At 45.2% G+C, this 71377-nt stretch overlaps 4 protein-coding genes across 6 annotated transcripts; 2 read left to right on the top strand and 2 right to left on the bottom strand.

Annotated features, from left to right (window-relative positions):
• Positions 1-37608: 37608 nt before the first annotated feature.
• On the top strand, positions 37609-41141 carry LOC136512795 (ADP-ribosylation factor 2-like). Its single transcript, XM_066506791.1, has 7 exons — positions 37609-37731; positions 38215-38352; positions 39296-39366; positions 39676-39795; positions 40099-40217; positions 40478-40559; positions 40800-41141. Exons 2-7 carry the CDS (start codon positions 38256-38258, stop codon positions 40803-40805), a joined length of 495 nt encoding a protein of 164 aa, XP_066362888.1. The 5' UTR covers positions 37609-37731; positions 38215-38255; the 3' UTR covers positions 40806-41141.
• A 2341-nt stretch (positions 41142-43482) lies between these two features.
• LOC136513760 (non-specific lipid transfer protein GPI-anchored 2-like) lies at positions 43483-45687 on the top strand. 2 transcript variants are annotated; one of them, XM_066507729.1, is made up of 3 exons: positions 43485-44045; positions 44354-44458; positions 45395-45687. In XM_066507729.1, the coding sequence occupies exons 1-3, from the start codon at positions 43646-43648 to the stop codon at positions 45523-45525; spliced, it is 636 nt and encodes a 211-aa protein (XP_066363826.1). In that variant the 5' UTR covers positions 43485-43645; the 3' UTR covers positions 45526-45687. The 2 variants fall into 2 exon arrangements, with proteins under 2 accessions (XP_066363827.1, XP_066363826.1); XM_066507730.1 differs by lacking the exon at positions 44354-44458 and having other exon boundaries at positions 43483-44045.
• Positions 45688-48183: 2496 nt separating this feature from the next.
• On the bottom strand, positions 48184-51749 carry LOC136509846 (probable prolyl 4-hydroxylase 4). Of its 2 annotated transcripts, XM_066504429.1 has the most exons (7): positions 51401-51748; positions 51240-51297; positions 51027-51131; positions 50006-50063; positions 49206-49381; positions 48991-49048; positions 48184-48889 (listed from the first exon to the last, which is right to left on the bottom strand). In XM_066504429.1, the coding sequence occupies exons 1-7, from the start codon at positions 51574-51576 to the stop codon at positions 48594-48596; spliced, it is 927 nt and encodes a 308-aa protein (XP_066360526.1). In that variant the 5' UTR covers positions 51577-51748; the 3' UTR covers positions 48184-48593. The 2 variants fall into 2 exon arrangements, with proteins under 2 accessions (XP_066360526.1, XP_066360527.1); XM_066504430.1 differs by lacking the exon at positions 51240-51297 and having other exon boundaries at positions 51401-51749.
• Positions 51750-52672: 923 nt separating this feature from the next.
• On the bottom strand, positions 52673-53533 carry LOC136511065 (zinc finger BED domain-containing protein RICESLEEPER 2-like). Its single transcript, XM_066505292.1, has 2 exons — positions 52924-53533; positions 52673-52830 (listed from the first exon to the last, which is right to left on the bottom strand). Exons 1-2 carry the CDS (start codon positions 53531-53533, stop codon positions 52673-52675), a joined length of 768 nt encoding a protein of 255 aa, XP_066361389.1.
• Positions 53534-71377: the final 17844 nt, after the last annotated feature.

The raw sequence follows: 71377 nt of genomic DNA, 5'->3' as shown, positions 1-71377 counted from the left end.
TTACATTCATCCATATTGAACCTCATGAGAAGATCCTTGGTATATTTTTCTTGAGAGATGAAAATCCCATTTGCTTGACTTGAAAACCAAGAAAGATGTAGGCTCTCCAATCATAGACATCTTGAACTCCTTCGATATCAATTCACTAAACCCTTTGCAATAATCTTCATTTGATGATCTAAAGATGATATCATCAACATATACTTGACAAATGAAGATTTCTCCATCAAGCTTCTTGGTGAATAGTGTGATGTCGACCTTCCCAATGGTGAAGCCCTTCTCAATAAGAAAATCCCGAAGGCGTTCATACCAAGCTCTTGGGGCTTGCTTAAGCCCATATAGTGTCTTGGATAACCTATAAACATAATTAGGATATCTAGAGTCTTCAAACCCGGGAGGTTGATCAACATAAACTAGTTTATTTATGAAGCCATTTAAAAATGCACTTTTAACATCCATTTGATATGATTTCATTTCATGATGCGATGCATATGCAAGGAGGATAGAATGGCTCCAAGTCTTGCAATCGATGCAAAGGTCTCTCCAAAATTCAACCCTTCAACTTGAGAGAACCCCTTTGCAACTAGTCTTGCCTTGTTCCTCACAACAATGCCTTGATGATCTTGCTTGTTGCGGAACACCCACTTTGTTCTAATGACTCTTGCACCTTGTGGTCGCTCTTCAAGTGTCCAAACTTCATTGCGAGTGAAGTTGTTCAACTCTTTATGCATGACATTTATCCAATCTAGATCTTGAAGAGCTTCTTACCCTTTGAAGGACTCTCTATGATGAGATCTTGTGGATGTGCTTGTAGTAGGGGTGAATTTCTTCTATCAACCACTTAGGGGGAGGTTGTGGAGCATCAACATCTTGAGTTTGTGCCACCATTTGATCATGGGAGACATGAGTATCTTCATTTTCTACTCTCATCTTTATCATCATCTTGTGGCACATTTGATGAAGAAGATGGATCAATCACTTGTACATCATCTTCATCATCTTTGGGCTTGATGTCACCAACCAGAATGTTCTTCATGGCCTCCCTCAATGGTTCATCACCTACATCATCGAGACTCTCATGTGCTCTTTGGGAGCCGTTAGATTAAATACTCGATATGCTTTGTTCTTTGATTAGTAACCAACAAGAAAACCAATATCACAACATCTTTGGAACTTCCCTATGTGTTGTCATTTCTTGTAGATGTAACATTTGCAACCAAACACCCGAAAGAATGATACGTCCGGCTTTTTCCCATTGAGCAATTCATAAGGGGTCTTGCCAAGAAACTTTTGAAGAAATAGGTGATTGGATGCATAACATGCGGTGTTGATAGCTTCCGACCATAGAGCTTTGGGTGTATTGTACTCATCAAGCATTGTTCTTGCAAGAGTGATAAGTGTCCGGTTCTTTCTCTCTACTACACCATTTTGTTGAGGAGTGTATATTGCAGAGACCTCATGCTTGATCCCAACTTCATCACAATATGCTTCAATGTTTGTGTTGTCAAATTCTTTTCCATTGTCACTTCTTATGTTCTTGAGCTTCACATCAAATTCATTTTGTGCTCTCTTGGCAAACTTCTTGAAACTTGCGACCACTTCGGTCTTGTCATGAACGAAGAACACCAAAGTATATCTAGAATAGTCATCAACTATCACAAGACAATAGAGATTTCCTCCTAAACTCTTGTAAGTTGTTGGTCCAAATAGATCCATGTAAAGAAGCTCTAGCACTCTTGTTGATATGTAAGATTTTGTTGGATGAGTGTTTGCAACTTGCTTGCCGACTTGACATGCACTACAAAGCTTGTCCTTCTCAAACTTCACATCTTTCAAACCTCTCACCAATTCATTCTTCGATGGCTTTTTGAGTGAGCTCATCCCAACATGTGCAAGTCTTCTATGCCATAGCCACCCAAGTGATGTTTTGATGAATAAGCATGTCTTCAAGTTTGCATCTTCAGAGGTGAAATCCACTAGATATAGGTTGTTGTATCTAAAACCCTTGAATATAACTTGATCATAATCTTTCTTTGACACAACCACTTCCTTCTCGGTAAACAAACATTGAAAGCCAAGATCACACAATTGATCAACGGATAGCAAGTTGAAACTCAATGAAGCAATATATAGCATATTTGATATTGAATAATCATTTGATATTGCAACTTTGCCCAATCCTTGAACTTTGCCCTTTGAATTATCACCAAATATAATCCTTTCTTGACCATCTAATTCTTCATCTAGTGAGGTGAACATACGAGGATCACCGGTCATATGTTGAGTGCAACTGCTCTCAATATCCCAATGACATCCACTAGTCTTGTAGTTCACCTACACACAAGAGATCAGCTTGTTGTTTAGGGACCCAAACTTGATGGGGGCCCTTGACTTTCTCAACTAGTGACTTTGCAACCCAAATTTGCTTAGGCCTATTCTTGTTGGGTGGACCTAAGAACATGACTTTTATTTTTTCACTAGAATCCTTTCTTAGCATGTAGTGAGCATTGAAGGCAAATGGTCTAGCATGCTTGGGCAAGGGTTGTGGTGGTGGAGTTTGACACTCATGAGCAAAGTGACCTTCTTGTCCCCACTCAAAACATCTCTTTGGCTTAGGCTTTGATTTGTATTGTTGTTGATGTTGAGCTTGAGCTTTCTTCTCTTGATTTGCCAAGTACCCAATGCCACTTCTATCCATCTTCATCATGGTGTTCATGAGTAGCTCACTTTGAAGATATTGGCCTCTTGTGAACTTGCTCAAACCGGTCTTGAGATGTTCTTTCTCTAACTTGAGCTTCTTGTTTTCTTCTCTAAGTCCATCATGATTTTTCTCCATCTTGAGTCTCTTGTTCTCTTCTTTAAGTATCTCGTTCTCAAGAGCTATATCATAATCATTGTCAAGATTCTCTATCACAATTGTGTTGGTGTCTGATAGCTTTTCAAGATCTCTCTTGAGCTTTTCATTCTCATTCTTGAGCTTGACATAATCATCATACTTGTCGGACTCAACCACTTTCTTGCCTTTGCTACTAGAACCTTGCTCAATGCTCTCAACAATCAAGTCATCACATGATATAGCTATATCAATCTTAACAACATTGTTAGTAGCATCATGTGGCTCATTGAATAATAACTCATGAGAAAGAACAAGATTGTCATGATTAATCTTGAGATTTGTGTACTCTTCTTTTAGCAACTTGTAACTAGTGGTGAGCTCATTATATATCCCCTCAAGTTTATTATATTTTTCTCTAAGCTCCTTTTTAGAGGATTTGAGCTCCTTGAGTTTGGATGACACAATTTTATTTTCTTCTCTAAGCTCAACACTAGCTTTTTTGACTATGTCATACTTTGCTAAGAGAGAGTCCTTCTCAAATTCTAGCTTTTTATTTTTAGCTCTTGTCTTTCTAATGATTTTAATGTATTGGTTTAGCAACTTGACAAGATCATCATAAGAAGGTGATTCAAATTCTTCATCACTATCACTACTACTTTCATCATGGCTAGCATTATCATCACCACTACTATCATCATCATTTTATACCTTTTGTTCACCCTTGATCATAAGGCATAGGTGTGTAGAGGATGATGGCGGTGGTGTCGGTGAAGATAGTGAAGAATCAATCACAAGAGCGGCCACCTTCTCATTCTCATTCTTATTTTCATCATCAGATGAGCCACTTGATGATTCAATATCAGTGAGCCAATCACCAACAATGTATGCCTTGCCATTCTTCTTCTTCTTGTGAAATTCCTTCTTCTTGCCATCCTTCTTCTTGTATGACTTGTTCTTTTTCTTCTCATCATCATTTTCATCACTTGAATCATCTTTCTTGCCCTTGTACTTCTTCTTGTACTCGTCTTTCTTAGGTTTGGGGCATTGATGAGTTAGGTGACCAAGTTCTCCATAATTATAGCAATCCATTTTGAAGATGGGCTTCCTTCTATCACTAGTGAAGAATTTCTTCTTCTTGCCATCAAACTTGACACCATTCTTGTTTAGCTTCTTGAGCATCTTGGTAGTTCTTCTCACCATGAGAGCAAGACTTGCATCATCAATCTCATCATCACTTGAGCTATCATGATCAGCTCTTGCTTTGCTCCTCTTCTCTTAGCTAGCCTTGAATGCCAAATCTTTCTTCTTGGTGGAAGAAAAGCCATCTTGTGGAGTGATGTGCATATACATCTCATGTGCATTAATCTTCCCCAATATTTGAGTTGGTGTAGCGGTGGAAAGATCACTTTGATGAAACACCGTCACAATATGCTCATATTTGTCAATGGGGAGGACACTCAAGATCCTTCTTACAACATCGAAGGGTTGCATTTATGTGAGTCCAAGCCCATTGACTTCCTCTACAAGAATATTCAAGCGTGAATACATCTCATTGGTACTTTCTCTAGGAAGCATCTGAAATGAATTAAGCTTTTTCATCACAAGATGGTAGTGTTCCTCATGCTCACTCTTGATTCCCTCATGGAGCGCATAAATGTTCGACCATAGTGCATAGGCGTCTTTGTGGTTCTGCACACGGTTAAACACATCCTTACAAAGGCTTCTAAAGAGGGTGTTTCTAGCCTTTGCATTCTATTTCTCATAGTTAACCTCATCGCCTTGAAGGTTGGCGGGATCCTTAGGTTTTGGAAAGCCTTGTGAGGCGGCTCTAAGAATTCCAACATCTAAAGCCTCTAGATATGCCTTCATACGAATTTTCCAATAAGGAAAATCATCTCCCTCAAAGATAGGAGGGGGTCTATCCCCATGGGACATCTTGCTTTAGGCGGTTAAGGCTAATTTAGGGAGCACAAGGCTCCGATATCAATTGAAAGGATCAAGATGCCCAAGAGGGGGGTGAATTGGGCTAATTCTAAATTTTTACAATAATTAAGTCCTACATTTAGCCCATTTCACCCTTTGTGTCTAAAAAGTGTTTCTATTGCTTTCCCGCACAAAAGTTTTGCACCCTAGGTTCCAATCCTACTCTAGCATGATAATTCTAGGAATGTAAAGACATGAAATGAATTGCTTAAATGTAAATGCTCAAAGTAAAGAGAGGGAAAGGAACACGGTGATGTTTTCCTAAGGTATCGGAGAGTCGCCACTCCCCACTAGTCCTCATTGGAGCAACCACGCAAGGGTGTAGCTCCCCCTTGATCCGCGCAAGGATCAAGTGCTCTCTACGGGCTGATTCTTTGACACTCCATCACGGTGAATCGCCCACAACCGCTCACAACTTGACTTGGGTCATCCACAAGCTCCACCGGATGATCACCAAGCTCCCAATCACCACCGAGCCATCTAGGTGATGGTGATCACCAAGAGTAACAAACATAAACTCTCACTTGACCAAGACAAGCCTAATGAGAAAAGTGGATACACACTTGCTACTCTCTATGCACTAATGAGGTCCTTAATCTTGGATTATCTAATCTCAATCACCTCACTAGGCTCTTGCTCTCCCTTGCACTCCAAAGGTGTTTCTCAACTGAACAAATGGGCAAGAGACCTCCCATGAACGAGTGAAGTATTTATACCTCCTCATTCAAAACATAACATTTGGAGGTTGAGTCAGCATTCTGCGGGTTGACTGGATGCTCCGGTTAGGGTGACCAGATGCTCTGGTCAGTTGTACCTATCACTGTGTCAGAGAGAGCCGTTAAGCTCTAACCAGACTCTGACCAGCGTCCGATCAGCACCCACCGAACGCGTCCGGTCATCAAAAACCCTCTCTAGAACCTTACTGATGTTGACTGGACACCGGTATCCAAACTCTAGTCACTTCACTGTTCAGCATCTGGTCTAGTACTAGATTATGACTAGCATCTAGTCAGCACTCACTGGATGTGTCCGATCATCAAAAACCCTCTCTGGAACCTTACTGATGTTGATCGAATGCTGGCACCTAGAGTCCGGTCACTTCACTATTCAGCGTTCGGTCAGTACCAAATGACTATAGTTGATCAAATGAACTGACTGGACTCATCCTCCAGCATTCGATCACAACTAGACTAGCGTCCGGTCAATCACTTGACCCTCCATTCACTTCCAACTCGAAATCCTATGTGAATAAAGTTGACACCAATTGATCTTAGGTCTATTCCTGAGCTACATAGTGCTAGGTTTGATAAGTGTGCCCCACTCCTAACCCGCTAGACTTACCTAGGTCAAGCTACTAGTCCATACCCCCTTAATAGTATGGCCAAAGGAAAAAACAAAGTCATAAACTACTCTAAGTGTCTCTCCAACACCAAACGACACTTAGAACTAGTCCGTCCTTTACCTTGTCGTCCATCCTTTAAAAATTGAAACGATTTCCATCGACAGGGGCATGACAACCATGATTGCCCAATCAATTTCCATTACCATGACCTAACTCAAATTGCCTCTGCAAAACACACATTAGTCATAGTAATCTCATGTCGTCATTAATCACCAAAACCCAACTAGGGGTCTAGATGCTTTCAGTCACAAAAGAGGACGTTGAGGCATCAATGTCAATGAACTATTGCTCGCCATGGTTTCCCATGCCCACCATAGTGACCTTCATGCAAGCATCGCAAGGAGATAGGACTATGGGAGGAGGCAACAACGCTGTGTAGATGAGGGGCAAGAGAGAGGAGAGGATATGATATGTGTGCCTGCTACCACATGTCCAAAACCACCATCAAAACAACCTAGATGGCCAAATATGAATGATTTTGATCGTTGGATGGTCGAAGATTTCTGGTTTTTAAGTTTGATCAAAACCAAACTCTTGTTATAGTTCGTTTTGTCAAAAATAGTTCTCTCAATAAAATAAGACCCACCCTTCATTGTTTTATTTAATATTATAATTTCCAATATATACATATTTTAATATTAATATTTCTAGCATGTGGACATGAAACAAAACTCTCTCAATAGAGTTTTAATCTACTTCCAATGTGCTGAAAATGGTGCACGCTGCTCATCTTCCCTACATCCTTGTAATTTATATATTAGATCATCATTTTTGCTAGTGTGTGAAAGCATCTAGGCCTCTAGTTGGGTTTCAGTGATTAATGACAATACATGATTACTATGACTAACGTGTGTTTTGCAGAGGCAATTAAGTTAGGTCATGGTAATGGAGATCGACTGGGCTATCATGGTGGTCATGCCCCTATGATGGAAATCATTTCGGTTTTCAAAGGATGGACGACAAGGTTAAGGATGGACTAGTTCTAAGTGTCGATTGGAGTTGAAGAGACACTTAGAGTAATTTAGAATTTTATTTTTCCTTTGGCCATACTATTACGGGGGCTATGGATGGGTAGCTTGACCTAGATAAGTCTAGTGGGTTAGGTGTGGTGCACACTTGCTAAACCTAGCACTAGGTAGCTCCTAAAAAGCCCTTAGATCCATTGGAGCAAACTTCATTCACATATGATCGAAAGTTGGAAGTGAATGGAGGGTCAAATGCTGACCAGACGCTAGCTTCGATGTGACTGGACGCTGGCACAGAGTCTAGTCAGTTCATTTGATCAAGGTGAAGTCGTCTAGAAGTGATCGGACGCTGAGAGGTGAAGTGACCGGACGTTGAGGGCCAGTGTCTGGTCAACTCCAGTAAGGTTCTAGAGAGGGAAAATCATGATCGGACGCATCCGGTTAGTGCTGATCGGATGCTGGCCAGCGTCCGGTTACACTGTAAACACTGGAGTTCGAGGTAAACTGACCGGCACGTCCGATCAACATGACCGGAGCGTCCGATCACCCCGCAGAGGCACACAACGGTTTGTTTTTCAACCCATGTTATAAATACTTCCTCCATTCGTGTGTGGGGGTACTTTTGCTCATTTCAACAGCTGAGAAACACCTTTGAGAGTGCCAAGAAGAGCAAGGTCCTAGTGAGGTGATTGATATTTGAGAATCTCAAAGAGAGCCCTCATTAGTGAGATCAAGAGTAGCAAAGTGTGCATCCACCCTTCTCATTAGGCTTATCGTGGTTAAGTGAGAGTTCGTGCTTGTTACTCTTGGTGATCGCCATCACCTAGATGGCTTGGTGGTGATTGGAGAGCTTGGTGATCATCCGGCGGAGCTTGTGGATGACCCAACTCAAGTTGTGAGCGGTTTGTGGGTGATTCACTGCGACGGAGTATCGAATAATCAACCCGTAGAGAAGACTTGATCCTTGCACGGATCAAGGGGAGCTACACCCTTGCACGGGTGCTCCAACGAGGACTAGTGGGGAGTGGCGACTCTCTGATACCTCAGCAAAACATTACCGCGTTCCTCCTTCTCTCTTTACTTTGAGCATTTACTTTGAGCAATTCAATTCTTGTCATTTACATTCCTAGAATTGCCATGCTAGAGTAGGATTGGAACTTAGGATGCTAAACTTTTATGCATTAGATCAATAGAAACACTTTCTAGGCATAAGGGGTTAATTGGGCTATCCGTAGAGTTTAATTATTGCAAAGAAATTTAGAATTAACCCAATTCACCCCCCTCTTGGGCATCTTGATCCTTTTAATTGATATCAGAGCCTATTGCTCACGTATTTAGACTTAACCGCCTAGAGAAAGATGTCTCACAGGGATGGACCTCCTCCCATCTTTGAGGGGGATGATTTTCCATATTAGAAAATTCGTATGGAGGCGTACTAGAAGCTCTAGATGTTGGAATACTTAGAGCCGCCTCACAAGGCTTCCCAAAACCTCAGGATGCTACAAACCTACAAGGCGATGAGGTGAACTATGAGAAATAGAATGCAAAGGCTCAAAACACCATATTTAGAGGCCTTTGTAAAGATGTGTTCAACCGGGTGAGGAACCACAAAGACGCCCATGCACTATGGTTGGACGTTTATGCACTCCATGAGGGAACAAAGAGTGAGCGTGAGGAACGCTATCATCTTGTTATGAAAAAGCTTAACTCTTTTGAGATGCTTCCTAAAGAATGTGCTAATGAAATATATTCACGTTTGAATGTTCTTGTAGAGGAAGTCAATGGGCTTGGACTCACTCAAATACAACCATCCGATGTTGTAAGCAAGATCTTGAGTGTCCTCCCCATTGACAAATATGGGCATATTGTGACCGTGCTTCATCAAGATGATCTTTCCACCACTACACCGACACAAATCTTGGGAAAGATCAATGCTTATGAGATGTACATGCACATCATACCTCAAGATGGCTCATCCTCTAACAAGAAGAAAGAAAAGGACTTAGCATTCAAAGCTAGTCAAGAGAAGGGCAAAGCAAGGCTTGAGTATGAGAGCTCAAGTGATGATGAAGTTGATGATGCAAACCTTGCTCTCATGGTGAGAAAACCGCCAAGATGCTAAAGAAGCTCAACAAGAGTGGCATCAAGTTTGATGGCAAGAAGAAGTTCTTCACTAGCTCTAGAAGGAAGCCAATCTCCGACATGGATTGCTATAATTGTGGAGAACTTGGTCATCTAGCTCACCAATGCACAAAGCCCAGGAAAGACAAGTTCAAGAACAAGAACAAGGGCAAGAAAGATGACTCAAGTGATGAAGATGAGAAGAAGAAAGACAAGCCATACAAGAAGAGAGATGGCAAGAAGAAGAACTTCCACAAGAAGAAGAGTGGAAAGGCATACATCGTCGGTGATTGGCTCATGGACATTGATTCATCTAGTGACTCATCCGATGATGATAGTGACAATGAGAAGGTGGCCGCCATTGTTATTGACTCTTCATCATCTTCACCGCCACGATCGCCATCATCCTCTATACACCTATGCCTTATGGCCAAGGGTGAACGCAAGGTATCAAATGATGATGAGAGTAGTGGTGACGAACATGCTAGTAATGATGATAGCGATAGTGATGATGATGAATATGAATCACCTTCTTATGATGATCTTGTTAAATTGCTAAATAAATACTCCAAGATCATTATAAAGACTAGAGCTAAGAATGACAAGCTAGAAGCTAAAAATGATTCTCTTTTAGCAAAATGTGATATAGCCGAAAAGGCTAGTGTTGAGCTTAGAGAAGCAAATGAAGCTATGTCATCCAAACTCAAGGAGCTCAAATCTTCTAACAAAGAGCTTAAAGATAAACATGATAAACTTGAGAGGATGCATAAAGAGCTCATCACTAGCCATAGTATGCTAAAAGATGAATATACTACTCTTAAGATTAATCATGATAATCTTGTTATTGCTCAAGAATATTTATCCAATGAGCCACATGATGCTACTAACAATGTTGTTAAGATTGATATAGCTACATCATGTGATGATTTGATCATTGAGAGTATTGAGCAAAGTTCTAGTAGCAAGGGCAAGCAAGTGGTTGAGGCCGATGATTATGATGAGTTTGTCAAGCTCAAAAATGACAATGAAAAGCTCAAGAAAGATCTTGAAGAGATCAAAAGTCACAATACCATTGTGCTAGAAACTCTTGATCATGATGGTAAGTTGATGCTTGAGAATGAGAAGCTCAAAGAAGAAAACAAGAAGCTCAAGGAAGAGAAAAACAATAATGCTCTTAAGGAAGAGAATAAGAAGCTCAAGTTAGAGAAAGAGCATCTCAAGATTGGATTGAGCAAGTTCACTAGAGGCAAGTATCTTCAAAGTAAGCTACTAATGAACACCATCATGAAGATGGATAGAAGTGGCATTGGGTACATGGCAAATAAAGAGAAGAAGGCTCAAGCTCAACAACAACAAAAGCCAAAGCCAAAGAAGTGTTTTGAGTATGGACAAGAAGGCCATTTTGCTCATGAGTGCCAAACTCTACCACCATAACCCTTGCCCAAGTATGCTAGACCTTTTGCCTTCAATGCTCACTACATGCTTAGAAAGGATTCTAGTGGAAAGATGAAAGTCATGTTCTTAGGACCACCCAACAAGAATAGGCCTAAGAAAATTTGGGTTGTTAAGTCACTTGTTGAGAAGGTGAAGGGCCCTCAACAAGTTTAGGTTCCTAAAGCTTGATCTCTTGTGTGTAGGTGAACTACAAGACCAGTGGAAGTCATTGGATTATTGATAGTGGTTGCACACAACATATGACCGGTGATCCTCATATGTTCACCTCACTAGATGAAGAAGTAGATGGACAAGAAAGAATCACATTTGGAGATAACTCAAAGGGCAAGGTTAAAGGATTGGGCAAAGTGGCAATATCAAATGATCATTCTATCTCAAATGTGCTATATATTGCTTCATTGAGCTTCAACTTACTATCCATTGGACAATTGTGTGATATTGGCTTCCAATGCTTGTTCACCTAAAAGGAAGTTGTTGTATCTAAGAAGGATGATGATCAAGTGATATTCAAAGGATTTATATACAACAACCTATATCTAGTGGATTTCACCTCCGAAGATGTAAATTTAAAGACTTGCCTATTCACCAAAACAACACTTGGGTGGCTATGGCATAAAAGACTTGCTCATATTGGGATGAGCTCACTCAAGAAGCTAATGAAGAATGATTTGGTGAGAGAGTTGAAGGATGTGAAGTTTGAGAAGGACAAGCTTTGTAGTGCATGTCAAGCCGGCAAGCAAGTTGCAAATACTCATCCAACTAAAGCTTTTATGTCAACCATAAGAGTGCTAGAACTCCTTCGCATAGACCTATTTGGGCCAACAACATACAAGAGTTTAGGAGGAAATCTTTATTGTCTTATGATTGTTGATGACTATTCAAGATATACATGGGTATTCTTCCTTTATGACAAATCCAAAGTTGCATTTTGCTTCAAGAAGTTTGCCAAGAGAGCACAAAATGAGTTTGAAGTGAAGCTCAAGAAGATAAGAAGTGACAATGGGAAGGAATTTGACAACACAAATATAGAAGCATATTGTGATGAAGTTGGGATCAAGCATGAGGTCTCCATAACATATACTCCTCAACAAAATGGTATAGTTGAGAGAAAGAACTGGACATTGATCACTCTTGCAAGAACAATGCTAGATGAGTACAACACTCCTAAAGCTCTATGGGTGAAAGCTATCAACACCGCATGCTATGCATCCAACTACCTATTCCTTCAAAAGTTTCTTGGCAAGATACCTTATGAGTTGCTCAATAGGAAGAAGCCAGACATCTCTTTCTTTAGGGTGTTTGTTGCAAATGCTATATCTACAAGAAGCGACAACACCTAGGGAAGTTTCAAAGACATTGTGATATTGGTTTTCTTGTTGGTTACTCATCAAAATCCAAAGCATATAGAGAATTTAATCATGTCAATGGCTTGGTTGAAGAAACATATGATGTGGAATTTGATAAATCTAACAGCTTCCAAGGAGCACATGAAAATCTTGATGATGTAGGTGATGAACCATTGAGGGAGGCTATGAAGAACATTCCGGTTAGAGACATCAAACCAAAAGATGATAAAGATGATGTACAAGTGATTGATCCACCTTCTTCATCAAGTGTGTCACAAGATGATGATAAAGATGTGAGAGTAGAAAATGAAGACACCCATTTCTCCCATGATCAAATGGTGGTATAAGCACAAGATGTTGATGCTCCACAACCTCCTCCTCAAGTGGTCAATAGAAGAAATACACCTCTACTACAAGATCATCCACAAGATCTCATCATAGGGAGTCTATCAAAGGGTGTAATGACTTGCTCACAAAAACTTGCTTCATTTATTGCTCATCACTCTTTTGTCTCTTGCTATGAGCCTACCAAGGTAGAAGAAGCTCTTCAAGATCTGGATTAGATAAATGCCATACATGAAGAGTTGAACAACTTCACTCACAATGAAGTTTGGACTCTTGAAGAGCGGCCAAAAGGAGCAAGAGTCATTGGAACAAAGTGGGTGTTCTGCAATAAGCAAGATGATCAAGGCATAGTTGTGAGGAACAAGGTAAGACTAGTTGCAAAGGGGTTCTCTCAAGTTGAAGGATTGGATTTTGGAGAGACCTTTGCATCGATTGCAAGACTAGAAGCCATTCGTATCCTCCTTGCATATGCATCGCATCATGAAATGAAACTATATCAAATGGATGTGAAAAGTGCATTTTTAAATGGCTTTATTAATGAACTAGTCTATGTTGATCAACCTCCCGAGTTTGAAGACCCTAGATATCCTAATCATGTTTATAGGTTGTCTAAGGCATTATATGGGCTTAAGCAAGCCCCAAGAGCTTGGTATGAGCGCCTTCGGGACTTCCTCATTGAGAAGGGCTTCACCATCGGCAAGGTCAACACCACACTATTCACCAAGAAGGTTGATGGACATATCTTCATTTGTCAAGTGTATGTTGATGATATCATCTTTGGATCATCAAATGAAGATTCTTACAAAGAGTTTGGTGAATTGATGTCAAAGGAGTTCGAGATGTCAATGATTAGAGAGCTTACATTCTTTCTTGGTTTTCAAGTCAAACAAATGAGAGAAGGGATTTTTATCTCTTAAGAGAAATATACCAATGATCTTCTCAAGAGATTCAAGATGGATGAATGTAAGCCAATCAAGACACCAATGCCATCTAATGGACATCTCGACCTAGATGAGGGAGGTAACACGGTTGATTAAACTCTCTACTGCTCTATGATTGGTAGCTTGTTATATTTAACCACATCTAGGCCCGACATCATGTTTAGTGTGTGTATGTGTGCAAGATTTCAAGCCAATCCTAAGGAAACTCATTTAATTGCTGTAAAAAGAATCCTTAGATATCTTAAGCACACACCAAGCATTTACCTTTGGTATCCCAAAGGAGCTTTATTTGAATTAATTGGCTATTCCAATTTGGATTATGTCGGGTGCAAAATTGATAGAAAAAGCATATCCGGAGGGTGCCATTTGCTTGGTAGATCACTTGTATCTTGGTCCTCCAAGAAGCAAAATAGTGTGGCTTTGTCCACCACCGAAGCAGAATACAATGCCGCGGGTGCTTGTTGTGTAACAGAACCGTCCAATTTATACAAGATCAAGTACAGCTGTCCCCGCTAACACGTTGACACATGCATACTTTCACTCATATAAACCCGGTAGTCTGCCGAGTGTCCCGAAAGACCTCGGTAAATCAACATCACAACCAAGATCGCGGGATTAAGCAAATACACATCACATACACAGGGTTGCAGCGGAAATAATATTACAAGTTTGGGTTTCAAAACCGATTAGTGAAAACAACATAGCTTTCAAAAGATTACATTAATATATGTTCCAAATACATTGCTAGCATAAGTGACATCATCCGACAAAAGCATAGAGATGAGAAGTAAGTATAGAATCACCGAGCCCACCGGCAGTTAGCCACCATCTTCAACAGGCCGAGAACTTTACCTGCAACATGGTGGGATAAACCCTGAGTACTCGAATATACTCAGCCAGACTTACCCGTCGTAAACCAGAAATAAAGTGACACCAAGGATTATGCAAGGCTTTATTTGATGGAGCTGAGCTGACAACCTTTTTGCATAAAAGCTTGAGTAATCATTAGCATTATCCGCCTATACTAGCAGCGATTTTTAGCCATTACCTACCATCTATATTAGCACCTGTACTAATCAATCACTTAATTAAGTTGCAAACAATAATAACCATATCAGGTAATTCATGGCTCATTATCATAGTCATCATCATCATCATTTAACCATATCATTAAATTTAGTGAATCTACGTTGCCGCTGCTCAGTCAAGTTCTCACTATCCGGGAGAGACGGCGATTCGAATCGATTCCTATCCAGCTGGAGGGGTATTCCTAACACTCACCCAATCCACCTGATCAAGGGTTTCCTCGGGTCACCTTTGGTACATCTCAGGAATCGCGGCTCCGAGCAACGCCGCACCCTTAAGGAGTCCACTCTGCCAGGTGGTCAATCTCACCTCGGACTTACGCCAATAGCTCCCCGCACATCCTTACTACCGCCAGGGTGCGCACTTTCACTTCTCGGTCTTTCGGCCTGAGTTGAGCTACTCGGCTTCGAGGTCGGAACGAGTTATCCGGCCAACTAAGTGATAGGCATGCGTTCAACATGACATGAGGACGTACAGCAAATCGGTCCTTAAACGACACAGACGGGGATAGATTCACACCCAAGACCTCCATGCCTTGTTGCTGCACTACCATCATCCCATCCGGTCTCTTTTCATTATTAACACATGGTTCTTTTCCATGATAGCAATTATAGCCAACCATGACCGGAGCTCATCCTACATCTCGCAAGTGACAGGAAATCACCCTACTTCTACCGGTCTAAGCATAGCTAAGCATCATTCGATCCTACACTTAATTAAGGTTCATAGGATTTTATCTGGACAAGGTAAGGATATAATGCAACAATTGGTTCCAACCAGTTCCTATACTTAATGCATCATCAACAATAAAAGAGACTCAAGATCTTTGTAAAAACATTGGAGGCTTAGAATGCTCCGGGACTTGCCTGGGATCCGACACAAGTCAGTTCAGTTAGGTTGCACCGTCCTGGTGACATCTCAGGTCCTAGCACTTGCATTCAGGGGTTCTTCCATCTTCTGGACAGCCCACCGTTACACCATCGTCTGTCTCCACATCATGCGCTCCACATCCACGTGCTGTACCTAGCGTACCTAGGATGAGATGCATAGATGCAGATGCATGAACATAAAGAATACACATGAAGGAATGCAACAAGCATACTAAACAAGCATATGTTACACTCTACACACATAAGCATGTCATACAACCAGCTAGCTATACATGATCAAGTACTTCACAATTTAGCAAAACATTTTAGGCCTGCTACCTTAACTCTAGGTGTCCAAGATAACCATTTGCAATCATACAAACAAGAGCAAGTAGAAGCAAACAATTCTAGATACAAGCAGATTTGGACAGCAGCAAACAGTCACTTGTTTCAAACATAACTTAAGCTACAACCATCCCACAAGGATGATCTAAGACTTTATGAAAATCCATAGAAATTGTCTACAATTCATATTTAAACCTATCAGCATGATTCCAAAGTTAACAAGGTTAAACAGGCACATTTATCAAGGCTGGTCCAGAAATTCCAGAAAGCTACAATTTCTGAAGACCAACTTAGAACAGTCATAACTCACAAACTACTTGGCCACATGCCATGAAAATTTAACACAATCTAGTTAGGTGAGTTATCTACAACTTTGTTATTATCATCTTAAGATGATTCTACAGTTAGAAGGGTCAATTAATCCAATAATTGCATCTCTGTCCAAAACATAGATAGAAACTGACATGCCACTTTAAACAGCTATAAATAGAGTTATACATGTCAAATAAATGTGGTTCTAGACTTTTTAGAAAGCTTATCAAATTCTAAACAACTTTGTTGTAAACACCTAAAGCTAATTCTACTATTAAGAAGGCCCCACAATACCAACAAGGTAACCCTGTTAGGGTTTGGGCAGAAACAGCCACTGATATTTAAGCAAGTATAACTCAAGATCTACTTAACCAAAAATCATGATATTTAGCTTTTTGAAAAGCTTAATAAAAGTACTACAACTCATGTATTATCACAAAGTCATGATTCATAATATAACTAAGCCAATTAATTTAATCTTGCAGACCTATTCAGAATAGGGGTAAGGCAATACAGGTAATTTGTTATTTTTATAGATCTTAAACTATCAAGCCTAAAATACTGAAATTTTTACCAGACATCACTAATCACATCAGTAACACTCCATAAAAATTTCACATTTATTTGAGTAAAATAACTGCAGTTATAAAAAAGACAAGACATGACTAGCATTAAGAACCTAACTGCCTAAATCTATTTTTACAGCTAAACCTTTAAACTAAAACATGTAATATTATAGATCTAGTGCACAGAGAATTTCACAAGGATTCCAAAAAGTCCTCATTTACTATTTTACGATTTTTCTACAAATTACTACGAATTTTCAAAGTGGAGCATTCAAATCTGTAAAAACCAGAGAAAAAGGGATTGAAATCTTGCATCGGGGTCCCTGCGGAAAACACAAATTAAACACGAACAAATTGATCCTTTTTGGCACTGTTCACTAGAGTCACTAGTTCTTCACAAAACCCCCTGGGAAAGCTTCTATTCACGCGCGTGGTCCTTCTTCTTCAAACTGAACACACGAGCGACAGAGGGGCGCTGCGGCGTCGGAACTGGCCCGCGGCTGCATCGGCCGGCTGGGAAAAGGCACCGCGGCAAGGGGGGGCGGCCAGCTCGGCCGTGGTCGTGCCCTGGCCCAGACTCAGCCGGCTGGGGCCTGCTGTGCCCGAACACATGCGCAAGGAGGGGCTGCACCCATGGCTGCCCGTGGCAACGAGCGGTCCCCGGCAGCGCTAGACCGAACGAGCACGCGTGCGAAGCAAAGGAGCCAGATGGTTGGTCGGGCAAGGAAGACGCAGCAAGAAGCAGGAACGGCGGCGTGGAAGCTTCGCTCGCTGGCAAGGCGGGCATGGCAACCGCCGGCGCTCTGTGCGAGTAAGCAGAGGCAAGGGCGAGCGAGAGGGGCGATGGGAGGGCGAACGAGTGAGCCAGAGGGAGCTCGGCATCCACCTCTAGAGGGCACAGGGACGCGACAGGGAGGCAGGGGCATGGATGCACGCGGCAGCGAAGCTCAGCAATGGTGGGGGCGCTCTCGGTGCATGGTGGCCACGCGGACATAAACTCGAATACGTGGCGTGCGTCGCTGTGCCCGACTTGGAGTCCATTTTTCGCATAATCCACATGGATTCAGACCTGGGTGCCTGTACCAAAGTTGTTGCTCTCTAGGTACTCTCCAACTTTCATTAAGGGTAACTGGCCATTAGGACTGTAGGTTAGTGGCTAATTAAGCCCCAAAATGACAGTGTTAGTGCCTTGATAACGGTTAAGTAAACGCAAAATTGAGGACCAAAACGGAGTCAAACTTAGTGCAACCTTTTGTATGCTCTTATCCAATATATTACCTTCAACTTTTATTTTTGGACCAACTCAAGTTGCTTAACGAATTTCGGAGAACGCGGGATGCCAATGGCGACGATGATGAATTCCAGACTTAGAAAAATTCTAAGTCTGAAAACAGCCGCTGATTCAATTTTCGAGCCTCTGTTTGACTTAATCCCAAGTTGATCTAGCTCTTGCTCCAAAAACAAAGTTTGTTCTACATGATATGGACTACAACTTTCATTTAAGGTCCAACCTCAAAACTGGTATAGAACCTACTGTTCTACTTTGACCAAAATAGGATCACGATGAAGCTTATATTATCCTTTTTGATCCATTGGTGCATTTTCTGGCCACCTGCTCAACATGAACCCTTCATAACATTTGTTCATGAGTGCAAGTAGAGTTGTTTGAGCAAGGTACCAAGGTTTGGTTGACTTCATAGGTTTCCATCCACTTGATAAAGCAATTCATGCAAAGATATGACTTATCATTTCATGTGACTTTTTAATTCCAAACTTCATGAAACTTTTCCACGGGTCTAGATGGATGCATGTGGATGTAATGTACATGGAAGAAGCATGTTTAGAATTACTCTTGCATAATCTTAACAAGGGTCCATATGTAAGCAATTTTGCGTGGCCCAAGTTTAAGTTAGAGCTCCATCATGTAGATTTGACCTTGACACCTTGATTACCACTTGACATGTCATGTTTGAGCTCAAACCCATTGCTTAACTGGTGATAAACACCGGGGGTGTTACATGTTGTGCACAAATACTTTATATAAAACAAACTTTGCTAGACTATGGTGTAGTTCTAGATAAGTACCTCTTTTGTGCGACAATAAAAGTGCGGTAAAACTTGCAAATAATCCGATTCAACACTCTCGCACCAAGCACATAGATATCTGACATCACTTTCTTAGAGATCATGTTGCTAAAAATGATATTTCATTAGAAGGTGTAAGGACCGAGGATCAATTGGTGGATATCTTCACTAAACCGCTAGATGAGGCGACTTTTTGTCGATTGCGGAATGAACTCAATGTTCTTGATTTTAGCAACTTTACTAAAAAATGAGCTTGTGTTGTGCTTTGCATTGCATTGTAATATACAACATGTTTAATTTTTGGTAATGCATATAGGGCTTGTATAACATGGTTAAGATAACCGCCGTAAAGCATGTGAAGAAGCTTAACCTTGCATCAAACTTGACAAGCAACTAGATTTATCTTCAAGTATTGCATTGCATATGCATGAATGTTGTTTTATCGTTTATCTTCAATTACCCTCTTATTGCCTATTTTCATAAAAAGAATAATAGCCTAAGGCAAAATATTTTTGAAAAACATGAGGGTTTGAGAGAGGTCACTCACATCAGTCCTAATTGGTGTTTATTTGGATCTTATTGGAGTTAGGACTTGATTGGGAACAGACAGCATGAAGGACTTTAAAGATTCACTGGAAAAGGAGTGATCGGACGCTGCATCGGACTCTGATGTCCAGCATTCGGTCAGTTCACAGGAGGTGAACCTGCTACAAAGGAGTGACCGGACGCTGAAACAGTGTTCTCCCAGCGTCTGGTCAGATGGTGGCTCTATGTCCGGTCGATCGAAGACGAAGGAGAGCTTGCACCAGACTCTAGCTGCGTCCGGTCGGTGTCCATCGGACGCGTTCGGTCGCAATTCCAGTGGATTTGGACCTCTCTGGAATCGACCGAACGCTGGGTGGCAGCGTCCGGTCGCTACCACCGGAGTGTCCGGTCAGTTGAAAACGTATGGGATTCAATCGCTTTCCTGTTTCCTACTTTGTCACGTCGGGGGACCCCATTATAACCACAAGCCGCCCGTGCGCGTTGACCTATCCCGCCGACATCGCCGCCTCGCTCTTGCGCCATCGGTCGCCGTAGCCCGCACCACCGCTCCCTACGCTGCCCGTCGTGCCTCCATGCCATGCAATGCCACCCATCGCGCCTCTGCGCCTCCACGCACCGCCGCCGCCGCCACGCCAGCCTCCCCGCGTCTCCTCCACCAGAGCCGTCGTGCCTCGCCCGCGCTGCACCAGAGCCACCCACGCGCCACCCTGCCTACGTCGCCGTGCCCACACCATGCCAGCACACCGCTGAGCTCGTGCCCTAAGCCACTGCATCCACATCATCTTGGTCGCCGATTTTTGTTGAGCCGGAACCCTAACCCTAGCCGATTCGGTGGTTCCCCGCGTGTTGCTTCTCATCTCTTCGGATCATCGGTTCGTTAGGTAGCAAGCCCTCGATTCAATTTCATACCTAATTGCTTGCTTTCTTAGGGTTTCACATCTCTAGATAGATAATTAAGATTATTTGTATATCCTCTATTCTATCATGCAACGAGTCTGTGCCGTTGTGGTCCTATTTGTAGTTGTCAGTCAACTCGGGGTCAAGCTCGCGAGTATGGAACGAGGTCAAGCCTCGAAAGTGATAGTTGATAGTTGTTTCTTGTCAGCGGCAGTTGTTCTTTTCAGATCCAACCGATAGTTCATGTCAAGAATGTTGAAGGTGGTCCCGGTGATGAGGATCTGAGACACCCGCCTCGCTTGCCTACAGATCCAAAAGGCAAGGCGACGAAGAAACTTGCAACAAAGAAGTGGAAGTATCTAGATGCAGACACAGCTAGAGCAGCCACAGTTGTAGTAGCAGCAGAGCGTGCAGAGGCAGAAGGTGCTAGGAGTGGAGTCTAGATCGTAGATCAGCTCTCTCCATCTATGAGGGCTGCACTAGAGCAGGTTGAGCGCCGTCATGGTGGTCTAGCTGGGACTGTCATAGTTGCAGGACGATGAGTTGTCTTAGATGAGAGTCAGCCTCAGGGGGAGTCACAGCAGGAGCCACAGGCAGCAGCGCATACTCAGGAGGGACAGTAGGCCGAGGAGACAGAGCAGGCACCTCAGCCACAGCTTTGCCGCTCTGGTCATACTCGTGCTCTAGTCACACCAAGGGCAGATACACAGCAGAGGGGTTCTCATCCACCACCCAGACCACAGGGTGTGCCTCCAGTGACTCATCTAGATCTAAGGGCCGCCACGGCCAAGCAGGTGCAGCAGCTGAGATTTGTGGATTTTGAGCAGTGGTTTCCACCGAGGCGAGATGAGCGTGCATCAGAGGGCTTCTACACACCACTGCAGGAGGACTTCTACAGTGCATATCTTAACAGTGGAGCTATTTTTAGATCTCAGAGGGTGTGCAATATAGAGTCTATTGTTGCAGCAGCTAGAGAGCACATTCGCCCCTACCTTTCTTATCTGCCAGGGCTGATAGATTTACTTGAACGGACATGCTTATATGTTCCATCTTGGGTCCATCAGTTCTATGCTTCTCTCTGGATTGACCCACAGCATAGATTCATACACTTTGCATTCAATGGCAGAGATTACAGGCTGATGAACACTAGGGTTAGAGAGATACTCAGACTTCAGGAGCAGCCCGTCTGGCTACATGAGGTTTGTTATGGACAGACAGTGCCCCCCAAACATCCTCATGGCGGGATGGTGCCCCCTACTGATCTAGTCTGCCACTGCTTCATAGAGCCATTCGGTGAGGGGTCTAGTAGGACACCCAGTGATCTCACTCCCACTGCTAGAGTGCTTGATGCCATTATGAGGAGGACACTGCTTCTGAGGGTGTGGTATCGTGAGGGCTTGACTCGCATATAGTTGTGGCAACTGAACTATCTAATTGTAACACCCCGGTGTTACGATCTTATTTAGCGCCACAATTTTGACCTAACGGGTTTTACCGAAACAAGTTTCCCGGTCTTTAGAAGTCTTAACTTAGGTTTTAAAGTATCACTCGTGGCAAGTTATATCGCACTAGCTAGTTGAATAGTTCTGGGATGCAGTCAAAACTAAAAGTTATAACTTCCTAAATCAGAAACGATTGACATTGACGTGTTAGCATTTAAATTCTCGCTAAATCCTTAAACGTTAACTTTATATTATTGTATCGCTGGTTGTATCATGGTAAGTACTTTGGTGAGGGGTGGTGCGTAGAATGGTCTGAAGTAGCAGGGTTGCCCTAGAAGTTTTCGGAACCCTTTAGAACGCACGTAGAACTACGTTCGGTGCTCTATTCGTGAACCGACGCGCTATGTGACGAACCCGTCTTGGCCTTCTCGCATTTTCTTCTCTAGTCGCTCCTTGGTCGCGCCAAGTGTTTTCCTAGGCAGCTGGTGGTGTTAACTTTGAGTTAGTGAGGTTGGTCGAACCTTAACCTAACTGTTTGGTAGCTTTGGCGTCGCTTTAAAAAGCGTGCACGGCACTGATTTCGCCCTTTTGGCCTTTGGGGTCGCGGTCACCAGGCGTGCCTGCACGCTTGGCCATGTCTGGCTGAGAGCTGTCCGCGCAGAGCCACCGACATCGCGCTGCTGTCCCAGCGCGCTTGGGTGCCGTCTGCCATGCCTTGCCCCGCTGGCCAGTCTATGAACGTCGACCGCACGCCGGGCCTGTTAAGGTCGCACTCGCTCCCTGTTGTGCGCAGGCTGGGCAGATGCGGCGCTGTTGCCATTGACCGCGCGCATGCACTGCCTTTGGTGTTATCCGTGCTAGCCGACGTGCCTTGTCGGTCACGTGTGCCACGGCCGTCCTACCCCCCCCCCCCACCATGCCCTGATCACTCGGTCGGCTCGCTGACCCGCTCTGCTCTGCGTTTTTAAGCCATCTCGTCGTCGCCAGTCGCCATGGCCGCTTTTCCTTTCCTTCCTAATTCATCGGGCACGGTGCGTTTCCCACCAATTCCTTGCGCGCACTGGTGCCCGAGGTCTTAGGCTTACCACTGCAGCCAACCGTGGTGGGAATCGTCCACCAGCGGCCGCGCGCGAAGCATAGCCGTCGTCGCCGTACTATTTCTCTCTAGAACAGAGCACGGTTGGGGCAAGGTCTGAACCTTCGGCAGAGGTTCGATTGATGGCACCGGTTGTCGTAATTTGTTCCCCTCTATCAGGTGCTCACCAGTTTTCGCCAGGTTCCTCGCCAAGCGACACGGTGGCGCGGCCATGTCCGCCGTGGAGCGTGCTGCTCTGGTCGCTCACACGTGGCCGGGATCCTCCGGACTTTCCCCATCGCAACCGGCTGCGCGGCTTGTTTCGGGGTAAGCTCTTGTTGCTCCCTCACCTCCCCGTTGCTCTCGTCACCGCGATAGCTCGTCGGAACAGCCGCGCCACCACCGTAAACCACCGCTGCGGCTGTAGAGGGCCCTAGGGCACCTCCCCGTGCTCCACCGCGTCCAATCGGCATCGGCCGGGTCGTAGACGGTGGTCGACCCCATAGTTAGGCCAGCATGGGTCCTCGATGTCCGGCGTGGTCACGCTGCACCGCCCGGAGCCGTGCCGTCGTGCGCGGGGGTCCCTAGGACCTCCCCGTTGTAAAGACGAATACTACGAGGGCCTAGTCGTGAAACTGCTGTCGGTAGGAATAGTGCGGATAATGTTGGTATAAATATCGCAAAGCTCGGGGTCGTTTTTGAAAAGAAGCCGGTGCGCGCAGGCTCCCTGCTCGTTGGGCCGGCCTGCTGCGCGCGCAGTCGCTCCCGCGTGGGCCACTGTGGCTGCCGGGCTGAATCTGTTGCCGCCACACTGTAGGCCGCGTCGGGTCTGTTGGGCGACGGCCTGTCTGCGTTGCCGGGACGGCCGGTTGCTGTGCCCAGTCTGGGCCGTTCGCCACGCGTTGGGCCGGCTGTGCCGCTGAGCGCGTGGGCCGAGCGGGGCTGGTGTTAGCCCAAGCGGCCCTTGTTCCTTTCTTAGTATTTTCTTTTATCAAAGACAGGGAACTGGTAAAATTAGTAATAAATCATGGAAAAGTCACAAAAATGCCACACCAGTTTGGTTGAGTCCCTAAAACCAGGATGTACCTATTAGTGTAATTCGTTCACATAGTTTGATGATATTTTTAGGAGCTATATAATTAAATTGGGATACTTAATATTGTAAAAATATAACTTATACGAATTGTAGGGATAAATCGGTGATATTGTTGAATCTAAAATTTGTACTGTAGGCTTTTAGCAATATTAGGTACTCAGTGGAATTTTTATAACTCTGGAATAAAGAAACACCATTGGTTTATATAACTAAAATAATGGTTGGGAAATAACGTCTTATCCGACAACGTGTATATGTAGCCTAAGTACGGTCGTCGTAGAACTAGCCCGTTAACTCGAGAGGCGTACGTCGTATTTTACGAGTCACGATTGCAGTTGAGTAATTACATCTTTGCATTTCATCGCATGCATATCATCTAGGTACGATGATGGATCAACGGATCGATCGAAGGATGATTGGGAATCCAAAGATGGTGTACTGGTATTCTCTCCAGGAGATGGTGCAATGGGCTTTCTATCCAGCTGCTGGTGGAGGATCTAAAGATGCAGATACTAACTTTTTAATACATCTTACCCAGGCAAGCCCCGGTGCATAACCCCTACTTTCTGCGGTTTAAATTATATTTGTGCATTAAGTTTCAAGGAGTTGAATGAAACCACTTGCATATATATCTTCATCCCATGAGTCTTACTAGTATGACAGGATCGTGTAGATTGCTATGCTACAGGACTCCGGTAGAAGTCGAGTGATTGCCTGTCACTCGCGAGATATAGGAAATATGTTACTATATGATCATCACTTGGAATATATTCAATGGTGGAAAGAAAAATGGTGACCGGGCAGGGATGTGGTTTGGGTATTGGTGGGTGTAAGAAGTTGTGTCGCCGCGGAGGCGGGTCATAGCTTGGTACACCGTTTTTCCCTGTCTGGTCGGTTAAGGACCGATCGTTGCATATGACTCTGGGCAGGTCACAGACTTATTATCCCGAGCACATACTTGTGTATGGGCGCTTGGAAGACTTGTTGCTCTCTTGTCGCGGATCCGGCTCTTTCCGGACCGACTGTTAGGGTTTGTTTTTGGTGGAGGAGGTCCTTGCGCCGCACTGAGTCCGGGACTCAGGGGCGGGGGCTTGGAGTCCCAGTTTGGACGGGGACCTGGACACCCGGGACAGGAGAGTGATGAGTTGGTCCTGCTTGTGCCTGGGGTACAAGCGGGGCGTGTGTTTTCGGGGTACCCAGCTGGGGGCATTGATTCGCGAATCGCCGGGCCATCCGGTACGGCTTGTCTACGGTTTAGCATCGTAGTAAGAACTGAAGATGAAAGATGGAAGATGGACAAAAGGAAATCTGATTGCTTACCACTTGCTTGAAAGTAGCACAGGTGCTTACATAGAATGGTTAGCTAATGAACCAATGCGGCTCTTACTAAAAATCAAATATAAGGACGCACGCTTAGTAATGCTTTCTGCAAATGCAACCCACAAACCAGATAGCCTTGCATATCCTTGGAGTCTTTTCTTTTCTCCTATCGGGTAAGTCTTGCTGAGTACAATTGAGTACTCAGGGTTTTATTCCCCCTGTTGCAGGTGACAGGTGGATGCTAGAGCCGACCTTTTTGTGTGGATTCCTCCTGGTGGGCTCAGCGAGGATTTCCTTTACGCTGCGATCGTAGTTGCTATTTATAACTCTCACCAAATGCTTTTATAAATGAAAGTTTCATAATCTGTTGTCGTAGTGTATATATCAATACTTCATCATGTCATTAATAGATGTTTATTTCCGCTGTAACTCTGTTCATATGTTTCTATTCCGCTGTTCAATTAAATTGTTTATAACTCTGATAATATGATTTCATTCCGCTGTTATATTAATAAATATTATACTCTGATGTTGTATTAAAAGTGATGTAAGAAATGGTTACGAATGATATAAGCTTTATTCTCTCATTTGTGATTCTGGTGGTAAAAATGTGGATTTTCGGGTTCTCCCCTGGGGTGTGCCCGATGGAATCGAGTAATTTAGTGTTCTCCCTTGAGTGTTTAGTGTCTAATGGAAGACAAGCACTTCTGTGAGGCATTAGATTAGGCGGTTCTGCCACAGGTGGTATCAGAGCATAAATAAGGAAATAAAGCTTCGAAAACCTTTTCTAAACTAAAAATTGACAACCCATTGTTGCAAAAAGTTAGGACGTTTATATGCGAAGTTATATAAGTAGCCCTATTACTATGGTTATGTATCCAGGATAGATGGCACTTTGCTGACTTAGGTAGATTTAATCAAGTTTCTGCAGGTACACTGACTCGAGCTTAGTCCGATAGTATCGGCTAGTTACAGGGAGAGAACGATGTGCCAAAACTTTGAGAACGGTTGCCCTATATGTGGCAACAGTGAAAGGACGTATAGGACGTGCATTCATGCATATCTTGCCTATGCATTGTAGTACTCGTATTACTTGTAGATACGCCATCCATAGGTGTCACGCGTGTCGTATTGTGCACGACTAACTCGTCCTGTTCTAGAGTTAGGTCTGAACTGTGGCTTCGTGTCTCGCGTTCGCCCGTGGTTCACGCCGATCGTGACCCACGTCTCCCCGTACCCCTTTCTGCGCTCTTGTCGGACCCTTGCCCTGCAGTCGTACTAGTCAGTAATGGCATCGCACGTCGCTCGCCTCGAACGCGCGGGAATTGGTCGATTTGTCGTAGTGACCCCGCGCGGGAACCCTAGTGAACCGCGCCAGGACCACTGAACGCTCCGCCTTTATAAGTAGAGCCTGGCTTAGCCATTGGTACCACCACTCAGCGCACTTTAGCTCGCTTAGCTTCTCCTTTGAGCCAGCTTTTCACTCAGCCTTCCTTGCAACCACCGCCAGAGATGGCAGGAGCCTGGGTTAGCACCTACTGCCTGAATGTTGAGGGGTTTCCCAAAATCCTGCATGCCACCCTGCAAAAGCTCGGAGTCAATGATCGCCCCGAGTATGAGGGCTGTGAGTATGAGGAGCATGGCACCGAGCGGTGTGAGGTTACAGTCTACATCGGGAAGAGTGAAGAGTTCCCTAACCTCACCGAAGCCTGGAGTGTGACCGCAACCGGGTTTAGCTTCATCGACACCTACCAGGTTGTGGCCCGCAAAGCCTTACGGTACCTCTGCCAGATCTATGAGGAGCCCATTGCCCGTACCCCCATGCGGTTCTTTCCACCGTTGGATAGGAACCGGCGGGCATGGAGGGCTCGCATGGAGGCTTTGCAAGGACGAGATGTGCAAGAGGACAGTCCCACCATGGTGCACTTGACCACGTACCTGCTCGCTCTGGATGAGCAGTACGATCGTCAAGCCTTGGAGCTGAGGGCGTGCCTTCGGCGCGCCGAGGAAGCCGAGGTCTTCAACCGGATGCTCCAGGTGCAGCTCGCCGAAGCGCATGCCAGCGCTGCAGCTGCTGAGAGCCAAGAGGCTACCATGGAGGAATCTCTGGAGGAGGCTGAAGATCGGCATGTCCATCAGCTGGGTGAGGCCTATCTATTCACTAGGGCCAGGCGGAGGTCGCTGGTTGATGGGAGGTAGGATGCCCCGATCTTGGAAGGGATCCCTCTCTACCCGCTAGAGAGAAGAAGAACCGGTGATGCAGAACCGCCAGCACCTCCACCGTCGGAAGTGTTAGAAGCAGAGCCCTTGATTCCTCTCGCTCAGCCATTGTCCCGCGAGGATGTAGACTAGTTGCCTTGGGATGCTGTATCCGTAGTAGTAGTGCAGTTCATCGCTGTCCCTCGGTATTGTACTCTTGCCGTTGTTGTCGTCCGTAGTTGTTGGGATCGTCCGACCGTAGGTGAATGCTACGTCGTGAATGTGAGCCTGAATGCCTGTACGTTGTACCCGTATAAGCCTGTTGGAACATGAATTTTATTTATTCGATGTGTTTATTGCGTTCATCTACCTTCGTTAGGTGTGCTTAAGAGTTTCATGGGTGATATCAAGTGGGTTACAAGAGAAGTTGCCATTCAGATGCCAAGCAGATCAGCCGTGATTGGATGTTATTGGACATTGTATCAACTAATTGTGAATGTCCCAGCAGAACACTTGAATCTTTTTAAAACAAATCCATCGTTGGATTTGAATTCCTTGTCCCTTGTTGTGGAGGGAAACCTTTGTTGTTGAATTTTTCCCTTGCGATACCCCCTTACTCTGTGGTCTATGACCCCACTGCCTTCATGGCGTGTAAGTTGGTAGTAGTTGCCTGGTTAAAAGCTTATGGTGCCGCGACGAAACCGAGGGCTCCCTGTGGAATAGCTGCCACATGTGACGCTGCTTGGCACGCGCTGGTATCGAGGTTGTTAACCAAGTACCCTTACCAAGTTACACCGCCGTACTATTTTGTTTTAAAGTTTTCTCCTTGAAAATGTTCGGGTGTTCAAACGGGAAATCCACAACGGGTTCATGCAGAAGTGTTCTCTCCAGGTAAACAAGAGATGGTTTGGAGAAAGAAAGTATGACATGATCTGGGTTTACAGAAAAGACGGATGTGGTCAAGGAAGGAAAGCAAAAGAAGAGTAGTAACGGAAGGTTAGCCGTGGGTAGTCGTAAAGGTCTGAGTGGACGTCTTGTCCAAAGCCCTGTGCTTAGTTGACCGCTACGCATGTTGGGTCATTTTGCTGCGTGCCCTGCGAACGCCGTTGGTGTCGGGTCCATTATCGTCCCGTTTTCGCGTGGCCGCGGCATCGTGCAGTGCTCACCATCTTTGTGCACTGTGCGTGGCTCCTTTTCCCCAGCATCCGGTCAGCTCTCGACTCTCACGCCTCGTCCCTCGTACCAGACCCCCTTCCCTCTCTTTTCCTTCTTCTTTTGGTGACACGACCGCCCGCACGCCTGCCTCGTTGAGCGGACCCCCTCTACTCTCCTTTATTTCCCCCTCCGCCGCTTGCGCAGGAAGCACGCCGTGTTTCCGACCTTATCTCCATAGCATGCATCGTCTGTGTATCACATCCCCGCCGCATCCACCTCCGGTGTATTACTTCCCACCTCCGTTCGCCTATATATAAGACCCCTTGGTCTTTGCTCTTCTTCTTCATCCACCTTCCTCTCACATTCACAGCAGAGCTACGAAATTCATTCAACGTTGTAAAGCTAGATTCGTCCGTTTGAGGTCTGAGAAGAAGAAAGGATCCAGTTCGTCGAAGAAGTTCAAGTTCCCTTGGTTAGTAGGCCTTAGGATTCACAATGTTTTACTTCTCAGTCGACTGTTTCTGGATCTGTTGGTGCTACGCCATGTTTTGGATAATCATCTTACTGTTGTTTCTCCATTGTCCTCGTCTATCTCGACTTCTGGATTAGATCTCGATTGTACCAAGTTGCTCTTAACCATGTATCCCTAGGTCCCCGTGTGGTTTAGTATTCAAAGTCATGTAATCTTTCGTGTACTCCCCGATCTACGGAATGTAATCATGTTTCCCCTTCTGGTTCTTGCTTCGAATCTCGGGACGAGATTCTTTTTAAGGGAGGTTGGTTGTAACACCCCGGTGTTACGATCTTATTTAGCGCCACAATTTTGACCTAACGGGTTTTACCGAAACAAGTTTCCCGGTCTTTAGAAGTCTTAACTTAGGTTTTAAAGTATCACTCGTGGCAAGTTATATCGCACTAGCTAGTTGAATAGTTCTAGGATGCAGTCAAAACTAAAAGTTATAACTTCCTAAATCAGAAACGATTGACATTGACGTGTTAGCATTTAAATTCTCGCTAAATCCTTAAACGTTAACTTTATATTATTGTATCGCTGGTTGTATCATGGTAAGTACTTTGGTGAGGGGTGGTGCGTAGAATGGTCTGAAGTAGCAGGGTTGCCCTAGAAGTTTTCGGAACCCTTTAGAACGCACGTAGAACTACGTTCGGTGCTCTATTCGTGAACCGACGCGCTGTGTGACGAACCCGTCTTGGCCTTCTCGCATTTTCTTCTCTAGTCGCTCCTTGGTCGCGCCAAGTGTTTTCCTAGGCAGCTGGTGGTGTTAACTTTGAGTTAGCGAGGTTGGTCGAACCTTAACCTAACTGTTTGGTAGCTTTGGCATCGCTTTAAAAAGCGTGCACGGCACTGATTTCGCCCTTTTGGCCTTTGGGGTTGCGGTCACCAGGCGTGCCTGCACGCTTGGCCATGTCTGGCTGAGAGCTGTCCACGCGGAGCCACCGACGTCGCGCTGCTGTCCCAGCGCGCTTGGGTGCCGTCTGCCATGCCTTGCCCCGCTGGCCAGTCTATGAACGTCGACCGCACACCGGGCCCGTTAAGGTCGCACTCGCTCCCTGTTGTGCGCAGGCTGGGCAGACGCGGCGCTATTGCCATTGACCGCGCGCATGCACTGCCTTTGGTGTTATCCGTGCTAGCCGACGCGCCTTGTCGGTCACGTGTGCCACGGCCGTCCTACCCCCCCCCACCATGCCCTGATCACTCGGTCGGCTCGCTGACCCGCTCTGCTCTGTGTTTTTAAGCCATCTCGTCGTCGCCAGTCGCCATGGCCGCTTTTCCTTTCCTTCCTAATTCATCGGGCACGGTGCGTTTCCCACCAATTCCTCGCGCGCACTGGTGCCCGAGGTCTTAGGCTTACCACTGCAGCCAACCGTGGTGGGAATCATCCACCAGCGGCCGCGCGCGAAGCATAGCCGTCGTCGCCGTACTGTTTCTCTCTAGAACAGAGCACGGTTGGGGCAAGGTCTGAACCTTCGGCAGAGGTTCAATTGATGGCACCGGTTGTCGTAATTTGTTCCCCTCTATCAGGTGCTCACCGGTTTTCGCTAGGTTCCTCGCCAAGCGACGCGGTGGCACGGCCATGTCCGCCGTGGAGCGTGCTGCTCTGGTCGCTCGCACGTGGCCGGGATCCTCTGGACTTTCCCCATCGCAACCGGCTGCGCGGCTTGTTTCGGGGTAAGCTCTTGTTGCTCCCTCACCTCCCCGTTGCTCTCGTCACCGCGATAGTTCGTCGGAACAGCCGCGCCACCACCGTAAACCACCGCTGCGGCTGTAGAGGGCCCTAGGGCACCTCCCCATGCTCCACCGCGTCCAATCGGCATCGGCCGGGTCGTAGACGGTGGTCGACCCCGTAGTTAGGCCAGCATGGGTCCTCGATGTCCGGCGTGGTCACGCTGCACCGCCCGGAGCCGTGCCGTCGTGCGCGGGGGTCCCTAGGACCTCCCCGTTGTAAAGACGAATACTACGAGGGCCTGGTCGTGAAACTGCTGTCGGTAGGAATAGTGCGGATAATGTTGGTATAAATATCGCAAAGCTCGGGGTCGTTTTTGAAAAGAAGCCGGTGCGCGCAGGCTCCCTGCTCGTTGGGCCGGCCTGCTGCGCGCGCAGTCGCTCCCGCGTGGGCCACTGTGGCTGCCGGGCTGAATCTGTTGCCGCCACACTATAGGCCGCGTCGGGTCTGTTGGGCGACGGCCTGTCTGCGCTGCCGGGACGGCCGGTTGCTGTGCCCAGTCTGGGCCGTTCGCCACGCGTTGGGTCGGCTGTGCCGCTGCACTTGTTGCCGCTGAGCGCGTGGGCCGAGCGGGGCTGGTGTTAGCCCAAGCGGCCCTTGTTCCTTTCTTAGTATTTTCTTTTATCAAAGACAGGGAACTGGTAAAATTAGTAATAAATCATGGAAAAGTCACAAAAATGCCACACCAGTTTGGTTGAGTCCCTAAAACCAGGATGTACCTATTAGTGTAATTCGTTCACATAGTTTGATGATATTTTTAGGAGCTATATAATTAAATTGGGATACTTAATATTGTAAAAATATAACTTATACGAATTGTAGGGATAAATCGGTGATATTGTTGAATCTAAAATTTGTACTGTAGGCTTTTAGCAATATTAGGTACTCAGTGGAATTTTTATAACTCTGGAATAAAGAAACACCATTGGTTTATATAACTAAAATAATGGTTGGGAAATAACGTCTTATCCGACAACGTGTATATGTAGCCTAAGTACGGTCGTCGTAGAACTAGCCCGTTAACTCGAGAGGCGTACGTCGTATTTTACGAGTCACGATTGCAGTTGAGTAATTACATCTTTGCATTTCATCGCATGCATATCATCTAGGTACGATGATGGATCAACGGATCGATCGAAGGATGATTGGGAATCCAAAGATGGTGTACTGGTATTCTCTCCAGGAGATGGTGCAATGGGCTTTCTATCCAGCTGCTGGTGGAGGATCTAAAGATGCAGATACTAACTTTTTAATACATCTTACCCAGGCAAGCCCCGGTGCATAACCCCTACTTTCTGCGGTTTAAATTATATTTGTGCATTAAGTTTCAAGGAGTTGAATGAAACCACTTGCATATATATCTTCATCCCATGAGTCTTACTAGTATGACATGATCGTGTAGATTGCTATGCTACAGGACTCCGGTAGAAGTCGAGTGATTGCCTGTCACTCGCGAGATATAGGAAATATGTTACTATATGATCATCACTTGGAATATATTCAATGGTGGAAAGAAAAATGGTGACCGGGCAGGGACGTGGTTTGGATATTGGTGGGTGTAAGAAGTTGTGTCGCCGCGGAGGCGGGTCATAGCTTGGTACACCGTTTTTCCCTGTCTGGTCGGTTAAGGACCGATCGTTGCATATGACTCTAGGCAGGTCACAGACTTATTATCCCGAGCACATACTTGTGTATGGGCGCTTGGAAGACTTGTTGCTCTCTTGTCGCGGATCCGGCTCTTTCCGGACCGACTGTTAGGGTTTGTTTTTGGTGGAGGAGGTCCTTGCGCCGCACTGAGTCCGGGACTCAGGGGCGGGGGCTTGGAGTCCCAGTTTGGACGGGGACCTGGACACCCGGGACAGGAGAGTGATGAGTTGGTCCTGCTTGTGCCTGGGATACAAGCGAGGCGTGTGTTTTCGGGGTACCCAGCTGGGGGCATTGATTCGCGAATCGCCGGGCTATCCGGTACGGCTTGTCTACGGTTTAGCATCGTAGTAAGAACTGAAGATGAAAGATGGAAGATGGACAAAAGGAAATCTGATTGCTTACCACTTGCTTGAAAGTAGCACAGGTGCTTACATAGAATGGTTAGCTAATGAACCAATGCGGCTCTTACTAAAAATCAAATATAAGGACGCACGCTTAGTAATGCTTTCTGCAAATGCAACCCACAAACCAGATAGCCTTGCATATCCTTGGAGTCTTTTCTTTTCTCCTATCGGGTAAGTCTTGCTGAGTACAATTGAGTACTCAGGGTTTTATTCCCCCTGTTGCAGGTGACAGGTGGATGCTAGAGCCGACCTTTTTATGTGGATTCCTCCTGGTGGGCTCAGCGAGGATTTCCTTTATGCTGCGATCGTAGTTGCTATTTATAACTCTCACCAAATGCTTTTATAAATGAAAGTTTCATAATCTGTTGTCGTAGTGTATATATCAATACTTCATCATGTCATTAATAGATGTTTATTTCCGCTGTAACTCTGTTCATATGTTTCTATTCCGCTGTTCAATTAAATTGTTTATAACTCTGATAATATGATTTCATTCCGCTGTTATATTAATAAATATTATACTCTGATGTTGTATTAAAAGTGATGTAAGAAATGGTTACGAATGATGTAAGCTTTATTCTCTTATTTGTGATCCTAATGGCAAAAATGTGGATCTTCGGGTTCTCCCCTGGGGTGTGCCCGACGGGATCGAGTAATTTAGCGTTCTCCCTCGAGTGCTTAGTGTCTAATGGAAGACAAGCACTCCTGTGAGGCATTAGATTAGTCGGTTCTGCCACACTAATGTAATAGACAGTGTTTGATATTTGGGATCTCCTATTAGAGATGGAGGATACTATTGCTAAGGGGTTCAGAGGTAACTGATAGTTGCCCTATGCCTACTGGATCATGTTTCTTATTCACAGGGCAGTTATAGTGAGGCCGCCTGAGATGCTACCTGAGTATAGTGGTGCTACGATAGAGTTCCCTGCATATAACCTGACTCAGATGATTCACCATAGTACACCGAGTGCACCTAGCTAGCCGCATCGTCGTCCAGAGGTGCCAGAGACTACAACCTAATAGGATGATACTATCAATGGCATAGCAGCTATTGAGGAGGAGTAGTTAGATGCTCAGCAGGAGGGGATGGTCGAGAGCGACCCCAGTGACAACTCAGATGAGGACTACCGCGATATTCCACAAATGTCTCCATGACGACATGATCATGAGGCCGGTAGCTCTAGTTCAGCTCCATCTGCACCGCAGACTGACCCCGCTCTACTTGCCATACTTGAGCGGATGAGGCAGGATCAGGCTCGTCAGGCTCAGGAGACCGCCGCTACTTTTGCACAGTTCTAGGCTCGACAGGATGAGTTTCAGCGGCAGCAGCAGGCCATACAGCAGTAGCAGCAGCAGGCCATGCATTAGCAGTAGTAGGCCATGCATCAACAGCAGCTCCTCATGCAACAGCAACTCCTTGGATTTATGCAGCATGTAGTGATAGCTATTGGGGTTCCACCGCCACAGCCTTCACCCTAGCTTGGTCAGCCTGCCACCACTTCTATGACTTCAGTGTTACAACCTAGTGGGCTTCAGAGTCAGGGACAGCCACTAGCATAGTTTGCTTCACCTACAGAGTAGGTGTCCTAGTGGTTTGCTTCACCCGTGTTAGCCCCGCAGTTCACACCTCTCTAGATGGGCTTCACATCGGCTCAGACTTCCTCGCTGCTAGTGCCAGAGACTACAGTATCCAGGAGCCTTGGTGCATCTTTTAGTGAGTTGACAGGGCAGTCTACTCCACCATATTTACATGTCCCAGGTCCTTCTATAGTTGCACTTATTACCGGGACTACAGAGACGCTCTCTTCCTCAGTGGCATCATCAGAGCCAGCTGCTCCAGTCATACCTGCACAGTCTACAGCAGCTCCAGTTGTCGATCCGACCTAGACCGCTTTAGCGTCGCTTCTAGCTATAGAGGGTCAGACCGCTCAGAGCTCTGGTTCAGATGATGACGGCACTCAGTTCCAGCTTGCTCCTCGTACCTCAGCACCCGACTTGTCCGCTGTAGCCCCACCGACCGACCCTTAGGTTTTGGTGTTAGACGCCAAAGGGAGAGAGAGATCGAGTATGTTAGTCTTGGGGGGAGCGACTTTGGGAGAGCTTAGTTTACTTAGACTATCTATTACATTTAGAGTTTTATGTGTGATACACTTTTATGCATTATGCATTAAACTTATTTATGTGATAGTGATATCTACGTAATCGTTATTTATGACATGTGTGCTCTCTACTTTGAATTGTTTACATGTCATATCACTTGTGCTATGCTTATTTGCTTTTTTCACGTTTTACTCTGATGCAAATGAGCTTTTATTACTTGTACTCATGCTTATTTCATATATTTTGAGTACATCATGTTGGCTTGGGTCATATAAGCTTGCCTAACTCTCTTATTCTTATTGTCAAAAGCTTATATGAACCAAGCATGTCAAAAACCTCAACTCTTTCGCATACTCGAGGTAGTATTGTCATCAATCACCAAAAATGGGAGATTGAAAGCATCTAGGCCCCTAGTTGGGTTTCGATGATTAATGACAATACATGATTACTATGACTAACGTGTGTTTTACAGAGGCAATTAAGTTAGGTCATGGTAATAGAGATCGACTGGGCTATCATGGTGGTCATGCCCCTACGATGGAAATCATTTCGGTTTTCAAAGGATGGACTAGTTCTAAGTGTCGATTGGAGTTGAAGAGACACTTGGAGTAGTTTAGGACTTTGTTTTTCCTTTGGCTGTACTATTAAGGGGGGTATAGACGGGTAGCTTGACCTAGATAAGTCTAGTGGGTTAGGTGTGGTGCATAATTGCTAAACCTAGCACTAGGTAGCTCCTAAAAAGCCCTTAGATCCATTGGAGCAAACTTTATTCACGTATGATCGAAAGTTGGAAGTGAATGGAGGGTCAAATGCTGACCGGACGCTGGCTTCGGTGTGACCGGACGCTGGTGGAGTCCAATCAGTTCATTTGATCAAGGTAAAGTCGTCTGGAAGTGACCGGACGCTGAGAGGTGAAGTGACCGGACTCTGAGGGCCAGCGTCCGGTCGACTCCAGTAAGGTTCAAGAGAGGGAAAATCACGACCGGACGCGTCCGATCACACTGTAAACACTGGAGTTCGGGGTGAACTGATCAGCGCGTCCGGTCAACATGACCAGAGCGTCCGGTCATCCCACAGAGGCACATAACGGTTTGTTTTTTAGCCCATATTATAAATACTTCCTCCATTTGTGTGTGGGGGTACTTTTGCTCATTTCAACAGCTGAGAAACATCTTTGAGAGTGCCAAGAAGAATAAGGTCCTAGTGAGGTGATTGAGATTTAAAAATCCCAAAGAGAGCCCTTATTAGTGAGATAAAGAGTAGCAAAGTGTGCATCCACCCTTCTCATTAGGCTTGTCGTGGTCAAGTGAGAGTTCGTGCTTGTTACTCTTGGTGATCGCTATCACCTAGACGGCTTGGTGGTGATTGGAGAGCTTGGTGATCATCCGACGGAGCTCGTGGATGACCCAACTCAAGTTGTGAGCGGTTTGTGGGTCATTCACCGCGACGGAGTGTCGAAGAATCAACCCGTAGAGAGCACTTGATCATTGCGCGAATCAAGGGAGAGCTACACCCTTGCGCGGGTGCTTCAACGAGGACTAGTGGGGAGTGACGACTCTCCGATACCTCGGCAAAACATCGCCGCGTTTCTCCTTCTCTCTTTACTTTGAGCAATTCAATTCTTGTCATTTACATTCCTCGAATTACCATGCTAGAGTAGGATTAGAACTTAGGATGCTAAACTTTTGTACGTTAGATTAATAGAAACACTTTCTAGACACAATGGGTTAATTGGGCTATCCGTAGAGTTTAATTATTGCAAAGAAATTTAGAATTAGCCCAATTTATCTTCCTCTTGGGCATCTTGATCCTTTCAGTGTGCACCTCGTTAATTGCGAATAGAACTTCCACTAGAATTGGCCTAACAACATTTTATATATATCTGGCTCTTATATCTTTTTTTATGGGTCATCTTATCTATTCTCTACAACAATAATGATAAGTAGGTGAACTCCCCACATTGGGGAAATGATGATGATGATTTCATATGTAATTTACACTACACGTTTACATGGTTTGATATATTAACCCACATAATATTCGATTTAGATAGCACTTTCAGCAATCAAAGTTGTCAAAAAGATAGAAATGGTTTGATGCAATTTGAACGATAATTAACGCCAAGATCTTGAGGTCTTATTTAGTTGCACATATGTGCATTGAGATGAATTAAAATAAAAATAACTAATTTTTACTTTAACACGTGAATTATACGAACCCAACAAGGCAACAATTGTACCTTTGCTTCAGGCCTTTCCTTCATCTCGAGGCACAGCCTAAGACGAGGGTGCATATGCAATTCCAAATCTGTAGAGGGGAACAAAAGCATTTACCACATAAACGCAAACGCTATCCACACTGTCTTAGGCTATCCGCACTCGTCCACCTTTATTTTCATCTTAAAAAGGAATATTCGATCCTAGTCATCGAGATTCTCTACTCTATATCTATTTCTCTCACACCCGTGTTATCTCTATCATATACTCTATACCCACTATTTCATATTTTATTCTCCCTCTCTCTCACTAACTCTTTCTCTCTCTGCGCTACAGTGTTGCACAGTTTTGCTACAGTGTTTAGCGTGGCTAGCTCGCGTGCGCGATCTGTGGCGGTTTTCTGTGCAGCCGATACGCTCCCAGGCCGTTTCCAGGCGCGCGACGTGGACACGCGGTACGCTACCACTGACGTACCGCCTGCTTACCGCTGCGCGGTGCGGACAGCCTTAGGTTGCTGGCCCCACTCACCAGCAGGCCCCTGGCTGCTCTCCAAAAACACGTTGGGCCCACCTGCCCGTGACCCATGCCCCTTCTCCTATATATCCCGCTCTCCGTGCGCGACGCCTCGGTCTCTCTCTCCGCCTCCCCCATTTCTCTTCCCCTGCGATCCGAGCCCGCACCCGCAGGGAAGACAAGGGATCACCTGATCACCAGGGCGCGGCCTCGCGATCTCGGTAACCACCATTCCCTCCTTTAAATTCTTCGTTAGAACTCCTCAATCCTGCTGAGCTCTTGGTCGATGTGAACCCGCCTCAATCCGATCACTTACGATTGGGTCCGCGGCGTTTCTGCGCGCTTTCGGCGATCGGATTGTCTGCTAGGTCCAGCGGATCTGAGGAGCTCAATTCCTTAGTTTCACTGATACGCTTCATCGATTTTGCTGGAATATTCGAGGAATCTGGGCGTTTTTGACCGGCTCCGCTCGATTCAGCTTCGTTACCACGCGGGTGCTCGCGAATCTAGGGGAGGTTTTCCTCGCTTGCGGCCCCGCGAATCTGATCCGTTCCCGCGGTTTGCTTGCGCTGTTGGCTCGGATCTGCGTGCTTGTGGCATCGGGTTCCGTGGATTGGCTTTGTTTCTGGTGTTATTATGTTAAATCATCTGCATACTCTGAGTGGATCCATGGGCTGAACCCTTTGCTTTCGTTTCCATCTCAGCGCAGGAGCGGAGATGGGGCTGCCTCTTCGCCAAGAAGGAGATGAGGATCCTCATGGTCGGTCTCGATGCAGCTGGTAAGACCACCATCCTCTACAAGCTCAAGCTCGGCGAGATCGTCACCACCATTCCCACCATTGGTACGCCCCTCATCAACATCTGGTATCATGCGCTACTGTTGTTACACAATGTTTATGTTGTTATAACTGTCGGTAATTTTGGTTTTTAATTTCTATCTCCAGTTTAGGCCTAGGATTTTGTACTATGCAGGTGTAATGATTCTTCCATCTTACTAAATTGCGATTTCTAGCTCCAGTTTAGGCCTAGGATTTTGTACTATGCAGGTGTAATGATTCTTCCCTCTGACTAAGTTGCATGATAACTGATACCTTGGGCTCTTGTAGGAAATTGGATCTAGGGATATTCACAGTTGACTTGTAGTTGAATTTCTATGCAAGTTAATATTATTTTAGTATTTGTTTCCATCTTGACACCATGGCCACATGTTTCATCTCATTGGCTTTCTGAAAATTGAGTCTTGTAAGCTAACATCTACAAGGGAGATAAGCTTTGCCAGACTGATTCTAATTCAACTAGTCAGTCGTCAGACTATTGTTATGTGCTGTACCTTTTTTAATGGTTGACCTCCTGAGTTCAACCTGAGGTAGTAAGTCTTTCATTAGATAATATTTTCAACACTTTATCTAGTGATGCACATTTTGGACATCTTTAAGATGGTCTTAATAGGATAGACTTATTTGGCATTCTGTCATTTTGTTATCCTAATTAAGCCATTAAATAAATGGAAACTGTTTTCAAAAGTAAAATTGCCTATGTCTGTTTTAAAAGCTTTATTATAGTCATACCAATGACCCATTTTTGGCTTTCTAGATTGCTCATGAGTTTGTGAACATATTCTATATTTCTTATTGTTTTTTGTTTTGTTCAGGCGTCATATTATGCTTTTAGTATAGCTTTATACTAAAGTAAATTTTTGATTGTTTCCTGTTGTAAGAATTTGCCTTTGTGATCTGAGTATCATTTATGTTCCTTTAATTAAACTTGCTATCCTTGAAAATGCAGGATTTAATGTTGAAACTGTCGAGTACAAGAACATTAGTTTCACTGTTTGGGATGTTGGTGGTCAGGACAAGGTAACAATTTGCCTAAAACTTATTTTTGTTTTGGTTATGGCATTTTTAATACCATGCTGTTTGGTGTTCTCCTGTGCTGTATGATAATATGAAACTTATCACTTGCATAATGCAGAGTTATACATGGCTTCAGTGTAATGCCTTGTCTTGATATGTGGGATGCATTTAAATTTGCATTAAAAAAAAGAACTTCAACTTGAAGTTCTTATTTGGAACGTACCTGTCCTTCATAAACATTTGCAGCTTTGTGCTATGTTACTTTTAGCCTGCATGTTCTTGTGGCCTGATGATTCCCGTGCTCTTTTACAGATCCGGCCCCTGTGGAGGCATTACTTCCAGAACACCCAGGGCCTCATTTTTGTTGTAGACAGCAACGACAGAGAGCGTGTTGTTGAGGCCAGAGATGAGCTCCACCGGATGCTGAACGAGGTAAAATTGAAGTGTATTACTACTTGCAGTTGAATGAACTATGATTGCTGTAGTAATTATGGATGGCATATGGTTGCATTTTTTTTGGCCAAGATCAATCTACTTGTTTATTAGTTTCAAATATTTTAGCCTTAAAATAAAATTTTCTAAAATTACCTTGCACTGAGGAATGCTTGTATCACTTTCCTTTGTTTTAATTTAACTTTAAAACACTCATGTAAAATGTTTTTCATTCTTTGAAAAAGTTTAGTTCTTACAGTTTCATATATCTAGTGACATTATTTTGTTGTCTTATGCTGGCAGGACGAGCTCCGTGATGCTGTGCTTTTGGTGTTTGCAAACAAACAAGATCTGCCTAATGCCATGAACGCTGCTGAAATCACCGATAAGCTTGGCCTGCACTCGCTGCGGCAGCGGCACTGGTATGTGTCCTATCTTTTCTGAAAGTTTGTGCTGTCCTGCACTATTTGATTGACAAAGGAATTGTGTATTGATACAGAAAGGAATAGTATTTATTACAGTAATTTTGCATATATAAATCAAATATTTAAACTTAGGCACCAAATATTCTGCTCAGCTTGCAATATGCAAGTGATGTATGCTAGGTCTCCTTGACAACAGAATTGTTGCTTGAATTTGAAGCGATCCAAATCATTAATGTGTCCATCTTTACTCACTGCAGGTACATCCAGAGCACATGTGCTACCTCTGGCGAGGGTTTGTATGAGGGGCTTGACTGGCTTTCGAACAACATCGCCAACAAGGTAACTTCATTACAGTTTGATCAATCAAATGAATATATGCACATTGATTAAGATTTTAAGGTGCCCTGAGTCTGTAAGATAGTCATATAGCTACTTAAATGGATTGATGCAAACATATTCATTGTGTGCAGCTTGTTATCAATGTACTAAGGTTCATTTGCTTTTGCTTGCACATTTTCTGTTAGAAATGCGAACCCAAGTTTCACGCTGCTGACCACTTGTCCTTAATTTCTCTATTAGGCTTGAAGCATCTAGGCGGGACTTCAATCAATGGAAACGTCCTGTATACTTGGGTGCAAACTGCCTCTACCATTGCAGCTATGAACTATATAGTCGTGACTATCAGGTGTGGGGGTGTTTTTGGGAGGATATTTGGTCAAGGAGCTAGGTATCAGATGTTTTCGCGGTATTGTTAACTTTCCGTGCTTCTGTTTTGGCTTGTGCAAGGTATACCATGTCCTACTGTGTGCTGTGTTCTACAATGTGCTGTATACTCGTCACCTGTCTGAGGCGTTGTACTACCACTATCTCGACCTGTCTGGCTCTCTTGGCATAGCAAAATGGTCGCCTAATTTGTTAGCACATCGTTCCTCCTGCGTTTGCCGTTCCATATCTTATGTTTGCTCGGTACTATCACGAGGGCTTGTTTGTTTGGTGGCTGTATTGCTGCACGCTGAATTCTCATCTTTGCTGGTCCCTTTTTCTCCGGTTGAATTTGCATCATGTATCGCTGGTTGATTTTGAGCACCACCAAGGATCGGATTACTGTGCCTCCCAGACTTGGTTAGTCCGGCCTCGGTACGCTCCGTGGCGATGGCGGCGACCGTTAGTCACCGAAGTTGAGATGGTCTGAGCTTGATTTTTTTTTTTTGGGAGAATGGCCTGATCTTGATTCTTGACCACGAGACATCATGGCAGCTAGCTGTCGCTCATGAACCGGGCTTCAGTTCTAAGTTTTGAAGTCACTTCAGTTTTATCCTTCAAACCTTTATAACTTTGATGTCGCTATATAACCTTGGTTGTATCTTAAACATTATCTTTGTAAATAATGGTTAGTGATTCCAGCGGACTCTAGATTTGCTCCATGGTCCCATCATAGCTATGAGGGCACGAGGCCTGAGACTCCTATGGCTCGATCATGACTCCGCAGCTGTGACACCCTGACATTTCCGAGGCTTCAAAAAGGTTGCAAAATTTCTTCAGTGGAATCTTGTGTTTCATAGTTACTCCTTCCGTCCTTAAATAACTGTCGGTTTTAGTGTGCGTGCTATAAGTTTGACTCGATTTGTAGAAAAATACATGTAACATTTGTATCTCTAAATAAATTTATTAAAAAATAGATTTAAAGATCTTTTCTATGTACCATAAATATTAATATTTAGTTAAAGTTGTTTATCGGGAAAGAAAAAACAGATGTTTGGTTACCTTTTGCGGAAAGAGAGGACGGTATCATGCTTCGGAAGGCTTGTATCCCATACCGCGTCAACGGATTACATGACAACCAAACCTAACGGGAAGTAATGTAATCCAGTTCTGCTGTAAACCGATAATAACGGGGCAAAAAACGTGAACCAAACACGATCGATGCTACGGAGTACGGACCTACGGCGGTCTTCACGCTTCCTCTCAGGTATGGAGACATCAGGGTTTCAGGCGACGTGACGTGAATAAATGTCCCCATTGCTTCCTCAACCGTCCAACATCAGAGGCTTAGAGGCGAGCATGGTCGGAACTTTCTGAGTAAAGAGTAATGAGTGCACCTTTCTCGTGTGAGCAGCGAATTCCGGCAGATAGCACAAAGCGCAAGAGGAAGCTGGAGCATGCGGCTTTCTGCCAGCTCTCGCTCTCGATCGGTCTGCCTATAAACCGTGGCACGCACCTTCCGGCTTCGGCACACGCGTCGCCGGCCGGCCGGTTAGGCGGCAGCGGCATGGGCGTCTCGCCGATTCAGCGCGCACGCATACAGCCATGTATACAGTGGAGTTTTGCTAAAAAAAGATGTATACAGTGGAGTGACCTGTACGGCTGTACGTACGTGCCTTCCAAAGGGCGGTTCCCGACGGCCTCGAGACGATGCATGTTGCTACTACGTTAGCCTGCCTGTTGTTAGGAAGATCAGCGAGCGCGCGGGCGCCCGTGGCCATGACGACGACGACGACGACGGTGTGAGCGGGGTCACACGCAATCCGTGCCATTCCGCCATTCCACGCCATGCCGCCGCCGAGACGTGAACAAGGAAATCGAAAGAAAAGAGAGGAAGCAGCAGGCAGCCCCGCAGCAGTAGATGGGGTACTTTGGCAGCCGGAATCGCTGCGGTTCCATTGATTGATGATGGGCAGTCGATTGCCGGAGTCGTTCGTTCGTTCTAAACGGTGCTCCTGCTGCCGTCCGCCCGTCACTAATGGTGGAGGTCCCGCACGCACGATGGTGGAGTACACCATCGATCGATAAAACCGGCAATGGCATTCGGCACACCCTGGCGCCTACCTGCCAGAGTGCCAGCCACGAGCTCAAGCATTCAGCACGCTGCAACTGCAACTGCAACAGCCACGGCGGGACGGGGAGAAATCTGAACGGGGACTAGACGACCAGCGAGTTTATGGCCACCGCGGCACCCCCCCCCCCCCCCCCCCCCCCCCCCCCCCCCGACACGTTCCGCTCTCGATCTGGGCGCAACCTAAGTTAGCATCGCGAACGCCGTTGAATCACAGCCAGGCAAACCTCTCGTCGTCCGGCGGGCGGGGCGAGCACGGCGGCTGTTGCTGCCTTGCTGGCCGCAGCTCGGTCCACTCCAGGGGCTTGTGCCCGTCGGATCGATCGGAACGGCCAGGCACGCATACACACGGAGCGCGCGGCGTGTACCGCTACGCTACACGCACGGCTGCCTTGGCCTTGTGTCTATATAAACCACGCTTATCGCTCGGACAGGCCACCTCCGAATTTATTGATCCATCCATCCATCCATCCATCCCCTGCACTGCACACCGCCGCTTTACGAGTGCTCGCCGGCCGCCACATCTCCCAAGCCGGCCGGCGTAGCCTAGCTACCTCGCTCACGCACGCAGGGCGCACAGCTAGAGCTAGCCATGGTGGTACCGACGACGACGCTGCTGGTGGCGGCGGCGTCGACGCTAGTGCTCCTCCTGCTGCTTCCATCGCCGTCGATCGCGCAGCCGGTGTCGTCGCCGTCGCCGGCGGCAGGGGCGGCGCCGGGGCCCGCGGGGGGCGGGATGGACTCGGCGTGCATGAACTCGCTGCTCAACATGTCGGACTGCCTGACGTACGTGACCAAGGGGAGCACGGCGCGGCGGCCCGACACGCCGTGCTGCCCGGAGCTGGCGGGCCTCGTCGACTCCAACCCGGTCTGCCTCTGCGAGCTCCTCTCCGGCGCCGCCGACTCCTACGGCATCGCCGTCGACTACGCCCGCGCGATCGCGCTCCCCGGGATCTGCCGCGTCGCCACCCCGCCCGTCTCCACCTGCACAGGTGAGTTCGTGAGTCACCTCGTCAGTCTCTCTCTGCACTCTGCACGGCACTATCGTAGATTGGATTCTCGCACGCTAATCGTGGGTTAGGGCCTGTTTAGTTTTCAAAAATTTTCGCACAGTACCCATCACATCGAATCTTGCGACACATGTATGGAGTACTAAATGTAGATGAAAAAAAAACTAATTGCTGAGAAATTACGAGATAAAACTTACTACCGATTGCCAAATACAAACAAAAGTGCTGCAGTAGCCAAAACAAAAAAAAAATCATCTAAACACGTCCTTACTACTGATGCAAAATTGCAGCCTTGGGGTATGACGTCCGCGTGGGCCCAGCTGCAGCGCCTATGTCAGGGTCACCCTCGCCCATGTCAGGCATCTCTCCCTCCGGGGAGGGCCCACAGTTCCCAGGTAAGCACATCATTTTTATTTGTGTGGTTGGTTATTAAAACACTGTGTAGGAGTCGATGCATGCACGCTGGCCAAAATCGCGGCATAGTTAGTTGTTACCCTAGCTGTTTGAACGTAGAAATTTTAGCAGGAGATGAAAATATGAATTGAAAGGAACACGAATAATGCTCCATCCTAGCTAAATGTACTCCTACAACTATTGATCGATTCGATCGTGCCGTGAAAATGTTCTTATCAAACTCATTCGGCGTGTTCATTGGTTTGTTTCTGAGTTGGTTGGGCTGGCTGGTGCTGGTTTATTGTAAGAGGAAAACGTTGTTGGTTGATTGAATAAGCCTGGTTAAAATCAACAAGCGAACAGTGTGATTGATCGAATTAGCAGTAGTACATTGCTTTTGTGCACGATCTATCTAGGCCATGTTTAGTTTCCACCAAAATCCAAACTTTGGCACTATGCAAAAAGAAGATTCTCCGTCACATCAAACTTGCGGTATATGCATGGAGTACTAAATGTTGACAAAATAAAAAACTAATTGCACAGTTTAGTTGTACTTTGCGATACGAACGTTTTGAGCCTAATTAGTCAACGATTGAACAATTATTACTGAATATAAACGAAATGTAACAGTAATCTACCGTAATTTCGGCGGCGCCTATTCCGGGCAACTAGACGAGGCCCTGGTTTGACGCGCCGTACAGTTTGCTATTAGCTAGGCTCATGTACTTGTCACGTATTTAATGACCATCACAAACCAATCAGCATGTTCGTTTGTTCGTATATAATCGTGGATTATAAGCTGTAACAGTATTTTTCTCTCACACAACACCGACCAGCAGTAAATAATCTACAATCGTTTACGACGAGTCGAACAAATCTCATGCCTGCTTCCTAAATCCTACTAATGAACCCACACGTGCATGTGCATTATTCTGCAGGAACATCGCCGCTGGCCTCGCCGCCGTCGTCGACCAGCACCGCGGCGCGGCGCCGCTCCTCCGCCGGCAGCCACCTCGTCACCCTCGCCATGCTGCCGCTGTCCGCCGCCGCCTTCAGCGGGATGCTCTAGATCGATGATTCCTTCATTCGTATCAACATTGCCAACCAGGACAGACATTGCGTATATGCTTTTTATCATGTTCTATTCTATATTCTATGCTGTCGCTCGATCTTCGCGTGTACGTATTACCGTGGGCTGGGCTTTAGCCTTGTTTCTTGCCAGCCGAGATGAGATTACTGGTCCCATGCATTCACGTGTTGACATATAATTAGTGCCGGATATCGAGCCGGCTCGGCTCGGCTCGGTCCAGCTTGAGCTGGCTCGTTAGATTAATGAGCTAAATATTTCGAGTTAGAGGGAGTTGGCTTGTTTAACTCGTGAGCTACTAAAAAATATGACACACATGTTTATAATGTTCATGCTACATTAAATTCAGAAGGTGACATCCAACATTATGCAACCATACATGATTAATACATATCAGGTTCATCAAAAGTACCAACCATGTAACATAGCTGGTCCATCCATGATCATGCAGTTCCAGCATATTAACTAGTTGCTTGTCACTACAAACTTAGAAAAGTCCACAGATTCAATGTCAGAAAAACAATCTATAAAATCAATATTTAAGTACCACACCAATTATAAAATCAAAATTCATACGAAACAACTGAAAATAAGGATTATGTACAGATAGAATTGGTATACACTTCTATGTCAGCATCACCATCTTCTGGATTTATGATCATGGGCTGATAGGTCTCAGCTCGTTAGCAATTTACGAGCTGACTCGAACTGGTTCGTTAAAATAGCGAGCTAGATTTCCAACTCAACTCGTGAAAAAGTTAAAACCAACCAGTATTTTGTCCAGCCCCGCATATAACTCCCTCGATTTGGATTCCCTCGCCCAGTTGAGTGACTGTTCACGCGCACTGTTCCTTCCATTCATGCCTTTCCCATGTGATCGGGTACGTACGTACGCATAGCTCGGTCGCATCGCATCATCGCATGCAATGCAGATCGAGCAACGCCGCCGACGTGAGGGGTGAGGCCAGCGCACTGCAGCGGTGTCGCCGCCTCGCCTGCATTGAATGAATTCAGCGAGGCGAGTGGATGAACGAAACGAGCACGTCAGTCCGTTGCGTTGATGACCCGTCGTCCACTGAATTGAATTCCCCAACCGCCGCTTTGATGGGCGGCGCTCCCATGCATGGGCATGGCCATCCCATGTGACGCCACTGAGCTCGGCGCCTCGGCGGCAGAGCCTTTCCGGCAGTTCCGCTGCGAACACCACCAGGCCAGGGAGGCAGTTGTGGCCAGAACTGCAACGGCAAGGAGCGCCCAATAAAGATTTTGTTCAGCCCCGTTCGTTTGGATGAATTTTGAAGGAATCTGAAAGATCTGGATAAATCTGAAGAAATTTATAAGAGAAAAACACTCTGGATAAAAAAAAACGGATCCGGCCGAATTTAATGACACACGAATGGGCCCATGTGTGGCCGGGATTCGGTTGGGTTGGGTGGGCTGAAGAGAGGGGAAAAAGGAAGAGGAGAATTCATGAGATGGCCAGAATGCCAGATGGGTCAGGCAGGCAGGCACGCTCAGGAGTCAGGTTCAGGTTTCAGTTGTGGAGTAGGAGTAACTTTCTGACCCTCCTTTTACCGATCGCCATGCGAGTGAAGGTTTTCGGAGACGGTACTGACACTGTTCGCTGGTTGTGAGGCGTAGTATTTCAACGAACGAACATTATTTTTTTTTCATAACAAATCATTAAACAGTACGTCATGACTTTTTAGTAAGTAGAATAAAGAAAAAAAAACTGATGATGCCATCGTCACCACACTCCACGACCTGTTGTGCCCCAAGTCGAACGCGTAGCATACGGACCGGCCGTGGCTCCGTTGATCATACGGTACATAAGAACCTGCACATGTTGACGGTAACGGGATTAGAACCTGTCCGTTCAAACTTCGACCTGAGAACTCCAAAGTGCTACCGTCCACGAGTATTCTATTTTTTTCACGAGATCCATGTGGTCAATAACAGGTTCTAAACAATATACTCTATGTTCTACTACATTACAATAAAATAAATTCTGAATCATTTTTTCAAGAGAAAAAAATTAGAAGCAACCATTCACCACTAAATCTACCATTCAACAATTTCTTTTGAACCAATAAAAGAAACTAGCTCCTTGCTTCCTCCTATAGTCCTATGTGCTATGCCAACCACATCCAGTACATCTTGCATGGTTGTGGCTGCACTTTTGTCCATGACTAATGATGGAACGAGGAGGTGACAGATTGGAGCTCTGAACTGCTCGGGCTATCGCTAGATGGACGTTGCATGAGATTTATTAGGGTACGAAAGAGAAGAAAATGGGATGATACTGGCAGAAGCCTGTTTTAAGGAGAGAGAGGCTCGATGTGATGCACTATACATGTAAATATATCTAACACATATATTATATCTTTGATTTTGTGCCAAAATTTTTGGGCATTCACCACCACTTTCTTGCTTGTGGCAAGTAGCTCAGTGGCATGCTATTGTGCTTGACGTCAATGGCTTTGACTGTAGCCATATCAGTATATCACAGTTCCTCATCAGTTCGCTGGGATATCAATTGCATACCATAAACAAAGCACACGAATGCTTAACTTGTAGGATCGGAGAGATCTAGTGATTTCGTGGGATTACCAGAAATTTATACCACATATCGAGAAAGGCTACAGATGACAACGAATCAAGATCTTTTAAGATTCTGGTACAAATTATGAGCTAGCAGAACCAAGCAATCTAATAAATCAATAAATAAAACACTAGGCTTGTTCTAAATGCATCTCAATCCAGCATAGCCTATCGCATATTTCTTTTATGAGAGATACAGGAGACCTAGAACAGACTATGGATTATGGATACAAGTGGTATGCAGTAACAAAGAGTACTCTTCCAAGCTCCTGCCTGGTTACCGCTCAAAACCGCTAGGGGTAACCAAAAAAACCAATATCTAATTAGGAGCAAGGAGCAACAAAAACCAGCAGAATCCAGGCCAAACCCTTGCAAAACAACTTGGTGTAACCTGTTTCTGTGTCAAGATCAATGGTTCCAACAGGCCGTTGTCCTCTCACATTCTGACCCTAGCACACATTGCAGCTCCTCCGACAGTAACCGGGCAATGCTGCGGTTCCCACCATGTACTCTGGGTTCTTTATGCACTCCCCTAGGGCCGCCCATTTCGTGCAGCTCTCATTCTCGTCGGTGCAGTTGCCTTGTGGGTGATGGACCTTATCGAACGAGGCCACACGGATCCACTTCGTAGCTGACCATTTCTTGCCCTTTATGACTGGGCAACCACCATGGAGGCTCACTGAATCGGTGGTGCCATCTGGCTTAAGGTTGAAGAAAAGGAGGGCGTCTCCTTTTCGTGGTTTCACTGAGGAAGAAGTTTCAGGTCAATTGAGAAATGTGTCAGATGGCATACAAAGAAAACAAGAATAAGGAATACCAAGAGACACTCTGGATAAAATGCAATACCTGCAATGCCTTTCTGAGCACATTCTGAGAAGGTTGCATCTTTAGCATCATCGACCTCCTTTTAAGAATCCACGCAGATCATTATGTAATATGAGAAGACAGGAAATGGGAAATGGACATGATAGACGCATGTAGCCAGAAAAGCAAAAGAAATTCTTAACCACTGTCTACCATCTTCTTAAACACTAACGCCACTGAAAATAGAAGAAATTTACCTCAGCCAAGGGGAAAACTGTTTCCCCTCCTGCTGCTACATCAGTTAAGTACAAAAGAACAGTAGCATAGCGATGACCACCCCGAACAGTGTTAACATTGTCAGTGAAGTAATCATAGTGCGCTTCATACTTCTCCCCATGCTTATATCTTAGGACTTGGATATCTTCACCATTCTCTGATCAGAATAGAACACCCATAAGAAAAAAATTAATAGCGATATGAATTTTTCATTGTTCCGGCAGGTCCAACCTATACATGAAATAGGAACATGGAAACAGAAGGGTAACAACATAAACGTGTTAAAATAATCACCCTATTATCAAATCAGAGTTTTCGATGGCCCAACATTTGAACAGATGCTAGAAAAATCTTGGATAAGCTAATCCTCAAAATTAGGTCATATAGCTCAGCGCTAAGGCCTAAGAGACATGTCTGGCTTATTTAGGTTGTGACATACTAGATTTGACTCCCCCAACTGATATAAGCATACAGCCAACTGATTGACATCAGATTGTGTACATGAGTGTCAGAGAAAGAGAGAGTGTGTCATGAATTTCTAGAGACTACTACTATATTAAAGGCATGATTCTAATACATGCATGGTCATGGCTCTTAACAAAAAATTCTGAAAACTGTGAGCTGTACTCTTATCATGTAACTTGTCAACCACTAGATATAATTCAACAAAAGGAAAAACAATGGTGATGATAATCTGCCAAGCACTAGTATTAGGATTTTTGTGCCTCCAAAACGCAAGAATATAAAAGTACAGTGTTAATGCCTCAATGAGAACCACAACCTTTTGGAAGGAATGTCCATGCAGCAATTTTGTTCTCTATACCCTCAACAATTGGATCCTACAAATTTGAGCAGCATTGTTCAAGTAAGAACCATGCGAACAAGAGAAATGCCTCAACAGCCGACTATACTGCACCCTCATTCTCAGACACTAGGTACGATTAGTCACCAGATGTAAGAAAATACAAATGTTTCAGTAGCAGATCGCCCCCATCCTTCTATTTAGCTGGAAGAAAACATGAAAAACTCCCAAAAAGACACAGTCAAATCCCATCTTTCATTCTAATATGCATGCCAAGGAGATGCTCGGCATTCACAAATACACCAGATCGATCAAAAGACTATTTTCTTCCCTGCCTATGCGATGAAACACAAATACACACAGAGGTATGAACTCGTAATCCTAAAGCGAGGAGGAACTCTGATTCAAAGTAGCAGTACCAGCAATCAGAATTATAAATTTGGGCCATAGGGCAATTCGGGTGTTAGGCTTGGCGAGCCAATGAAAAAACTTAGCTACTCTTATGGAGATGAAACCCATAGAGCAATTCGGGCCATAGGGCTAAATGGCAGTATTGGAAAGCTTTATATGATATTTCAGAATTCCCTATTCTCATTCATTCAATCACAACAGCATTTTCTGGTTTCTGCTTGCCCCTCTTGGCCTCTGCAGCAATATCTTGTACACCGATAAAGTTCATTCAAGTAGTTACCATGGCCAACAGGCTAAAATGTGTTGTAGCCTGATTTGAACACAAAGCAACTATATCCGCTAGTTAGGATGAGCAACAGGCAAACACATTCATTGAAAAAGTATGCATTCCAACGTTCCAAGGGTAATCTGCGATGCTCGAACTAGTGAGATGCCTCTTGTTGGGGATGATGCAGTTCCATTGTGCAATATCTATGGCATGTCCTTTATAAAACAATGTTTGCATGCACGATTGCTATGCCAGCCCGGGTAAAGGGTTTTGTTTAGCAGAGGCAGTCTAACCGAACAGCGAAAGTAACAAGGGCCTAACCTGGCCCTTCCTGAGGAAGGTGCCGGAGCTGGTGCGGACGTCGCTGAGCGTGCTCTTGCCGGACATATTATCAGCGACCGCCGACCTCTTGAGCTCCGCTCTCGCCTGAAGAGATGAAAACGAGCAAATCCCAAAATTCAGTCGAGTCCGGGGCATTATCGAGAAGCAAAGACAAGCGTTCTGTGGGATTGGGGGCGGGAGAGTGGCACCGACGAGGGAGATGAGGTGGTTGGCCTCGTCGTCGCTGAGGAAGTGCTGGTACAGGAACACCCTGGGCCGTACAAGCACCATGGATCTCCAGTCAGACACATCTCATTTGTTTTCGATGAAATCGAGAACAACCGAGCGATGGAACGGTGATGAGGGTTGCCCACCTGGGTTTCCAGGAGATCTGGCGGGAGTGATGCGGGTAGACGCCGGCCGCCGGGTACACCGAGCTGCCCTTCCCGCCTCCCTCGGCAGCGCCGCCGCGGACGACGAGGTGGGCGAGGAAGAGGAGGAGCTGCACGACGGCAGCAGGGCGGGCCCCCGCCCATGGAGAACTCTTCATTGCAACCGAGAAAAAAAAATCTCTCGCCCACGGGGAAGGGGAAGGGCCGAAGAGGAGGGGAGATCGCTTGTCCCGGGGGAAGAGCGGGGCGGGCGGCGGCGCGCGGTGACGCGAGCACAGCGGCGGCGAGTGGCCCGATGGAAGTGGTCGCCACGTTTCACGGGTATGGACTATGGAGACAGACCCCCGCCGCTCAAATGCGCGCCCCGTCGATCGAACGGCTAGCGCGCGCCGGAAGGAACCGAGCGTTTTTAACTCTCTTTACAGCCTGTCAGACTTTGCTTGCATTAGCGAACTGATCGTAGATAAGTTTGTGGTTCCTTACGGTGGAATTTGTCGAGATTTAAATTCTCGATTTGATACGGGTATTCATATTTTTCTGAATTTATTTTAGAATTTATTGGCGCTATGTTTTTAGTGGTAGACGACGTCCCTATCAACAGCGAAGCGTCTGTGTTGACTTCGTGATCCTCGAGATTTGCCAGCTCAGTCCTTCGAAGGTGCTCATAGGGATAGGATTTACGTACGTGTGTTCATAGGGGTGAGTATACGTATGTGTGGGCGTTTACGTTGTACGGTGTAATTCTAAAAAAACATTTGCTTGCATTGTTAATTAATTAATTTGTTTTTCATTTGAAATAAAAAAATAGTTTTATTATTTTGTAAAAAAATATAATAGTAGCGAGTATAATAAAATAATGATCTTATAGTTAAGCTAGTCAATAATTTTTGCTAATGTGAAGGAGAGAAGGGAGAGAAAGAAGAACTTAGCTCTCATATAGGTCATCATTGGTTGCTCCGAGGTAAAGATGGCAACGGGCACAATTTTTACGGGTACATTGTATATAAACCCGCACCTGGGAGCTGAAACCCACACCCACGTCCGCGTCCATTACCCTCGACGGGTACAATAGTGTGCCCGCACCCGCCACCCGCAGGCACAGAATACCCACGGGCACACCCACCAGCCCGTCAAATATAAAAAACAGAGAGTGAAAAGTAACAACTAAGTAACTAACAAGGCAATTGGATAACATCAGTACAGTACAGTATGTACATGGCAATATCAAATTCTACACCAAATATGGTTCATAGATCACACTGTCACACATGACACAGTAGTATAGTATACATAGTTCAACTTCAACAAGCTGTTATCAGTCAGAGTCGACACTCGTGATGCATGATTCTTCATTTCTTCTTCTACGTCTTCAAGGCAAGACCAAAAGATATCAACCTTATCATCATCTTGATCTACAGCAAGGTATTTTTTAATGTTAGTAGTTGCAGCCTATAGATTACAAATTTTAGAATATATGAAACATAAAAAATGACCATTTTTATTACCTTTAAGTGAGTGACGAAGCCAACTTTGGCTACACATAAGAGCTTCCACCATTTGAGGAGTAAGACGGCTGCGATGCTCACTTAAAACTCTACCACCAGTGCTAAAAGCTGACTCGAAAGCTATTGTGGTGACTAGAATAGCCAAAATATCACGAGTTTTCATCCTCAAAGTTGGGAAACGAGTTCCCGCAACCTTCCACCAGCCAAGAACATCAAAATATTCACTCTCATTATAAGGAAGTGGTTCTTCATCCAAATAGTGATCTAACTCATTCTTGGCTTTAGACAAACTTGAAGTTTGTTTATGTGCAGCAAGTGACTTGAATATGGACAGCACAGCCGCTACACTAACAGTAGAAGAAGAAGCACCAAAAGATGATGTACCCACACCCTCTTGGTCACTTTGCACGTGGTATTCATGCATCAACTCTATTAGCAACTCATAGCTCTTTTTGACATATTTATCAGCTTCATCTTCACCCAATAGAGCAATGTAGCAAGCTTTCAACATTATCATCTTAAGACGTGGATCAAGAATAAGAGCTAAAGCCATAAGACCTTGGATGTCAGACCAATATTTATCATACTTCTCTATCATGGCAATGGACATTTTCCTAATTATCTCATTTTCATCTTCTTTTCAAGAATTAATTTTAAGTTTGATCTCACATACTTTGGGGAAGAAGATGTTAGCTGTCACATACTTGGTTCTAGAAAACAACGTAGTGAGCTGATTGAACAATTCTAATTTCTCACAAACAAGCGAAGTAAATTTCCAATCATCTTCTGGAGGGCAATCAAAGCTTTGATCAAGGGTTCCTAACCGTTCTAAAACTTTCCTATAAGGTATATCAATACTAAGCATGATATAAGTCGAGTTCCATCTAGTTTTGCAATCTAGACACAACTTCTTAGTTAATTCAACTTTTTGTTGCTGTACTGTTTTCACAAATTTCTCATACCTCTTTGGTGTAGCAACCCAATAAGCAATACTTTACCTGATACTTGCAACAAATTTCTTAATCACTTCCAAACCATCTTGAACAATTAAGTTCTGGATGTGCGCGCAGCACCGCATATGAAGGTGCTTGCCACCCAACAACATATTAGTTGCTCCAATCCTTCCTTCCATTTGTCCAATCATGTTGTCATTGGTGCTGCAATTATCAAGGGTCACTGTTGGCACCCTGCAATCAATATCTCAAGTCTGGAGGCATTTGAGCAATGCATCACAAATAACACTTGCTGTATGAGGGCATGGCACATAAATAAACCTGAAAACGATAGAAAACTTTAGCAAGCAAGAAAAACCAATAAATCCATATCATAAAAATAGTGCAGCAAGAAAAATCAGGTAATCACCTCAATGAGTCATCAATAAAATATCCAGTGACAGCTGAAAGGTCCTAATAGCTAGAGAGGGGGTGAATGGCCTATTAAAAATTTCTACAACAACACTTAACAAACCGGTTACACAATTATGAAGTGAAGCCCCTTCCTGCCTTTTCCTCGTCCTCCTCGTGCCGGCCCTGCCCCGACGCCTGCTCCGCCTCCTGCTGCTCGCCTCCTGCTGCTCGCCGCCTCAGACTCCACCTTCGAGTCCTTCGTCGGGGTTGACTACGCGAAACCCGCCAAGTCAGAGCAGGAGGAGGAGGCCTTCGCGCCGGAGGAGGACGATGTCGTAGAGGCCTCTGCCGCCGTCGAGGGCGTCGCTGCCGCTGCTACAGGCCGCCCCACCCCGGTGCCTCCTACGCGCCATAGATTTAGGTTGACGAGAGAGAAGATGGAAGGAGGACGTACATTTAGGTTTCCTCTCTCCTTCTACATAAAATAGGTGCTTGGTATACCTACTTCATTGGACGCTATTTTTTTTCGTGTGCACGATGTGTTTTGTATTTGGATCGCTACATGTGTAGTGTGTTGGAGACGGTCTAAGTGCAAACCTGCCTACAGAGACGACGCTGGCAGCAAACAGCCATTGATATCCCATGTCTTAAGGGATTCACGTCGCACGCAACGCATTGCGCTTACGCACAGTGTCGTCGTAGACACGCACGTCGTCTGCTCTGATCAGCTCAGACGTGTCAAACAAGACAAGTGTGCTCTAAAAAGATATCTGATGCCATGGGCATTGGACTGGACGTCAACAGGCAGGCAGGGCAAGTGGCGAGGGAGAGCCACAAGGACCGAGGCTGAGGGAGGTCGTCGCCTACTCGTCTTCGATCTGCAACTCTACAGAACTAGGAGCTGTTAAAAATGGCAATCCACCACCGGGGTGTTTGATGCACATGCCTAAAAATTCTTTCAGAGGTGCCGTTTGGATCCTAAGGTATTGGTTGGCTAATTAAAAAGGTGTAAATGTAAAAACAAAAAATGTGGTTCCATTGCCTTGTGACGATGTTGGTTATGCATTGTGAACACTTAACATCACTACGTTGTTACATAAAATGTTGAGCTTTAGATTTATCTTTGCATCGCATATTTTCTTGCAATTAAAACTTATTTTTATTATAGTAATTAATCTACTAATTATGGACATGTAATCTTTTTATAGTAACTATGCTTTGTTATTATAACTTCGCCTATGTTGTCTCAACATAGCAGGTCCCAAGCCCTGGTAAAGAAGGAGGGTTATGTTAGGCGTGGCGAGTCAACGTTAAATCTAGCCATTCTAATGGAGATAAAACCCGAAAGAAAATCGTTGGGGCGTAACCCTCTTAGCGACGCGCCATATCGGAACCCGTGTATGGTGTTAAATGAGCAAGGGCTGGGTCATCACCCCCGTGACGCGCCGTGTCGCGATCTGGGCACGGTGTCAAGTGATCAAGGATCAGATCGTCGCATCCTTAGTGGCGCGCTACATCGGCGCCCGGGTGTAGTGAAAAATGAGCAAGGGTCTTCACATCTGATTTGACGGGTGCGAAGGGTAAGGAAGCTAGTCGAACCAACTAGGATCCGTTTAGACAGTTGGAATGTAGGGTCGCTTACAGGTAAGTTAAGAGAATTAGTTGATACCGCGACTAGGAGACGTGTAAATATATTATGCATTCAAGAGACTAAATGGAAGGGTCAGAAGGTGAAGGAGGTGGACAATATAGGTTTCAAGTTATGGTACATAGGGACAGTTGCGAATAGAAATGGAGTAGGAGTTTTGATTGATAAAAGCCTCAAGAATAGTGTGGTGGGAGTGAGAAGGCAAGGAGATATGATTATCTTAGTCAAGCTTGTCATTGGTGATATGGTCTTGAACGTAATTAGTGCGTATGCCCCCAAGTAGGCCTCGACGAGAGTGCTAAGAGACAGTTCTGGAAAGACTTAGATGGCCTGATTAGAGCTGTACCTAGTAGTGAAAAGCTTTTTATAGGAGGAGATCTTAATGGGCATATAGATACTACAAGCGCAGGTTTCAAGGCAGTTCATGGAGGTTTTGGGTATGGTAGTAGGAATCAGGAGGGGGAGGAAGTTCTAGACTTCGCGGTAGCTTTTGACCTGATGATAGCCAACACTTTCTTTAGAAAGAGAGAATCTCATCTAGTGACCTTCAGTAGCGGACAACACTCTAGCTAGATTGACTTTGTCCTCACAAGAAGAAAGGACAAACGAGCATGCTTGGGTTGCAAGGTGATACTAGGGGAGTGTGTTGTTTCTCAACATAAGCTTTTGGTGACAGACTTTTGTTTTTAGGTGCGTGCCCGTAGGGATAAACAAGCTAAGATTGAAAGAACAAAATGGTGGAAACTGAAAGGAGAGACGTCAGAGGTATTCAGGAAAAGGGTTATCAAAGAGGGCTCTTGGAAGGAAGAAGAAGACATAAACAACATGTGGGAGAAGATGGCAACCAACATTCGGAAGGTGGTCTCAGAGGTGTGTGGAGTAACCAAAGGAAGTGGAGGCGAGGCTAAAGATACTTGGTGGTGGAACGAGGAAGTCCAAAGGGCTATTAAGGAGAAGAAAGAGTGTTATAGACGCTTGTACCATGACAGGAGTGTGGACAACATAGAGAAGTACAAGGTGGCAAAGAAGACTGCAAAGCGAGCTGTAAGTGTGGCAAAGGGTAGAGCGTACGAGGATCTTTACCAACGTTTGAGTACGAAGGAAGGAGAGAAGGACATTTATAGGATGTCTAGAGTTCGTGAGAGAAAGACAAGGGACTTCAACCAAGTTAAGTGCATTAAGGATGAAAGGGAGCATCTCTTGGTGAAGGAGGATGAGATCCAACATCGATGGCAAGAGTATTTTGACAAATTGTTCAATTGTGAGAATACAGACACAACCTTTCAATTGGATGACTCTTTTGATGACACCAATAGGCGCTTTGTGCAGAGAATCCAAGAATCTAAGGTCAGAGAGGCGTTGAAAAGGATGAAAGAAGGTAAGGCGATGGGACCGGATGGTATCCCAATCGAGGTGTGGAGATGTCTCGGGGATATAGCTATAGTATGGCTAACCAAGCTGTTCAACCATATTTTTCGATCGAACAAGATGTCTGATGAGTGGAGGAGAAGTATATTGGTACCGATCTACAAGAATAAAGGGGATATTCAAAGTTGTACTAATTACCGGGGAATTAAGTTGATGAGTCATACTATGAAGCTATGGGAGAGAGTTATCGAGCATCGCTTGAGAGCAATAACGCGGGTCTCTATGAACCAATTTGGTTTCATACCCGGAAGGTCAACCATGGAAGCCATTTTCTTAATAAGACAAGTTATGGAGCGGTATAGGGAGAAGAAGAAGGATCTACACATGGTTTTTATTGACTTGGAGAAGGCTTATGATAAAATACCAAGGAATGTTATGTGGTGGGCTTTGGACAAACATAAAGTCCCAACGAAGTACGTCGGGCTCATTAAGGACATGTACAACAATGTTGTGACTAGAGTTCGAACAAGTGATGAAGACACGGATGACTTCTCGATTAGGATAGGACTACATCAAGGGTCAGCTTTGAGCCCTTATTTGTTTGCCTTATTAATGGATGAGGTCACAAGGGACATACAAGGGGACATCCCTTGGTGTATCCTTTTCGCGGACGATGTAGTGCTAGTTGATGAAAGCCGAACATGAGTGAATCAGAAACTGGAGTTATGGCGGGAGACTTTGGAGTCCAAAGGTTTTAGACTCAGTAGAACTAAAATTGAGTATATGAGATGTGACTTCGGCACTACTATTCGGGGGGAGGAAGATATTAGTTTGGAAGGTCAAGTAGTGCTTAGGAAGGATACATTTCGATATTTAGGATCAATGCTACAGAGAGACGGGGATATTGATAAAGATGTTAGCCATAGAATCAAAGCAGGGTGGATGAAGTGGCGGCAAGCATCTGGTGTCCTATGTGACAAAAGGGTACCATAGAAGCTAAAAGGCAAGTTTTATAGGACAACGGTTAGACCTGTTATGTTGTATGGTGCAGAATATTGGCCTACGAAAAGACGGCATGTTCAACAGATAAGTGTCGCGGAAATGCGTATGTTGCGTTGGATTTGCTGTCATATAAGAAGGGATCGAGTTCGGAACGATGATATACGTGATAGATTAGGGGTAGCACCAATTGAAGAGAAGCTTGTCCAACACCGGTTGAGATGGTTTGGACATGTCCAACGGAGACCTCCAGAGGCATCGGTGCGTAGTGGAATCCTAGGCCAGGATAGTAACGTGAAGAGAGGCAGAGGAAGATCCAAGTTGACTTAGGTAGAGGCAATAAAAGGAGACTTGAAAGGATGGAATATACCCAAAGACTTAGCGTTAGGTAGGAGTGCTTGGAAGACAGCTATTCACGTGCCTGAACCTTGATTGCTTCTGCTGGGTTTCAACTCTAGCCTACCCCAACTTGTTTGAGACTTAAAGGCTTTATTGTTGTTGTTGTTGTATGCTTTGTTATTATCATCTACCACCCATAAAAATCTCAGCTTCAATGAAATGTTTGGTACACCACCAAATAATAATGGGCATGTTTTTAATTATTTATTAACTATTAAACAAGCATAAACCTAGATAAATCAATAACTCAGTCAAACTGCTCCAATGAAGATGAAACTTTTACCATAGCTCAAGCATACATTGAGTTGCCTATAAAAATTCACTAAAGTTGGAGCACAAGAGCTGCAGTTATGAATTAAACACAGAAACACATAGATCTACGGAGAGCCATAGCTACAACAAAAAATTTGAACTAAAGTATATCATATTATATGTCTATTGCATAGATCTACTCATGTAGAGTCTAACAAAACTGGATTTCTCTTTTTACGATTTTTCTACAATTTTATACATTTTTCAATGTTTCAGCCAATTTACGAAATAAAAAAGAGCATGTGGCGCCACATCAGTAGCCACGTAAGGCAGTAGAGTCCTATATGGCCTACTTTGGATAGCAATTAGAATATAACCAAAGTTCATGGACTCAACTCAAATGAGTGAAAAAAATTCTTAGACCTAGGTGAGAAGTAGGGAGAATTTAAGGACGGACCACACAATTCACTCCTTATAAAGTTCGATAAATATGTACTAAGTAAAGTATTGATATTGATAACACCGAATAAATATTATATAAAAATATGTTTTATGACGATTTCATGATACCAATTTATAGTTTGACAAATATTAGTATTTTTATATAAATGTAATTAAAGTTAACATAGCTCAACAAAAAGTATTTTAGAATTATGATTTTTTTGAACGGAGCCACGGGGAGGTAATACTATCCCCTTGGGAGTTCATCAGAGGTTCAGAACTCTCCCATGTCTGTCTGCAAATGGCATGCATTCAGGAAGGAAGCAAGAGCGAGCCTGCGCCTGCGTGCACTGCAGACTTGCAGAGACGACGCCTGCCGGCCAGTATCTCATGTCTTGTCACCGGATTCACCTCGCGCGCGCCTGTCGCATCGCATCACGCACGTCGTCTGCTCGCCGCCTCGCCGGACGGACGTGTGAAGTCATCGGTTGTTCCCCTGCCTTCAGGAGGAAAATCACAGATCCCAAAACGCAAACATGACGACATGACGTACTCGGTCTTTTCTCCATCAACTCTAGCACTAGTACTACCCTTTCCGTAAAAAAATGTTGCTACGGGACATGTATACAAGTCAAACGTTCTACGGAGTAAAGATTGACCGCAACATTTATATCTCCAAATACTCCGTTTATAAAAAAAACGCAAAAATTACTTCCCGAGGAGTCCAAAAAATCTTAAATTTAACTAGATTTAATAAGATATTATATACATTTAGATCTCTAATTAAATTTATTATGAAAATATATTTCATAATTAATCTAATGATATTTATTATGTATCATAAATATAAATATATTTTTTATATTTTAGTCAAAAATATATTTAGTGATTATATAATAATATTTATTGTATACTACAAATATTAATAATTCTTATATATTAGATATTAAAATGTTTAAATTTTAAAAATTGAGAATAACACCTTTCTTTATGGGACGCAGGGTATGCTACTATCCCGTCGGGTCTGATCGCTTCTGCTTAATGCCAGAGCGGTTAGAGCTGTATGCTTAAGAATAAGAAAGAGGAATATTATGGGAATAGCATGGAATAAGGTTTGATCCAATTCATGGGATTCCGTAAATATCCCATTCTAAAAAACGAAACAATCGGGACTATTCGGAGATTGGCTGCAGTTACTAATCCATGATCTAGCATGTATAGAATGTAAACTTCATTCTCGATTCTACGAGAATTTTTATGAAAGTGTTTCATTTGATTCTCTTCAATGAAAGTTTCATTTTCCCAGAATATATCCTAATTTTTGGCCTAATTCTTCTTCCGAGGATCGATTTAACCTCTGATAAAAAGATTGACCTTGGTTCGTTGTCACGCTACAATAACACATCCTCCCTCGGTCCCAAAATATTTTTATCTTTATGATTCAAATTTTATCCTAATATAAAAGCTTATATAGGAGGTGATATAGCTATACAGGGTGTGGGGCAATGTGTAGCGGTACTGCTATTGCCAATCATAAGGTTGTAATATCAACGTAAGACCAATATAATAGAAAAAACAATTTCCCTCTCAAAGAAAAAAAGAGGCAAGGGCTTTGTCTTGTCCCTGTGCCCAGGCCAGTCCTCAGTTTCTTTTATAGGGGTAGGAATGTAATCTCATAGACACACTAATCTACTTGCCATCAACCTAGATGTCTAAATATTTTGGGGTGGAGGAAGTAGTTCTAGATGTTGCGGCCAAAGCAGCTGCAACAACCGCTGTACCGAACACAAACATTTCTATAGAGTAATACTAGCTAAAGTGTCATATATTCGATATTCTTTGCTAAAGGATTGTTCAATAACTCTATCTTATGACTACTCCAAACTAGATGTAGTATTCTAAGGTTGTAATTGGTCCAGCTTCAGAAAAATGCTCTGCTGCAAAAAAAAAGTATAACACAAACAAAAAGGGTAGAATCAAACCCTTTCACATAATATAATTTCCGCGGCACCTAGGACCGCTTTCTACTTTTTGTTTTTTCAAATGTGTGGAAATGGATAGACGTTTTAGAGTTGCTTCAATGGAGATAAAAAGAGAGATATATTTCATAGTTGTTTTAACCAAACAACTCATAGTTTTCACAGCTAATAGTTCACAATAACTCTTTCCATATCTCATAGCTTACAACAGTTTTTTCATAACTCATAACTGAACTAAACAAATTAAAAAATAATGTTATATAGGTACATACTCTCTCCCTCCCATAAAAGAGTCACTATAGGACTCGTGCTGGTCAAACTTTCTTAAATTTTATTAGGTTCGTGGAAAAAATTAGTAATATTTGTATCTCTAAATAAGTTTATTTAATTGATACTCATTACATACCACAAGTATTAATATTTTCTTATATATGTTTAGTCAAAATTAAAAATGTTTGACTTCTTGGAAATTGACAATGACACTTTTTATGGGACTGGGGAGATAAAAATAGAGTTTCTAGGGGTAATTAATACAAACGTTTTTTCACAGCTGAACTAGAGAGACGATTTTATTTAATTAATACATGAGACAATACAAAAGTAGAGGTGCAGCATGTGCATGTGTCTTTTTTCTATTTTGTTGCAAACTTCTTCTCGGTGTCCATAAGTCAGAATTACGGGGCTGCCTGTTCCTGGCCATAGATTGGCATAACTAAACTTAGGCCTGGTTTAGATTGCAAATTTTTGCAATCTGGACACTGTAGCACGTTTTGTTTGTATTTGACAAACTTTGTCCGATCATGGACTAATTAGGCTCAAAAGATTCGTCTCGTGATTTACAACAAAACTGTGTAATTAGTTATTTTTTTACCTACATTTAATGCTCCATGCATACGTCCAAAAAATGATGTGATGGAGAGAGAGTGAAAAAACTTGGAATTTTGAGGCAATCTAAACCAGGCCTTAGGCGAGCGTGGAAAGCCGTAAAAATGTGGCTAGAAAATTAAAGTCACACTTTGTCATATCTAAGAAAACCTTGTCTTACTTTTTTTTACTCTATGACTTGTAAAGCTCAAAAGAAATTTGTCAAAGTTTAGTTGTCAACAAACACTAGCCAACATGGTTAAATGTCTAAGATGAGGTGAGACAAAATGTGGCTAGAAAACAAACGCCTTCTATAATTTTTATGGACGGTAGAATAGTATTTGGAACAAATTGTGGTAGGATTAACGGCAAATTACTCAACGTTGGAAGCCAAGGTTTGCTTTTGTAGTGTTCGAAAAACACGTCAAGTAGGAGTAGTAAGGTTTGTTTACCTTATAAATTTAAGGCAACTTTGACGCCCACACAGGACAAACGCTGGATGTGGGCGGTCGCGCAGGGACGCCAGTCACGCCACACGTGTTGGCTGACTCGCGCCGTCGGCCCCGCCCCTTGACCAGGCGTACGTGGCCTCCACGGCCAGCCGATCCGGAACGGAACGGAACGAACGGTGGGCGTTGTCCGCGTGACCGCATGCTAGCTCTGATGCTCCACACCATACGTGCGCTAGCTACTGCCTAGTGCGAGGGAGTGCTGCTATTGCCATCCTTTCGGCGTGTCGTGCTCGCGCATGGTCACCTCGGGGCATATAGCCAAGGAAAGCATGGGGCGTAGCAGTGAGTGATTTTATTCAAAAGTACAAGTAGTAAGGTTAATAGAAAACTTCCTATTATTCATTCAAGCGTAAGCATTTTTTTTTGGTTGTTACCACAACTTTCTCTCCTCTCTATTAGTCTCCATTTTCTCTCTCTTCTTATGAGGCTATTATAGCTTCTACGGGGCACCCTACTTTTTCATTCGAGACTAGTTGGTCTGATGAAGCACACATAAAAGGCACAGCGGAGGGGATGCTCTCACTTGCATGATTCGTTTTCTCCCGTACTAAGTGATTGTATTTCCTCCGACTTCAAAAGGATATACCCTACCAGTAACTCCGGGTTTTAAAGAATCAAATACCTTTAGATTGAACTAAGTTCCAAAAATATTAACATTTGTGATATCAAATAGTAAATATTATTTGAATCATTATAAAAATATGTTTTATAATAATCCATTTGAGACATAAATGTTGATATTGTTTCCTATAATAACCTTAATTAAATTTAAAAGGTTTGATTGTCTCAGATCTAAGATTATTTAAAAAAAATCAAAGGGAGTACCTATTTATATCAGTGTGCAAAAAACCACAGAATTAGAAATCGTCGACGGCTGCAAGGTCCTAATGGCTAGAGGGGGTGAATAGCCTATAAAAATTTCTACAACAACACTAAATAAAATGGTTAGACAATTATGAAGCGAAAGCAAATGTTGTGCTAGCCTACTAAAATGCAAGCCACCTACCATAATTCTAGTCTCTATGATATCTAGGCACGCAAAGGCTATCACTACACTAAGTTAGTGAGCACTCAATGACTAACTAAAGAGACTCACTAACCACTAGATACGATACAAGCTAGCTCTCAAAACTAATTACACTAAAGAACTTAGCTACACTATGAATATAAATACACAAGTGGTTGAGATGTTTATACCGCCGTGTAGAGAGGTGTGCCAATCACAAGATGAAGCCATCAATTACAATAGAGTCCCGGTGACGAGAGATGACACAATGATTTTTCACCGAGGTTCACTTGCTTGCGGCAAGCTACTCCCCGTTCTGGCGATACACTCATTTGGAGATTCACGCGCTAATTGGCATCACACGCTAAACCCTCAATAGGGTGTCGCACAACCAACACAAGATGAGGATCACACAAGCCACGAGCAATCCACTAGAGTATATTTTAGCTCTCCGCCAGGGAAAGGTCAACAACCCCTCACAATCACCACGATCGGAGTCGGGGACAAGCACCTTCCTCCGCTCGACGATCCTCGCTGCACCAAGCCATCTAGGTGGCGGCAACCACCAAGAGTAACAAACAAAATCCACAGCGAAACACGAATACTAAGTGCCTCTAGATGCAATCACTCAAGCAATGCACTTGGATTCACTCTCAATCTCACAAAGATGATCAATCTATGATGGAGATGAGTAGGAGGGCTTTGGCTAAGCTCATAAGATTGCTATGTCAATGCCAATGGCCAAGAGAGTGAGCTTGAGCCGGCCATGTGGCTTAAATAGAACCCTCCACGAAATAGAGCTGTTGGGCTCTCACTGCAGCCCAACTCGGGGCGACCGTATGCACCTATCAGATCGACCAGACGGACTAGCCCCAGCATATGGTCACCGATCGCCGTCCATGTGTCCCCTGCGTTCAACCTCGCGCGTACAATTTTAACGGTCAACTCGCTTCCTCGCGCGTGTTAAAGAACGACCGGACGCACCACAGTCCAAGACCAAACACGCTGGTGCTCACTTTAGCCTGCGCGTGCCCAAGCCTTCACCCTACGACCGGACGCGCAGCTCGCCACCACTGTGCATCGTCAGGTCGACTCCAGAGAGGTTCTAGAGAGGCAAAACCATGACCTGACGCGCTCGATCCAACATGACCTGACACGCTCAGCGTCCGGTCCTCTCTGGTCAGCTCCTCCGTGTTGCGTCAGCGGAGACTGGACTCACCCACCTGAGCGTCCGGTCACTGCGAGAGCAGTGTCCGGTCATTGAAAATCATTGAAAATCACCTCCTTTACTTCACTAACTTCTCCACCCTTGCTCAAATGTGCCAACCATAAAGTGTATCACTTTGTGCACATATGTTAGCATATTTTCACAAATATTTTCAAAGGTGTTAGTACTCACTAGAATCTAAATGCATATGCAATGATTTATAGCATCTAATGGCACTTTGATAACCACATTTCGATACGAGTTTCACCCCTCTTAATAGTATGGCTATCGATCCTAAACGTGATCACACTCGCTAAGTGTCTTGATCACCAAACCAAAAAGCTCCTATCAAATTTCAAATTTGCCTTGAGCTTTTTTTTTCTCTTTCTTCTTTTCCAAGTCCAAACACTTGATCATCACCATGGTCACACCATCATCATGATCTTCATCACTGCTCTGCCACTTTGAATAGTGCCACCTATCTCATGATCACTTAGATAAATTAGGTTAGCACTTAGGGTTTCATCAATTTACCAAAACCAAACTAGAGCTTTCAACGATGAAAAGTGAGGGTCGATCCCCGCCACCGGCACGCGGAGCAAGCCGAGAGAAACCGCATGGAGCATATTCCGAGCTCTCCTCAGACTTAGGAGGATACCAGACCGAATGGTCGTGACCTAGGGCGTGCCAGTCAATTTGACCCTACAATTGACAAGGAGACAAGATTGATCAGTAATTTAAGGTGGAACATGCCGGTGTTTGTCTAGACAGTTCTAAATGTGCGGCTAAGTAACTGACGAGATAAGGCTATCGACTCGAGAGTCGATATCCAGCATATTCATGATGCATGGTAAGTAAAAACGAGCATATTGACAGTTATCAGTTGCTCAATTGTATAGATCTAAATAGCCAATGATCACAAAAACATGCAAAAGATGTAAAAAGTAGACATGGAAGCATTCATATTCAATGAGAAACATACTAGTTTTTTACCAAGACAAAAACAAGTAAAAGCAAGTAAATAGCCAATATATTCTCAAAGGGACAGGACATCTGCTAAAATAGATTTCGATGAAAGTAAACTCGTAACATGCAAGCATTTAGCCAGTTAAACGTGGATAAATTCATACATTCATTAGATCTAATCTACTATGTCTAACAGTGGGGTTCGAGCCGGACCGATGCAACCATGATAAAGATAACAAGGTTAAACCTTCAAAGAATATGAATCTATGCATGCTCAACAGAATCATGAAAACATGCCTACGATCGTGGAAGCATAGGCCATCAGCTAAATATCTGATGCAGACATAGCATGCAGTGAGAGGCTATGTTTGACCATAAGCAAGACTTACTATTTAACGATTTCCAATCTATAGTGCTAACAGTGGGGGTCGACCAGATTCGATGGTAGCCATAATAGTAGTTCTAGATCAGATTTTATCAACTATCAAGCTTTGCTTAAGGTTAAACATGTACTGACCACAAGCTATCTTCGATCAAGATTGAATCAAAGTGGCTAAACTAACCAAAACCATCATCAAAACGAGATGTGCCGGGTTCATAAACCCAGGGTCCCCAATGGACCCACTCCCCTACAAAAGACTCGGCCCAGCAGACAGCGTCACGACTACGTGTGCCTTCTAGTCCGGACTAGATACATATGCAACCTTCTAGGAGTGTTAGAACCCAAACAGTGTTGTGGGCACCAACATTTGCCTTACAGTATTGTAGGCGCCGACATTTTCCATACCAAGCGAACACGGTAAAACCTGCCACATGTGTCTGACATAAATAGTATTATGGCCGCCGCCAACCGTCTCGTACCTGACAGCGTGGGCAACAAGACTAGGTGGCACATGTATCCATTCTCTCTCTCTTTGACTTGTAAGGCCATCCCCTTCAACAATAAAAGGGGATGCGCTCTCTCCTCTCTAGAGGACGCTCTCTCTGGCTGATTATTTGGACCTCAATAGCTCTAGAACTCTAAAGTTACACAGAGCATACGCTCTAATACTTAGCGCACGTTAGAGTCCCCATCACTCTCGTCCCTTCGGTTCAGAGTCCGACCGAGCCTTTAACACCCCCTTCTTATTCCTACTCTTTTGTAACCCCATAGCAAACTTTGAGCACCTAGGCTCAGGAATAAAGTCACCGAACGACCGAAACTGGACGTAGGGCACGTTGCCTAAACCAGTATAAATCCTGTGTCATTGAGTACTAGGCCATATCCTATCACAACACATGACAAAACTATAAATATTTACTTATCGGTCACTTTTCGCACCGATAGTTGGCGCCGTCTGTGGGGAGGACATCATGCGTTCATGCTTTTGGTCATCGGATGGCTCACCTTTCCACCATCTTTGTCATGACAGACTCAGGCAATATAATTTGCCTTGGCTCGTTGGAGTTTTCCATGCTCCCACTTGTTGGGATGTGGGTTCCTCCCGTCTTCTAGCCGCTCCAGACTTTCCTCTTCGGGAGTCTAGACTTCGTCGCCGACCGGCTTGACGTATTGCGCCTCCACGAGGAGGCACTCATCCCAGCGTCCATTGGAGAAGGAGTGCTCTCCACTGGCCTTAGGACACTCGATGACCTCAGCGTCGAGACACTCGCGTTTCACCACGAACCCATTCTGTGCTCAAACCCCACGGTGAGTAACGTACATGTTGTTCTTTACTCATCATTTAACACCTTTTGCCGACTCTCCAGAGGGACCCCGTTGTCCTCACCACGACCGCCGTACGACTGGTTCCCCTATGGCTTCACGTCCCCCATGGATGCGTGTGCACGGGGGCTTCGAAGGATGCTAACGCCATCCCCTCTCACATCTGAATTTGTGGGGATGGCGAGCTATGCTCCCGCCTCCTTTCATGACCTCATGGATGACGAGGTCGAAAGCGACGACTCTAGCATCGACGATGCCGTGGCACCTGGCCACCCTTTGTCCTGGGAGTGTGCTATGGCAGACGCCCTAGGACAGCCACCGGTGGTAGTGGAGTCTCTACAGACTCACACCCCTCTGGACCCTCGTGCGAAGGCCCTCACACGTGCGTAGGAGCACGACGAGGAGTTATGACAAAGGTGGCAGAGTCAGCCACCACCTACGCTGTCATGCTTGGCACAGCATGCTGTGCCGCGTGCGCATAACCCAGTGAGTGGTGCTCAGGGTCGCGCCCGTCAGGTCCAGCGTAACTTCCAAGATGGAGGGAACAATCCCCCTCAGTTTGCTCAGGCTAGCCAAAACATCGCTGCTGCTGCGATGCTTCTGCGCGACCTCCCCGAGCCTAGGGACCCGCAGAAATAGGTAATCCACCGGAACCTCTGGGCGCTGGTGAAGACCACCGCCGTTCAGTAGGCAGAGAGCTCCGCGTCGTGACATTGGCTCATGGTCTCATGCCCCACCGAGGGACTGGGGCCACACCAGTCGAATCGCTCTATCCTCTCATCACTACAGTTGCCGAGAGTGGGGCAGGAGGCTAGGGCTACACCGCAGCCCAACCCAGCGCCTGCTCCACACCGACCACCTATGCGCGAACGTCTTGGGCCAAACCGTGATGCTCGCGGCGTCATCAATAATCGGCGCCATGCCCGGCACGACGATGACGTCTATCGAGTGGCGGTGAGAGCAGGCGGCGCGGATCTCAGCCTGACCATCGAGGAGTGTGGTGACACGCACCCTAGGCATGGCTACCGACCAAACAACCATAGCCCAAGCCCAAACGGCCTAGGGCCACGAACCTTTGGTCGTCCCATCTAGAGAGCACCGTTCCCACAACGCTTCCGACCACCCACCAACATCACCAGATACACCGGGGAGACCAACCCCGATATATGGCTCGAAGACTTCCAGCTCGCCTACCGAGCCAGAGGAGTGGATGATGACCACTTCATCATCCAGTACCTCCCCATCTATTTGGGGGAACATGTTCAAGCATGACTCGAATTACTTCCGCCCGATAGCATCCGTGACTGGGCAGAGCTCAAGATAGTCTTCGTCGACAGTTTCTAGGGGACATATGTCTGCCCTAGGAATTCCTAGGACCTCAAGAGCTGTCAGCAGGAGCCCAACGAGTCCCTACGAGATTACATCCATAGGTTCTCGAAGCAATGCAACTCCCTTCCTGATGTCATCGACACGAACAACATCAGCGTATTCCTCTCCGAGATAACTGACAAGTCCTTGATCCATAGGCTCGGCCGTGTGAAGCCCTAGACCACCCGTGACTTGCTCGACATCTCCACAAACCACACTTTCGGCGAGGAGGCGGTAGGGGTGGTCTTCAGCGATGGTCGAGACAGGGGCAAGGCCAAGCGCGAGGACCAAGGTGAAGGCCCCTCCGCACAAAGGGGCAAGAAGAACAAGAAGAATCGACACTGACCAGCCAACCCAGCCTTGGTCACCGCGACCGATCATGTGGGCATGCAGCCCCCATAGGGCCAGCCCGACCACTTTGACATGCTCATGGAGAGTCCATGCACCAACCACGCCTACCCCATCAAGCACCTCTACAAGAACTATGAGCTCCTCAAGTGCTTTCTATGGCATGCCGGCAAGCTAAAGGAAGGGAAAGGCAAGGAGGAGGCGGCCAGGAAAGGAGGCACGATAGGCAAGGATGATGATGGCTTCCCTAACCCCAAGGAATGCCTCATGATCTTTGGGGGATCCGACGCCATCCACTCTAAGTGCCAGCACAAGGTACGCTATAGAGAGGCTTGCGCCGCCGAGTCGGCCGTCCCCTCTTTCCTTAGCTGGTCGAACTCCCCGATCACTTTTGATCGGAGGGACCATCCTTCCCATGTCGCCCGACTGGGTCGCTACCCGCTCATCATCGACCCCATTGTCCGCAAGAAACCTCACCAAGTTGCTGATGGACGGAGGCAGCGGCCTCAACATCCTCTACGTCGACACCCTCGACGCCATGCGCATCCCCCGGTCGGAGCTCCGTCCAGTGAGCTCTCCCTTCCATGGCGTGATCCTAGGGACGCAGACATACCCGCTCGGGCAGATTGACCTGCCTGTCACATTTGGTGACCAAGCCAACTTCCGCTCGGTGACCTTCGAGGTGGTGGACTTCCTAGGGTCCTACCACACCATCTTAGGGCGGCCATGCTACGCCAAGTTCATGGCCATCCCCAACTACATCTACCTCAAGTTGAAGATGCCAGGACCAAATGACGTCATCACCATGGGTAGCACCTTTTCGCACGCCTATACGTACGACCATGAGCATTATGAGCTCGCCACTACTATCATCAACTCCACCGAGCTCCCAAAGCTCGGGAATTTGTTGACTCTAGTAGTCCCTAACTGCAACGAGCTGACCTCCTCGGATGCCTTCGACCCAACCGAGGAAACCAAGGTGGTGGGGATCGACCCCACCGACCCGACCAAGATGGTGCAGATCAGGACCAAGCTCTTGGCTAAATAGGAGAGCGAGCTCGCCGACTTCCTACGCGCCAATCGCGATGTGTTCGTATGGAAACCTTCTGACATGCCAGGCATACCAAGGGTGGTTGCTGAGCATGCACTACGCCTCGTCCTGGGCTCAAAGCCCGCCAAGCAATGCCTGTGTTGTTTTAACAACAAGAGGCATAGGGCCATAGGCGAGGAGATCGCCAAACTCCTGGCAGCCGGATTCATCAAAGAGGTATACCACTCTGACTGGCTAGCCAATCTTGTTCTTGTTAAAAAGAAGACTAGGAAATGGAGAATGTGTGTTGATTATACTGGCCTCAACAAGGCGTGTCCAAAGGACCATTTCCCTTTGCCACGCATAGACCAGATAATCGACACTACCTCAGGATGCGAAATCCTCTCCTTTCTAGATGCCTACTCTGGCTACTACCAGATCATGATGAAAGAGTCTAACCAGGTCGCGACTTCATTCATCACCTCGTATGGTTCGTACTGTTATGTAACCATGCCTTTCAGTCTGAAGAAAGCAGGCGCCACCTATCAACGGTGCATATAGCGGTGCTTTGCCGACCAAATCGACCCACTCGACCAGCCTGACCAAGTCAAGCGGCCGAAACCAACAATCGTCGTCTATGTAGATGACATATTGGTGAAAACAGCTCAAGCCAGCGACCTGATCGCAAACTTGTCCGCAACATTTGCGAACCTCTGAAGGTTCAGCGTCAAATTGAATCCTGAAAAATGTGTTTTTGGGGTTCTAAAGGGGAAGCTACTCGGATACATAGTGTCCGAACGCGGCATCGAAGCTAAACTCCAAAAAATCATGGCCATCTCAAACATGGGCCCTATACGCAATGTCAAGGGCGTACAGAGGCTCACTGGCTGTTTGGCCGCCCTGAGCCGGTTCATCTCCCGACTGGGCGAGCGGAGGATGCCTCTCTATAAACTTCTTAAGAAGACAGTCGCATTCGTCTAGATAGAGGAGGCACAATTGGCTTTGAAAAGCCTCAA

The sequence above is a fragment of the Miscanthus floridulus genome, chromosome 16 (genome assembly GCF_019320115.1).
Source record: "Miscanthus floridulus cultivar M001 chromosome 16, ASM1932011v1, whole genome shotgun sequence".
NCBI classification, from domain to species: Eukaryota; Viridiplantae; Streptophyta; class Magnoliopsida; order Poales; family Poaceae; genus Miscanthus; species Miscanthus floridulus.
The sequence above is the reverse complement of the archived record's forward strand: the minus strand, read 5'-3'. Positions and strand labels throughout refer to the sequence as shown.

Bases quoted from the DNA above. Each gene is read 5' to 3' on its own strand.
- LOC136511065 (XM_066505292.1), bottom strand. From the start codon at position 53,533: ATGTCCATTGCCATGATAGAGAAGTATGATAAATATTGGTCTGACATC. The intron at 52,831-52,923 runs GTAATAAAAATG...ACCTTGCTGTAG, and splicing joins GCTTCGTCACTCACTTAAAG to ATCAAGATGATGATAAGGTT.
- LOC136512795 (XM_066506791.1), top strand. From the start codon at position 38,256: ATGAGGATCCTCATGGTCGGTCTCGATGCAGCTGGTAAGACCACCATC. The intron at 38,353-39,295 runs GTACGCCCCTCA...TTGAAAATGCAG, and splicing joins CACCACCATTCCCACCATTG to GATTTAATGTTGAAACTGTC. The intron at 39,796-40,098 runs GTAAAATTGAAG...TTATGCTGGCAG, and splicing joins TCCACCGGATGCTGAACGAG to GACGAGCTCCGTGATGCTGT.
- LOC136513760 (XM_066507729.1), top strand. From the start codon at position 43,646: ATGGTGGTACCGACGACGACGCTGCTGGTGGCGGCGGCGTCGACGCTA. The intron at 44,046-44,353 runs GTGAGTTCGTGA...GCAAAATTGCAG, and splicing joins GCCCGTCTCCACCTGCACAG to CCTTGGGGTATGACGTCCGC. The intron at 44,459-45,394 runs GTAAGCACATCA...ATTATTCTGCAG, and splicing joins GGAGGGCCCACAGTTCCCAG to GAACATCGCCGCTGGCCTCG.
- LOC136509846 (XM_066504429.1), bottom strand. From the start codon at position 51,576: ATGAAGAGTTCTCCATGGGCGGGGGCCCGCCCTGCTGCCGTCGTGCAG. The intron at 51,298-51,400 runs GTGGGCAACCCT...TGTACGGCCCAG, and splicing joins CAGATCTCCTGGAAACCCAG to GGTGTTCCTGTACCAGCACT. The intron at 48,890-48,990 runs GTATTGCATTTT...CTTCTTCCTCAG, and splicing joins TGCTCAGAAAGGCATTGCAG to TGAAACCACGAAAAGGAGAC.